At 44.8% G+C, this 72,089-nt stretch overlaps 1 long non-coding RNA gene across 1 annotated transcript; it reads right to left on the reverse strand.

Moving 5' to 3' along the window:
- Positions 1-26,385: 26,385 nt before the first annotated feature.
- LOC124803485 lies at positions 26,386-40,808 on the reverse strand. The gene is made up of 2 exons (XR_007017210.1): positions 40,681-40,808; positions 26,386-26,586 (listed from the first exon to the last, which is right to left on the reverse strand). It is a non-coding gene; the product is annotated as an uncharacterized LOC124803485 (long non-coding RNA).
- Positions 40,809-72,089: the final 31,281 nt, after the last annotated feature.

Below are 72,089 nucleotides of genomic sequence, written 5' to 3' on the forward strand. Positions count from 1 at the left end.
ACGACACCGCTCACGGAACGAAACCCAGAGAAATCCGTATGGTGGCAAGTTTTGAAGCAGATGGTTCATAAAACAATGAATTTACTCCTTTATGAAGCAGGAACTTGACGGGTTTGAACCAAAAAATGAAGGCTCGAGAGAGAGACAAACAATCTCGAAGTAACACGTTAGGCGTGTAATGGGTACTTACGTAGATAATAGAATGTCATTGTCTTGCCCATCGCTGTTTCTCTGGAAGACTTGGAGCTGAGCGAGCCTTCGCAGGCAATTTCTTGCCATTTCGTTCTGCAGTGCCCAAGCGCTATTGTTCACGCTGCTTTAAGCGAGACGAGGTCAGTTATTGCTCACTTTCGCGTGGAAGTTGTAATACTTTTGTCGATTATCGATACCATAATATCTGTATTATGTACCTTCTTTAACATGAAATGGCCCGCATCTCGTGGTCGTGCGGTAGCGTTCTCGCTTCCCACGCCCGGGTTCCCGGGTTCGATTCCCGGCGGGGTCAGCGATTTTCTCTGTCTTGTGATGGCTGGGTGTTGTGTGCTGTCCTTAGGTTAGTTAGGTTTAAGTAGTTCTAAGTTCTAGGGGACTGATGACCATAGATGTTAAGTCCCATAGTGCTCAGAGCCATTTGAACCATTTTTTTAACCTGAAATGCACGTAAGTGTTTCTTCTCATTCTGTAATTTGGTGTAATCTGGAAGTATTTTGTAAAAGTCTTTTCTGAAACTATATCATTTTATGTACTGGATGTAATAAAATACTGGTTCCCGCTTAGGGCATCAAGGATTGTATACGATAGAAAAGCTGGAGGGAAGGCTCTCCACAATGAACAAGCTTAAGCGGGAATGTAATAGGTGGAAGGGCGCGATTTGGCGCGGGAGTCCTTTGTGATAGATATAGTCAGTGGCTAGCTCTCAACGAGTCAACGTCCCGACTGACCAATGAGGCAGAAAGTTTTGGAAAACTGGTGTAATTATGCCTCAGATGTGTATTGTTATTTGTCAGTGTATCATGCCATTTAGGGGGCTGCTATAAAATCAGCATTTACGACGCCAGGAAGATTTTTAAAAAGCATATTGCATCAAGAGACACTATTACATCATATGGCTTTTTCAATGAACACACCACCATTTGTTTGTACTGTTGTTTATTTAATGACGACCCAGTTTCGGCCTCTGATGCCATTTTCAAGTAACTGAGTTTATGTCATTGACATATATTGCAGGACATATTGTGTTCGTTTAAAAATTATTGTATGACTGTTGCTCAGCAACATCAAAAACTGTCATACGGTTGTATCGCCACTGCATCTAACAGTTAATTCTACACTGAAGCCCCAAAGAATCTGGTATAGGCATTCGTATCCAAATACAGTGATATGTAAACAGGCAGAGTATGGCGCTGCGGTAGGCAACGACTATGTAAGACAACAAGGGTCAGTTGTTAGATCGGTTACTGCTGCTACAATGGCAGGTTATCAAGAGTTAAGTGAATTTGAACGTGGTGTTATCGTCGGCGCACGAGCGATGGGACACAGCATTTATGAGGTAGCGATGAAGTGAACGACCATTTCACGATGTACCGTGAGTATCAGGGATCCGGCAAAGAATCAAATCTCCGACATCGCTGCGACCTGAAAAAGATTCTGCAAGAACGGGACCAACGACGACTGAAGAGAATCGTTTAACGTGAGAGAAGAGCAACCCTTCCGCAGATTTCAATGCTGGACCATCAACAAGTGTCAGCGTGTGAACCATTCAACGAAACATCATTGACATGGGCTTTCGGAGCAGAAGGCCCACTCGTGTAGCCCTGATGACTGCACGACACAAAGCTTTACTCCCTGGGCCCCTCAACACCGACGTTGGACTGTTGATGACTGAAAACATGTTGCCTGGTCGGACGAGTCTCGTTTCAAATTGTATCGAATAGATGGACTAGTACGGGTATGGAGACAACCTCATCAATCCATGATCCCTGCATGTCAGCAGGGGCCTGTTCAAGCTGGTGAAGGCTCTGTAATGGTGTGGGCCGTGTGCAGCCGGAGTGATATGGGACCCCTGCCACGTCGAGATATGACTCTGACAGGTGACACGTCCGTAAGCATCCAGTCTGATCATCTGCATCGTTTCATGTCCATTGTGCATTCTGACGGATTTGAGAAATTCCAGCAGGACAATACGACACCCGACACGTCCAGAATATTGCTACAGAGTGGCTCCTGGAACACTCTTCTGTGTTTAAACACCTTCGCTGGCCACCAAACCCGGCACACATGAACATTATTGAACATATCTGGGATGCCTTGCATTGTGCTGTTCGGAAGAGATCTCCACCTCCTCGTACTCTTACAGACTTATGGACAGCCCTGCAGGATTCATGGTGTCAGTTCTCACTAGCACTACTTCAGACTTTACTCAAGCATGCTACGTCGTGCTGCGGCACTTCTGCGTGCTCGCGGGGGCCCTGCACGATATTATACGGGTGTACCAGTTTCTTTGGCTCTTCAGTGTATAAAGGAATGCAATGATCAATATTTGGTGAAGTGTTCGAATAGTAAGTGCCTAAGACTGTCTTTGTATCACGAATCGATCGTAAGTCCCTCACTTCTATAGGATCCTGTTCCTGTTACAAGATGGTTCTGAGCTTTCCTCTCAGTATAAAGTGAAAGTGCTTAAATGATTAATCACCACAATTAAAAATAAATTTCAATGGCAAGTCATACTGAAGTGAAACTTTTAAACATAATTAAAATAATTTTTCTACACATAAAATTTACTAGAGAGCAGTTATTACAGAAAAGAAGTATAGACCATAATAGTCAGAAGGCCTACAACAATCAGATTGACGTGATGGGTTTGTAACAGTGATTTTGTGTGTATATTTCTTTTTGTGTGTGTTATTGCTACGGTATAACGTCGTTAACATGAAACCGAAGGGACCGAAAAATCAAGAGTTCGTGTTAAAAAAAATTCGACTTACGTGAAAAAGCACATTTTAATACTTATACATGTACAGTAGTATAGTAATGCGTAATACACTACAGTATCGATCACTTTTACATTCTGTAGACTTATAACACCATAAAGTGACTGCATAAGTGCTCAAAAATTTCACTATTTTCTTGGAAAAAATGTAAGCATGCTTCGCTGACGTCCACGGGAACTAAAATATCTTGTAATTTCATAACAAATTGTAGCTATAGCGTCCTTAGACGCTAGAAATTACGTAATGTCGGATGTTGGAGCAAATCGTTCTGAACTGTACAAAATGGTTCAAATGGCTCTCAGCGCTAAGGGACTTAACATCTGAGGTAATCAGTCCCCTAGAACATAGAACTAATTAAACCTAACTAACCTAATGACATCACACACATCCATGCCCGAGGCAGGATTCGAATCTGCGACCGTAGCGGTCGCGCGGTTCCAGACTGAAGCGCCTAGAACCGCTCGACCACACCGGCCGACTTCTGAACTGTCCAAGGCTATAAACATCTCTTGACAGGGGGTGGAATGGTATCTGTATTCTCCTCCACATTCTCTTCTGTTGACCCTTATTGCATATAGGTCACAGCTTCTGGCACCAGAGATTCCACAGAAGCACATGCGGCAACACCGTCTCCTGCACTAATGAATTCCTCAAAACTAATCCCAGGGTTCGTAACGTCTTACATGACTGTCCGTCCATCAGGTGAAGTGGCATCGTCTAACATGTGGACATCTTTAGTGCTGCTGGGTCTCCAGGATCTGTTAAAACACTCCTGTGTATGATGTGGCGTCACCGAGTCCAGGCTGCTGCGATGACTTTTATTGCGTCAAGCAGATTCCAATTTGGGGGTGCAGTATTCTTTTCAGCAGTACGAATTGCAACTCTTACAAGTCACTTGCAATCAATTCTCTCGATGAGAGAAATGATGTCTTGGTGCAACTTGGTGCAAGGGCTGAAGGCGGCTTATCGCGCTTGGTGGAAAAAAAGCTGCACCTTTATGTTGGTTAGGTTCAGATACTGTATGTTAGGGGCAGTACATATGTCCATTGTAACAGGAACATGTCTGTTTTGAGCAACAATTCCATTGCTGAAACGAAGAAGCCGCTTGCGAAATTATGTCCCGTCGATCCAAGCTTTCTTATGGTGAGAGTAGATGCAAGGTAAAGTGTCCTTATTTATGTTTTCAAAACAAACCGGTTTCTCGGGCTTACCGATAACCTAGGGACGAAACTTCTCACTGCCGTCTTCATTACATACAAAGGCAACAGTTACGTTTTGTTTGCTGCATGCTCCACCGTGACACTTATCACCTTTTATCCCCAGGGTGCGATTTGGAAAAAGTTTGTAGAGAAGTTCAGTTTCGTCCATACTGAACGGATCACACGAGGCATATTTTTCCCTCACTCGGTCAAATTCACGAAACCAGCTGTTCGCCCTTTCTTGATCGACTTTATTTTCTTCACCACAAATTTGTACATATGAAACCGAATGTCTCTTTTGGAACCGATATAGCCATCCAGTAGAATAACTGAAATCTTCGATGCCTGTATCTTTGGCCAGCTCATTTGCTCTTGAATGAAAAGATATATTAGATGCTCGTATATGATAAAACTATTCTAGCAGTAACGTCTCGATTTCATACATAGCGCTACGAAGTCCTTTAGATTTGTTTCCGGAACCTGATGCAGCAGCATTAATGATTTTTTCCCGATTCTTAACTATCGTAGATAAAGTAGATTTAGGTTTTCCAAACTGCTCTGCAATTGTTGTTTTCTTAATACCTGGGTTCACTTCATCTAGAAACTGAAGCTCTACCAGTACATTTAGAGCTGTTTTTAGTTCAGTATTCTGACTCGACTTGGCAACGATTAAACGAACACCTGGCATCGAATACGTTTCTAAATGTTAGTACACATATTATTGAATTTATTTAAATGTACCGCACACGTTGATTGTCGAGGTGATGGCGGCTGGCGACCCACAATACATTAGAAACGAGTCAGCTACATTTCATGCGTCCATTTCGGCAAAAATTAACACTTAAAAACACTGCAACAACGGAAGTTTGTGTTACAATGTAGTTTAATTATGCTAGGGACTGAAGAAGAGTGTGTAATTCGCCTTAACAGAAATTCGTGTTAATCGACAAAATTTCCCATAAGAATTAATATATTCCTGCCGGGGACAATATATTTTTTCTTATTAACCGAGAGTTCGTTTCAATGAATACGCGCTAACGAGGTTATACTTGCTTTTTAGCGGGAGATTTAATCAAGAGATGTGCTGTAAGACATCACTGCCGTATGTTAGCCAGTTACTCAGTAAGCCACAGCGAAAGTTGATGCAAAACTTAATTAATTATTAGTGAACTATTTGTGCTATTTAAATCATGAGATATATTATATTACGGAAGCTGTAACGGATTCAGGGCCTCCTTGTATAAATCATGGTCTGTGTTATGCAAAAGTTTACATACAATCTTTGAAAGTTATTAGTGTTTATGTAAGTTAAAATAACAACTTGGTAACTATTTTAAAAGCGCTGTTCTACAGAGGGGAAGGTTTAGACCTACCTCATGTCCAAATTATCAGCACACTTCCTCTGTTGAGTAGCACATTGTAGTTAACATTATCCTTTACCCAGTAAAGAAGGCAGCGTACGTTAGTGTCAACCAGTTTGTTGCCACTTAAACACGTAGCAGCTTTATTTGTAACTGGCTAGATCGATAATACATACTAGTGTTGTTTATCGTATCCAATTTCCAAATCTCTGAGTGAAGTGTAGTTTAATATAGCTTTTAGTTTACTTTGTTTGCTGTACATTTACTTGAAATTACTTCTGCCTAATTATGTTGGCGACCAAAGTTATTTGCATGACCACAGCTTTCATTTTTAAACAAAATACCGTAGGTTCGGTTCTCGTTGGGTGGTATTGCCATAACAGACAAAGATCGGAAGTGCTGGTACAGCCTAATGCGTTAATTGCCGCGATGACATTATGACATATTTTCCGAATAATCATATATGTGTAAAGGGAGACTTCCCGTGTATTTTAAAATGGACAGTTGCTTGGTCTTCAAGGGGGAAACTGTTGAAAGCGCGACTTTTCATTCAGATATGACACGGCAGCAGAAGCAAGAACGTTTCTTCATACAAGTGAGCGGGGACCAGATGGCCGTCTTAAGCGGTCTACGTGACGGAAAGTGCTTCCGACCTACATAGTCGACAGATCGAAACTGACCGCGAAATCGATGCGCTTCGCAGTGCAACCGCTTTCCACATCGCAGAATTCAACTTTACTTCTCGCCTTTTTGCGGCAATTACTCGAGGAACAGAAACAACTGACAAACGTCTGGTTATTTGATCGTAAGGCCTGTAATACGAGGCACACGTGTACCCTAAAATACTATGTGTGTACTGAGGAAGAAGCGGTTGCAATTCATGGTATAAATTTTTGTCTCCACATTTTCTGTAGAGCCGCGCAGGATTAGCCGAGCGGTCTAGGCGTTGCAGTGATGGACTGTGCGGCTGGTCCCTGCGGAGGTTCGAGTCCTCCCTCGGGCATGGGTGTGTGTGTTTGTCCTTAGGATAATTTAGGTTAAGTAGTATGTAAGCTTAGGGACTGATGACCTTAGCAGTTAAGTCCCATAAGATTTCTCACGCATTTGAAAATTTTCTGTAGCAACTTAAATCATTCTGTTCGAAAATCTAACGGTTCCACCGGTTCGTTTCATAGTCCTTGTCTAATTTCAGTTAGTTTCTGATTGTGCCATTGTGTCTCAAGCTAAAGGGATCATTCTAGTAAGCAGCTGTCAAAGCAGTGTTTACTTAATCAAGAACATTTGACCCAGAATAATTTTTCACTGTGCTTTGGCGTGTACACAAGTTTCAAACTTCCTAGTAGATTAAAGCTGTATGCAGAACTGAGACTCAAGGGGAAGACGGCTTTGTTTTCGCGATACGTTTTTAAGAAGGTTTAAAGAACTGGCGTTTGCGACTTACTGCAGTACAGTTCTTTTGCCACCAACGCACACCTCGCGTATGGTCGACAAAAACAAGAAGAGACATTAGGGCTGGTACAGAGGCATATAGACAATCGTTTTTTCCTCGCACTATCCGCGAGTGGGACAGAAAAGGAAATACTTAGCTGTGGCACGCAGTACCCACCATTATATACCGTATGGTGGCCTATGGAGTATGTATGTAGATGTCGAAATGCCTCCACGTCAGTCCATCAAAATACACTCCTGGAAATGGAAAAAAGAACACATTGACACCGGTTTGTCAGACCCACCATACTTGCTCCGGACACTGCGAGAGGGCTGTACAAGCAATGATCACACGCACGGCACAGCGGACACTCCAGGAACCGCGGTGTTGGCCGCCGAATGGCGCTAGCTGCGCAGCATTTGTGCACCGCCGCCGTCAGTGTCAGCCAGTTTGCCGTGGCATACGGAGCTCCATCGCACTCTTTAACACTGGTAGCATGCCGCGACAGCGTGGACGTGAACCGTATGTGCAGCTGACGGACTTTGAGCGAGGGCGTATAGTGGGCATGCGGGAGGCCGGGTGGACGTACTGCCGAATTGCTCAACACGTGGGGCGTGAGGTCTCCACAGTACATCGATGTTGTCGCCGGTGGTCGGCGGAAGGTGCACGTGCCCGTCGACCTGGGACCGGACCGCAGCGACGCACGGATGCACGCCAAGACCGTAGGATCCTACGCAGTGCCTTAGGGGACCGCACTGCCACTTCCCAGCAAATTAGGGACACTGTTGCTCCTGGGGTATCGGCGAGGACCATTCGCAACCGTCTCCATGAAGCTGGGCTACGGTCCCGCACACCATTAGGCCGTCTTCCGCTCACGCCCCAACATCGTGCAGCCCGCCTCCAGTGGTGTCGCGACAGGCGTGAATGGAGGGACGAATGGAGACGTGTCGTCTTCAGCGATGAGAGTCGCTTCTGCCTTGGTGCCAATGATGGTCGTATGCGTGTTTGGCGCCGTGCAGGTGAGCGCCACAATCAGGACTGCATACGACCGAGGCACACAGGGCCAACACCCGGCATCATGGTGTGGGGAGCGATCTCCTACACTGGCCGTACACCACTGGTGATCGTCGAGGGGACCCTGAATAGTGCACGGTACATCCAAACCGTCATCGAACCCATCGTTCTACCATTCCTAGACCGGCAAGGGAACTTGCTGTTCCAACAGGACAGTGCACGTCCGCATGTATCCCGTGCCACCCAACGTGCTCTAGAAGGTGTAAGTCAATTACCCTGGCCAGCAAGATCTCCGGATCTGTCCCCCATTGAGCATGTTTGGGACTGGATGAAGCGTCGTCTCACGCGGTCTGCACGTCCAGCACGAACGCTGGTCCAACTGAGGCGCCAGGTGGAAATGGCATGGCAAGCCGTTCCACAGGACTACATCCAGCATCTCTACGATCGTCTCCATGGGAGAATAGCAGCCTGCATTGCTGCGAAAGGTGGATATACACTGTACTGGTGCCGACATTGTGCATGCTCTGTTGCCTGAGTCTATGTGCCTGTGGTTCTGTCAGTGTGATCATGTGATGTATCTGACCCCAGGAATGTGTCAATAAAGTTTCCCCTTCCTGGGACAATGAATTCACGGTGTTCTTATTTCAATTTCCAGGAGTGTACTTATGAAGTCTCATACAAACCCTATTGATATCACAGCCTCTGTTATTTTTCCACTATTCAGTCTCAAGCACCTTCTAAGATGGCTCTGAGCGCTATGGGACTTAACTTCTGAGGTTATCACTCCCCTAGAACTTAGAACTACTTAAACCTAACTTACCTAAGGACATCACACACGTCCATGCCCGAGGCAGGATTCGAACCTGCGACCGTAGCGGTCGCGAGGTTCCAGACTGTAGCGCCTAGATCCGCTCGGCCACTCCGGCCGGCCGCACCTTCTAAGAAATTGTGCTTATCCTTACCCCTGGATCCCAATTTAAATGACTAAGTGTGTGTAACTTTGATCTACTGGATATCGTTGTGGTTGGATACAGTGCCAAAAGTTAACAGTAAACGCTTTTAATCCGTTCTTGAGGAACCTCGTAGAAATTTTAGAGTCAGCAATTAGTAATGCTACCGGGCGGTACTCTTTTACTGTCACTAGCTTTGCTATCTTTGGATAGAAAACTGTCAATCCCTGCTGGAGCTTGTTCGTTAAGTTTTTTCTGCAAATAGCTCATTATAAAATTCGACAAATTTGTTTCCAGTTATTCTCCAACAATTTTTATATAATTCTATCAGTAGTCCATATGTGCCTGGGACCTTGTGTCTTGGAGTTGTCAATACAATGCTTCTTGTGTAAAAGGTTATTTTAGATTTAGATTTTGTTGTGTTCATGTGGCGTATAGCACTAGCTCTCGCATGATCCAGTCCTTTACTTAACCTACTGGGCCGTCAGCTGTGTTAAACAATGCTTGAAAACAATCCGTAAAGTATAATGACGATTGCTGCCCGTCATATTCATTGCCTTTCTCGTCCTCCATCCGCTCCAGATTTTGTCTTTCGTTGTCTTATGTTCCTAGATAAAATGATGGCTTGAAGTCCAATGCTGAAATTGTTGTCCCATCTCCATATTTTAAAGCCCTCCTCCGCGCGCTGATGTTGACGATTTTGACTCTGAACTTGATACTGAAAATGCTTTGTATTACATTTTCATAAATTTGTCAAAGGCCGCTAAAACAGAACTCCTTCGTAGTCGTCGTCCATGAGGCAACTTTTTAAAACTTGCATGAGATTGGCTTTGAGCAACTGTGTCCATCAACCAATGATGTTGTTAAATTATGTCTCCATTCTTTTGTAGACTTAGCCGCAGTGCAGGGAATTCTATCTCAGCTTGGCCTCCAACAAGTCAGAATTTAATTTCCATGGACCCCTGATTTGAAAGCCTTTTGCGGACAGTTGTTTAAAGAACTACGGTACACCGAATGATCAGAAAATTATAGTGGCGAAAATTCGCTATTTGATACTTTTGCAATGAAGTTGGCTTGAACATACAAGTTGTCTAGTCTGCTAGCTGCTAAGTGAGTCACATTTCTTTTTTTATTAGTCTTCCAATTGGTTTGATGTGACCCGCTAAGAATTACTTTTCTGTGCCAACCTTTCGTCTCAGAGTAGCACTTGCAACTTACGCTACGTCCTCAGTTATTTTCTGGGTGTATTACAATCCCCGTTTTCCCCTATAGTTTTTACTCTCTAAAGCTGCCTCTAGTACCATGAAAGTGATTCTCTGATGCCTTATCAGATGTCGTATTACCCTGTCCCTTCCTCTTGTCAGTGTTTTCCATACATTCCTTTCATCTCTGATTCTGCGGAAATCCTCCTCATTCCTTACCTCATCAGTCTACCTAATTTTCAACATTCATCTGTAGTACCACATCTCAAGCGCTTCCATTCTCTTTCTTCATCAAATTGAGACCTATGTTTGATACTAGAAGATTTATCTTGTCCAGGAATACCGTTTTTGCTAGCGCTAATTTGCTTTTTATGTCCTCCTTGCTCCGTCAGTCACTGGCTATTTTGCTGCCTAGGTAGCAAAATTCCTTAACTTCATCTGCTTCCTGATCTCCAACTCTAACGTTAAGCATCTCGGTATCCTCATTTCTGCTACTTCCCATTACTTTCGTCTTTCCTAGAAATACTCTCAGTCCATATTCTGTACTCATTAGACTGTTCATTCCTTTCACTGAGGATACAAAATAACTAGGAGGGAGAGAATGTTTAGGTGACAGATATGAATGCTCCCTGAAAGACATAGATTTAATTTGGACTGCAGTACCCATATGTGGTTTGGAGATGCACTGCACTGTAGTAGCAAAATCCTCATCCTTACTCGATTACCTGTACAATGTGGAGTCTTCCTAATTTTCTTGATAAGAAACGCCACTGTAACTTCTTGTACTATCTTTCATACTGCCGCATGTTGCAGGAGAAAGCTTCGTTTGGTGCTGGTATTACACATTGCGCACAATTGGTGGAGCTACAACAACATGTTGCCATTTTGAACAAGTGCTCAAAACACAGTCTTGTCACATTAACTCACCTCACCGGCTGTTTCTCCACAAGATGAAGAAGCTCTTATATATAGCACCCTCTCACGTCCATTCAGTTCTGATTTAAACTGGAATGATCATATGGACAAAGCTGCAGGGAGCAGAGACTGAGAAACAGTTTCAAGATGCTGAGGGACTGTCTACGAAACCACACTGGATACTTAGGTTCGAAAAAGGTGACTCGTCTTATGAGAGTGGCACAAATACGATTCACCAGTGGCTGTACTCATTAAAAGATATCTCCATAGGATATAACGCAAGTATGTGGCTGAATGCATAAACTTGATTCCAAATCGTGGACTGCATTTCTACCAGAAAGCATTAACCTATCAGCGACTCTTGTGTGTGCCTGAAGAACCAATACCACTTTTTATACAGGGTGACAGTAACATAGTCGTTGTGGTTGTGTTTTTAACAGTGAGGTCCTTATGCAAGACGTTTGTCGCCAGGGATAGAATCCTTCTACGGTTAGATTTAAATGTCAGTTCTCAGTAGTATTCCTCAAAAGGAACATCGCCATCCCTCGAGTGATACCTATTTGAGCTATCTAGTAAGTGTAATCCGAAAGATGAAAAAAACTTACTCACCATGCAATGTTGCTGAAGTCAACAACTCGGCCGTGGCGTTCCTCCTGCCGGTTGCTCAGGCGGGAAGAAGTGACCCACAAGCGTCTTCGGATTGGGCACTGTCCTCTCACACATACCTTTCTATTACGGCGGGAGGATCCCCCGTTTTGTGATGCTTGTGGTGTGCACATCTCTGTCCGCCACATTTTAACAGACTGCATTTTATACCGTGATGCAAGGGCAGACGCACGAGTTGATGGGGATCTGCCCCGTGTTTTAGTTAATGATGAGACACGTGTGTCTAGGGTTTTAAAGTTTTGTGATGTGTCTGGACTCTGGCCTAAACTCTTAGGCTGGAGGTTTTAGTGTATTGCAAAGTGGCTGGCTCCTCCCTTTTTTTCCTTGCGGTCAGCCAGCCACTTCCGTCTGCTATATTGTTTTAGTTCCCTCTACCACTTTCTTCCTGTGTTGTCCATGTTTTACTGTTGGCGGCATGCTTCGTCCCACGCTGCGGTGTGGGTAGGCACATATTTTTCCAATCTTGTTACCTGTGTTTTACGTTCTGTTTTATCTTACTGTTCTGAGTCTTTTCTTGACACCCGTCTCAATCTGTTACTGAGCGGGCCCTGAAGACCTCGCCGTCGTGCGCCCATACAACCCTCTCCATCCATCCATCCATCTCATGATCTATTTAATTAATTAGCCTATCAGTTTGTTTTCAACGACGTGTCACCTGTCGGGTGGAAGTGATGGCTAGGATACCACGGATATGATTATTGAGTTGGAGTGCTGATTAGGCACTGTTTTCGTTGTGGCGACATCTTTTAATGGAATTTCAGTCCCCCACCTACACAGGAAGAGACGACCATCGTAATAAAAATCAGATGGATTACCGAATTTATAAAGTGATGAGTGGTATAAACCTTATATTTACAACTTCCCTGTTGTGTTACCTTAAGAGACTTTATATGTGGCGAGGGATATGGTTACTTTAAGGGACTTCGAAAGTGAGGAGGCATCCTGTAACAGAGATAGCTCTCAGCAAAAATGATTTTAATATTCTAGTACTGTGATGCATGACGTAACAGATATGCAGCTGATTAGAACAGATTTTTTTTTCTGTCTGATGAGAAAATACTTAGAAGAAATGTAGCCTAAGCAATACCGATACAGGATTTTCACAAGTAATGATACTTTATCGATGTGAAGACGCATGTATGGCTCGATTTCTTCTGTCTCTGAAAATAAGCTGTCTAAAAGGGAGAAATCTACATTTCGCCTGAGAAATTCGAGGATATGGTCAACAACACAGCTGTCTCGGGTTGGGTAAGAGGAATTTTTAAAGTATGTGGGGGTCTATGTCTTTGTCATATTGGTTAGAACTACTGTATACATTCAAGTCACAGGTATTTGTTTTGCAGTGCACCGTGGAGTAACAGATTAGCTCATTAGCTCAGCCTGTGATCGGCCGTTAGGTACAAAGAATGCGCCGACCTGTCTGCTCTTGACTACAGCAGCGATGTGACTAGTGTGGTGGATGAGGGTTCATAGAAGTGGATGTGTGTGTTGTGAGTATAACCCGTGGAAAATTGAGCTATTCAATATCGAATCCTGACAAGTGTTGGCGCTGAGGATATTGACAGCATTCGAATTCCTACCACCCCGCGCTTTGTGGAGACCCTTCTCAGCTGTTTGTCCTTTATCTCACTCTCTCTCTGGCTGACACATAGGCTGTGCCATGGGCCGCGTTTACGCCTACGGTTTCTCCTGCCTCTGTGCGTTGGCGTTGGCGCATGGGCGCATTGCATGTGGATGTCCAGAAGGTCAATACGTGGAATGTACGAGTGTTCTCGGCTATCTCAGGCATCTAACCGTGAATGGATCGTGTTTTTCAATACATCGCAGCAGTATTTGTTGTTGTTGTTACTATCCTATCATGCGATAGACCCTTTACTCCCTCTTTTTTCGTCCTGGTGTAACTGAGAAAACCAGTCAACTTAGGAATTCCACAGTACTTTGAAAAAAAAAAAAAAAAAAACACTTAGCAGACCTTTAGCAGTCGGAAATTTCATAACTGTGACGGAATAAATTCACATAAAAATCTGAAATCCCACACTTCCAGTTGCGACGTCAAATAACAACAGTTTTGGATTGTTTTAAGAAATTTCTCGACAAAAACATAACAGTATTGTTTATGCGTGCAAACTACTGTGCGGTGTCGATCTTGTGTGTGTGTGTGTGTGTGTGTGTGTGTGTGAAGCAAATGTTGTAAGCCCTATATTAACGATTTAATTAATATTTCCTGTGGCACATCTTTTGAAGCAACATTTGCAAAGTTTTGTGACATCTTCAAGATGTGTCGCGAAATTGAAGTAAATAGTTCCTGTGAGTTAGTATGGGCAGAAGTCATTGTTGGTAACCGGAATAGAATAATAATTGGATTCTTTTACCAACTTCCCAATTCAGTTGCTGAAAGGTTCAAAGAAAAATTGAGTTTGATTTCAAACACGTACCCGACTCCTACGATTATAGTTGGTGATGACCTTGATGTACCTTCGATATGTTGACCAAAATACATGTTTAATTCCGGAGGTACGCATAAAACAGCATCCGAAATTGTGCTAAGCACTCTCTGAAAATTATTTCGAGAAGTTAGTTCATGAGCCCACGCGGGTAGTAAACGGTTGTGAAAACACGCTCGACCTCTTAGCAACAAATAACCCTGAGCTAATAACGAGCATCAAAGCGGATACAGGGCTTAGTGAACAAAGGGTTCTCGTAGCGAGACTGGGTATAGTAACCCCCAAATCCTCCAAAAATAAACGAAAAGTATATCTATTCAAAGTAGGAGAGAAAAATTCACTTGACGCCTTCCTGAGAGACAATCTCCACTCCCAAATTAATAACATAAGTGTAGACCAGATGTGGCCTGAGTTCAAAGAAACAGTATTAGCAGCAATTGAGAGATTTATACCTAATAAATTAACAAACGACGAAGCTGATACTTCTTGGTACACAAAACGAATCAGAACACTGTTGCAGAAACAACGAAACAAACATGCCAAATTTAAACAGACGCAAAATCCCCAAGATTGGGGATCTTTTATAGAAGCTCGAAATTTAACGCGGGCCTCAATAATATGTGCTTGAAGTAGTTTCCACAACGAAACTTTGTCTCCAAACCTGGCAGAAAATTTAAAGAGATTCTGGTCGTATGTGAAGTATGTTAGTGGCAAGAAACTATCAATGCCTTCTCTGCGCGATATCATTGGAGATACTATCGAAGACAGTGCTGCCGAATTAAATCAGGTGATGCTGGGGATGTTAGATTAGGAAATGAGACACTTATAGTAGTAAATGAATTTTGCTATTTGGGGGGAAAAATAACTGTGATGGTCGAAGAAGAGAGGATATAAAATGTAGAGTAGCAATGGCAAGAAAAGCGTTTCTGAAGAAGATAAATTTGTTAAAATCGAGTGTAGATTTAATGCTCAGGAAGTCTTTTCTCAAAGTATTTGTATGGAGTTACTAAACACAGCGTTCCGAAATGCCTTCACAAAAGAAGAAGTAGTAAATATTCCAGAATTCGAACCAAGAACAGCTGCCAACATGAGTAACGTAGAAGTAAATATCCTCTGGGTAGTGAAGCAACTTAAACCACTTAATAAAAGCAAGTCTTTTGCTCCAGACTATATACCAATTAGGTTCCTTTCGGAGTATGCTGATGCTTTAGATCCATACTTAACAATCATATACAACCGTTCGCTCGACGATATACACACATCAAAAAAAAGTTTTGGATCGCCATAAAACCGAGAGTTCCGGAACCTGTACAGAAAATTGGAATAGTGATCAACATAAACATCATTTCCGCCCTTTTTATTGCTCATGGAAACCACACATAGCATGTTGTACCACCATACAGCAAGACCTTCAGAGGTGGTGGTCCAGACTGCTGTACACACAGGTACCTCTAATACCCAGTAGCACTTTCTCTTGCATACTATCCACAAGTTCATCAAGGCACTGTTGGTCCAGATTGTCCCACTCCTCTACGGCGATTCGCGTAGATTCCTTGGAGAGGTTCGTGGGTCACGTCGTCCATAAAAAGCCCTTTTCAATCTATCTCAGACATGTTCGATAGGTTTCATATCTGCAGAAAAAGCTGGCCACTCTAGTCGAGCGATGTTGTTATCCTGAAGGAAGTCATTCACAAGATGTGCACGATGGGGGTGCGAATTGTCGTCCATGAAGACGAATGCCTCGCCATTATACTGCCGATATGGTTGCACTATCGGTTGGAGGATGGTATTCACGTATCGTACAGCGGTTACGGCGCCTTCAATGACTACCAGCAGCGTACGTCGGCCCCACACAATGCCACCCCAAAACAGTAGGGAACCTGCACCTTGCTGCACTCGCTAGACATTGTGTCTAAGGTGTTCAGCCTGACCGGATTGCCTCCAAACACGTCTCCGACGATTGTCTGGTTGAAGGCATATAGGACACTCACCGGTGAAGAGAACGTGATGCCAATTCTGAATGGTCCATTCGAAGTTGTTGGGCGCATCTGTATCGCGCTGCATGGTGTCGTGGCTCCGTGAAGTTGCGCATCATGCAGCCTATTGAGCACAGTTTGAGTTGTAACACGACGTCCTGTGGCTGCACGACAAGCATTATACAACATGGTGGCGTTGCTGTCAGGATTCCTCCGAGCCATAATCCGTAGATAATCGTCATTCATTGCAGTAGTAGCCCTTGAGCGGGCTGAGCGAGGCATGTCATCGACAGTTCCTGTCTGTCTGTATCTCCTCCATGTCCGAACAACATCGCTTTGGTTCACTTCGAGACGCCTGGACACTTCCCTTGTTGAGAGCCCTTCCTGGCGCAAAGTAACAATGCGGACGCCATCGAACGGCGGTATTGAGCGTGTAGGGATGGTTGAACTACAGACAACACGAGCAGTGTACCTTCATTCCTGGTGGAATGACTGGAACTGACCGGCTGTCGGACCCCCTCCGTCTAATAGGCGCTGCTCAGGCATAGTTGTTTACATCGTTGGGCGGGTTTAGTGACACCTCTGAACAGTCAACGGGACTGTGTCCGTGATATAGTATCCACAGTTAACGTCTATCTTCATGAGTTCTGGGAACCGGGGTGATGCAAAACTTTTTTTGATGTGTGTACAACTGTTCGCTCGACGAAAGATCCGTACCCAAAGACTGGATAGTTGCACTGGTCATACCAACATTCAAGAAAGGTTGTAGGAGTAATCCACTAAATTACAGACCCACATCATTAACGTCAACATGCAGCAGGGTTTTGGAACATATATTGTGTTCGAACATTATGAATTACCTCAAAGAAAACGGTATATTGACACTCAGTCAACATGGGTTTAGAAAACATCGTTCTTGTGATACACAACTAGCTCTTTATTCGCATGAAGTGTTGAGTGCTATTGACAAGGGATTTCAGATCGATTCCGAATTTCTGGATTTCCAGAATGCTTTTGACACTGCACCACACAAGCAGCTTATAGTGAAATTGTGTGCTTATGGAATATCGTCTCAGTTATGTGACTGGATTTGTGACATCCTGTCAGAGAGGTCACAGTTCGTAGTAACTGACGGAAAATCATCGAGTAAAACAGAAGTGATTTCTGGCGTTCCCCAACGTAGAGTTACAGGCCCTTTTCTGTTCCTTATCTATATAAACGATTTGGGAGACAATCTGAGCAGCAGTCTTAGGTTGTTTGCAGATGATGCTATCGTTTATCGACTAATAAAGTCATCAGAAGACCAAAACAAATTGCAAAACGATTTAGAAAAGATATCTTAATGGTGCGAAAATTGGCACTTGACCCTAAATAACGAAAAGTGTGAGTTCATCCACATGAGTACTAAAAGGAAGCCCTTAAATTGCGGTTACATGATAAATCAGTCAAATCTTATGGACGTAAATTCAATTAAATACCTGTGAATTACAATTACGAACAACTTAAATTGGAAGGATCACATAGAAAATGTTGTGGGGAAGGCTAACCAAAGACTGCGTTTTATTGACAGGACACTTAGAAAATGTAACAGATCTACTAAGGAGAGTGCCTACACTACGATTGTCCGTACTCATTCTGAATACTGCTGCGCGGTCTGGGATCCTTACCACATAGGATTGACAGAGAATATCGAAAAAATTCAAAGAAGGGCAGTACGTTTTGTATCGCGAATATGGGAGACAGTTTCATTGAAATGATACAGGACTTGGGCTGGACGTCATTAAAACAAAGGCTTTTTTCGTTGCGACGGAATCTTCTCACGAAATTCCAATCGCCAACTTTCTCCTCCGAAAGCGAAAATATTTTGTTGACACAGACCTACATAGGAAGATAAGATCACTATGATAAAATAAGGGAAATCAGAGCTCCTACTGAGAGATATAGGTGTTCGTTGTTTCCGCGCGCTATACGAGATTCGAATAATGGAGAATTGTGAAGGTCGTTCGATGAACCCTCTGCCAAGCACTTAAATGTGATTTGCAGAGTATCCAGGTAGACGTAGACGTAGATATGTGTGTATCACAATATTCCGCACATTGCTTAACAGCAGATTTTAATAACTCCTGAAACAATTTGTGCTCAACAGCAAGTGTACCACAAAGAAATTGTACCAGGAAAAAGTGTAATAGTTTAAATATCCCATGTTAGTTTCTACTTTATCTGCAAAGAAAACTGCTGCTGTCTTTCTCTCTCTCTTTGAACACAAAATTTAGTTCTGATCTTCTGTTGTTGTTGTTATTGTGGTCTTCAGTCCAGAGACTGGTTTGATGCAGCTCTCCATGCTAATCTATCCTGTACAAGCTTCTTCATCTTTCAGTACTTACTGCAACCTACACCCTTCTGATCTGCTTAGTGCATTCATCTCTTAGTCCAAAAATGGTTCAAATGGCTCTGCGCACTATGGGACTTAACATCTGAGGTCATCAGTCCCCTAGACGTAGAACTACGTAAACCTAACTAACCTAAGGACGCCATACACATCCATGCCCGAGGCAGGATTCGAACCTGCGTCCATAGCAGCCGCGTGGTTCCAGACTGAAGCGCCTAGAACCGTTCGGCCACAGCGGCCGGCTCTCTTGGTCTCCTTCTACGATTTTTACCCTCCACATTGCCCTCCAATACTAAATTGGCAATCCCTTCATGCCGCTTCTGTAGCACCACATTTCGTAAGCTTCTATTCCCTTCTTGTCCAAACTGTTTATCGTCCATGTTTCACTTCTATAGATGGCTACACTCCATACAAATACTTTGAGAAAAGACTTCCTGAGCAAATTTATCTTCTTCAGAAACGCTTTTCTTGCCATTGCTACTCTACATTTTATATCCTCTCTACTTCGACCATCACAGTTATTTTTCCCCCCAAATAGCAAAATTCATTTACTACTATAAGTGTCTCATTTCCTAATCTAACATCCTCAGCATCACCAGATTTAATTCGACTACATTCCATTACCCTCCTTTTTTGCTTTTATTGATGTTCATCTTATATCCTCCTTTCAAGACACTGTCCTTTCCGTTCAACTGCTGTTCCAGGTCCTTTGCTGTCTCTGACAGAATTACAATGTCATCGGCGAACTTCAAAGTTTTTATTTCTTCTCCATGGACTTTAATTCCTACTCCGAATTTTTGTTTTGTTTCCTTTACTGTTTGCTCAATATACAGACTGAATAACATTGGGGATAGGCTGCAACCCTGTCTCTCTCCCTTCCCAACCACTGCTTCCCTTTCATGCCCCTCGACTCTTATAACTGCCATCTGGTTTCTGTGCGAATTGTAAATAGCCTTTCGCTCCCTGTATTTTACCCCTGCCACCTTCAGAATTTGAAAGAGAGTATTCCAGTCAACATTGTCAAAAGCTTTCTCTAAGTCGCCAAATGCTAGAAATGTAGGTTTGCCTTTCCTTAATCTATCTTCTAAGATATGTCGTAGCGTCAGTATTGCCTCACGTTTTCCGTATTTCTACTAAATCCAACGCGATCTTCCCCGAGGTCGGCTTCTACTAGTTTTTCCATTCGTCTGTAAAGAATTCGCGTTACTATTTTGCAGCCGTGGCTTATTAAACTTATAGTTCGGTAATTTTCACATCTGTCAACACCTGCTTTCTTTGGGATTGGAATTATTATATTATTCTTGAAGTCTGAGGGAATTTCGCCTGTCTCATACATCTTGCTCACCAGATGGTAGAGTTTTGCCAGGACTGGCTCTCCCAAGGCTGTCAGTAGTTCTAATGGAATGTTGTCTACTCCGGGGGCCTTGTTTCGACTCAGGTCTTTCAGTGCTCTCTCAAACTCTTCACGCAGTATCATATCTCCCATTTCATCTTCATCTACATCCTCTTCCATTTCCATAATGTTGTCCTCAAATACATCGCCCTTGTATAGACCCTCTATATACTGCTTCCACCTTTCTGCTATCCCTTCTTTGATTAGAACTGGGTTTCCATCTGAGCTCTTGATATTCATACAAGTGGTTCTCTTTTCTCCAAAGTGCTCTTTAATTTTCCTGTAAGCAGTATCTATCTTACCCCTAGTGAGATATGCCTCTACATAATTATATTTGTCCTCTAATTATCCCTGCTTAGCCATTTTGCACTTTTTGTCGATCTCTTTTTTGAGACGTTTGTATTACTTTTTGCCTGCTTCATTTACTGCATTTTTATATTTTCTCTTTTCATCAATTAAATTCATTATATCTTCTGTTACCCAAGGATTTCTACTAGCCCTCGTCTTTTTACCTACTTGATCCTCTGCTGCCACACTATTTCATCCCTCAAAGCTACCCATTCTTCTTCTACTGTATTTCTTTCCCCCATTACTGTCAATCGTTCCCTAATGCTCTCCCTGAAACTCTCTACAACCTCTGGGTCTGTCAGTTTATCCAGGTCCCATCTCCTTAAATTCCCAGCTTTTTGCAGTTTCTTCAGTTTTAATCTACAGTTCATAACCAATAGATTGTGGTCAGAGTCAACATCTGCCCCTGGAAGTGTCTTATAATTTAAAACCATGTTCCTAAATCTCTGTCTTAACATTACATAATCTATCTGAAATCTTCCAGTATCTCCAGGCCTCTTCCATGTATACAACCTTCTTTCATGATTAATGAACCAAGTGTTAGCTACGATTAAGTTATGCTCTGTGCAAAATTCTACCAGGCGGCTGCCTCTTTCGTTTCTTACCCCCATTCCATATTCACCTACTACTTTTCTGATCTTCTACAAAGCGTATTTCGAGACAGCCTGCTACTAGTTCTGTGACATCGTCCATTCGTGTGTGAAATTGCTACCACGTCTGCCTTATATACCCTAATCGCGATCATATGACTGGAAATCAATTATTTATTGACCTCAGCAGTATTTCTGGATCGATTCCCAGTCAGGCATTTGCTTTGGAAGGCAGGAGTCTTGCATGCCGTGGTATCTGACGGGTTGGTTCATGCATTGAGAAACAGGACGTGACCACTTGGAATGGCAGTGGACGGCAACATGATGTGCCCAGGAATAAGCGCTGTACTTCACAGTGCTGTGAGGCAGTTGACAGGCGACAGGTGTGTGGTGAGCCTGCTGGCACTTTCATGTTCCCCGGCATATCCCAACTCTGGGCAGCCTGTGTGCGTGGAAAGATGAAAGTTTTTCAGATATGTTTAAGCAATCTGTAACAGTGTAATTACATGATTCATTACGTTATCACAATGAAAAAGCGCCACAATTGTTTAAATATTCCACATTCTGGAATAGATTTCCTGAAAGATTCTTTAAATAAACTATATTCCATACACCACCCCCTATCCTGTAAATCGTTTAAATAAACAAGACGTTTCTGGAGAGGCCCCGGACAACAGTGGGATATTACCTTCATTATCGTCCGCCATATTGGCTGACAAGCAGGAGTGGTGGTATGGGGTGTTTAAACAATATTCCATAAACTGCAATCGATTTACACCAATCAATCAATGTTTCCAGAAGGGAGGGGCAAGGAAAACTGAAGGACATCGATTTAAATAATTAATCAATCAAACTGGCACAGTGATAGGGGGGAGGCTATTTGAATAACCTGAAGCAACTTGTGAATAACGAAAGTGGCACAACCGAGCTATTTCCCCACCAAATCTTTTCCATCAATTTAATTAATTAGTCAATTACTTTGATATGAGAAAGGGGGAGAGAGAGGGGTGACAAGGGAAACCACTTAACCAAACAACAGGTTAAGGGCGGATTATTCCCAAAGGTATTAAACCATTTAACAGAACAATAGGCTGAGGACCTGTCAATCAACAGAGAACAATTGGTTGCCCTTGTGTGGGCAACCTGCAATGTGGGATGATGCCCACTTTGCCCCCCTATTATCATAACTTTACTAAGTGTGGTCTTAACCGAAGCAATCTTCTTTTCTCTAATTTTTGCCTCTTTAATCACAGCAGCTTGCTGTTCTAGTCCCTGCCTGGCGTAGTATTACACTGTGTACACTTTCCAACATTGACTGTAGCACAGACTGCTTTTCTTTTGCCTTGCTATCACAGTCCACCCAAAAACTATCTGTTCCGTCTCTGAAATCATTCTCCACCATACTAATTTGTTCTGCCGATTTCTTTTCCACGTTCCCAACCTTTGTGTTGGTCCCACCTAAAACAGTTTTCGTTTATACGTTGTGATCACTGAAATCTTTTCTAAATGCTGCAAAATTCCTGTTAACTCAGTCATTTTGACTTAATTTCATCCATCCTCTTAATATGACTCTTAATTTCGTCTATCCTTTATTCTGAGTTTCTATTGCCAGGTTTTTGCATGATAAATAGCAACTGCGCATAAAAACTTCCAGATTTCAAAATTTCATCTATTTCTCCCACATATCTACTCAGACTTTCCATAGTAGTACCTGTTTGATCGGACCGACACTGACTAGGCGGCTGCTTGATCCCATCAGCCATGGCGAATAAGCTGCAACGACAAAGCTAATACAACATTCAACTCCTGTGAACGAGATTTAAGGCCGAAGACGTTTCTGGAGACTTCCTGGACAACAGTGGGATACCAACCTGATTGTCGCCCGCCACATTGCCTGATAACGAGTAGTGGTATGGGGTTCTATTTCTTTTCATAGCAGGAACATTTCTGTTGTCATCCAAGGTGTGAAACTGGTCGTTGCCGGAGCTACATATCAGTCTGCGGAGCACATTTATTTAACGGTTTCCGGGAATGGCGCGCCGCACCAGGTCGTGACCCGGGGGGGGGGGGGGGAGGGAGGGGGGTTGCACAGAGCTTCGTCGAGGATATTCTAGCTCCGTTTCGTTACCAAGCCTTCCTGGCCTCACGTTTCAGCAAGATAATGCCCGCCCGCAGGCGGCGATAGTTCCCATTACTTATGTGTAACATAGGACGATGTAACAGGTTCGAAGGTGCTCCAGAAAAGGTGAAGCATGCTTGAAATGTCGATAAACATCAGGTGAACAAGGAAGCTCGTTACTTAGTGTGAAACTGGTCGTTGCCGGAGCTACATATCAGTCTGCGGAGCACATTTATTTTACGGTTTCCGGGAATGGCGCGCCGCACCAGGTCATGACCCGGGGGGGGGGGGGGGGGGGAAGGAAGGGGGTTGCACAGAGCTTCGTCGAGGATATTCTAGCTCCGTTTCGTTACCAAGCCTTCCTGGCCTCACGTTTCAGCAAGATAATGCCCGCCCGCAGGCGGCGATAGTTCCCATTACTTACGTGTAACATAGGACGATGTAATGGGTTCGAAGGTGCTCCAGAAAAGGTGAAGAATGCTTGAAATGTCGATAAACATCAGGTGAACAAGGAAGCTCGTTACTAGTGTGAAACTGGTCGTTGCCGGAGCTACATATCAGTCTGCGGAGCACTTTTATTTTACGGTTTCCAGGAACGGCGCGCCGCACCAGGTCGTGACCCGGGGGGGAGGGGGGAGGGAGGGGGTTGCCGACGCCGGCGCTATTCCGCGGACTGCCGCCGCTGGCCGGGTCATTTGTAACAGCTTTCCTTCTGCTCATTCCGGTTATAATTCCTCTGCAGCGCTGCCCGGTTCTGGGAATGTTCCCGGCTGCTTCTGGGTACCTGCCATCCGATTAGCGGTCTCTGCAGAGCCCGCATATTTATGTTTCACACCATTTACGTACTCCGAAGAACTGTGATTGGAGAGAGGGATTTGAGAGAGGCAATATCTGTCTAATACCAATTTTGTTTTACATGTAGTGCCTCTAAATGCGCACACTGAGAGTATTTCTTTTATAGTACCACTTGTTCTTGAAAAACAGTCACCTTTCCTGTGAATGAAACCTCTGAGATTGCTTAATACACTACTGGCCATTAAAATTGCTACACCACGAAGATGACGTGCTACAGACGCGAAATTTAACCGACAGGAAGAAGATGCTGTGATATGCAAATGATTAGCTATTCAGAGCATTCACACAAGGTTGGCGTCGGTGGCGGCACCTACAACGTGCTGACATGAGGAAACTTTCCAACCGATTTGTCATACACAAACAGCAGTTGACCGGCATTGCCTGGTGAAACGTTGTTGTGATGCCTCGTGTAAGGAGATGCGTACCATCACGTTTCAAACTTTGATAAAGGTCGGATTGTAGCCTATGGCGATTGCGGTTTATAGTATCACGACATTGCTGCTCGCGTTGGTCGAGATCCAATGACTGTTAGCAGAATATGGAATCGGTGGGTTCAGGAGGGTAATACGGAACGCCGTGCTGGATCCCAATGGCCTCGTATCACTAGCAGTCGAGATGACAGGCATCTTATCCGCATGGCTGTAACGGATCGTGCAGCAACGTCTCGATCCCTGAGTCAACAGACGGGGACGTTAGCAAGGCAGCAACCATCTGCACGAACAGTTCGACGACGTTTGCAGCAGCATGGACTATCAGCTCGGAGACCATGGCTGCGGTTACCCTTGACGCTGCATCACAGACAGGACCGCCTGCGATGGTGTATTCAACGACGAACCTGGGTGCTCGAATGGCAAAACGTCATTTTTTCGGATGACTCCAGGTTCTGTGCACAGCATCATGATGGTCGCATCCGTGTTTGCCGACATCGTGGTGAACGCACATTGGAAGCGTGTATTTGTCAACGCCATACGGGCGTATCACCCGGCGTGATGGTATGGGGTGCCATCGGTTACACGTCTCGGTCACCTCTTGTTCGCATTGACGGCACTTTGAACAGTGGACGTTACATTTCAGATGTGCTACGACCCATGGCTCTACCCTTCATTCGATCCCTGCGAAACCCTACATTTCAGCAGGATAATGCACGACCGCATATTGCAGGTCCTCTACGGGCCTCTCTGGATTCAGAAAATGTTCGACTACTGCCCTGGCCAGCACATTCTCCAGATCTCTCACCAACTGCAAACGTCTGGTCAATGGTGGGCGAGCAACTGGCTCGTCACAATACGCCAGTCACCACTCTTGATGAACTGTGGTATTGTGTTGAAGCTGCATGGGCAGCTGTGCCTGTACACGCCATCCAAGCTCTGTTTGACTCAATGCCCAGGCGTATCAAGGTCGTTATTACGGCCAGAGGTGGTTGTTGTTCTGGGTACTGATTTCTCAGGATCTATGCACCCAAATTGCGTGAAAATGTAATCACATGTCAGTTCTAGTATAATATATTTGTCCAATGAATACCGTTTATCATCTGCATTTCTTCTTGGTGTAGCAATTTTAATGGCCAGTAGTGTATATTACTTCGTTTCTTATACCATCTCGGCTACTGATATCACCAGATCAGAATTAGAGCTTGCACAACAAAGGTCAGTCTAGTATATAAGGTAATTCAGTACTGATGTTACAAACTTTTAGGGACGATGGAGAAGTGCAAATGTATCAGTTTGAGGTAACGGACCCTGGTCTGGAAACGACCGCCTAGAAAGTTACAAGTGAAAATCGTTCTGATACCTCTAACACTGGGATACCTGAACCGATACTGTTGTTACTGAGACTGTGGGGCAGGCAACTTTCAGAAAAAAAAATTCTCGGAAAATGGGCTCTAAAATGCCTACCTCAAGATCTATGACCTCTTGTTCATCTTGGCTACTGTGAAACAAATCTCTTCTGCTGAACAAATGCTCATAAATCTTATGGATATTTTTGTTGTTGTACTACCTCCTCCCAAGATACGGAAAGCAAAGAGCTTACAGTAGAAGAGATGCACTGTCAGAGGTATCATAACGATTTTAGCTTATAAATTTCTACTCAGTCGTTTCCAGACCGGGGTCCATTGCTTCAGATTGATACATTAATTCTTTACCATCACTCCACAAGTTTATAACATCATCATGGAGCCACCCTGCATAAAACCTATGTCTTATCGCAGAGTGACCTGACCCCCAATTAGGCATTGGTTTTATAAACTGACACTAAACGCCGGCCTGAGTGGCCGAGCGGTTCTAGGCGCTACAGTCTGGAACCACGCGACCGCTACGGTCGCAGGTTCGAATCCTGCCTCGGGCATGGATGTTTGTGATGTCCTTAGGTTAGTTAGGTTTAAGTAGTTCTAAGTTCTAGGTGACTGATGACCACAGATGTTAAGTCCCATAGTGCTCAGAGCCATTTGAACCATTTTTTTGACACTAAACCTTGTTTTCCTAGTCGTAAGATTTGATCTGATGGTAGCAGCAGTCGAAACGGCGTGATAAATAAAGCAATATACTAAGCAGTCTAGATGGATTTATTCACAAAACAATACAATGATCATGGTTTCATACAGGAAAATTATTTTCTTTGGGAGTGAGCGTTTTACATTGGGACACTTTTCACGCTTTCGCCTCTTGCCAGATGTAATAGAGGTTTCATATTTTCTTGTTCCATTTTTAAATGATGGCATTGATTCTTTATGTGCTGCAGTCTTCTCCTGAAATTACAACAATTACTCTGGAAGATTAAGGTTTTTTGAAATCTAAAAATATATTCCAAGGTATAAAGCAATCATGCTGCACGGGACAAATATGCTATCGAAATGTGAAAGCGTTGCTATTGAGAAATTCTTGTCACTGTATTTATTTTTCTATCTGTTACATTATTACTCTACTACACACGAGTAATTAGTAAGTGAAATCAAATTACGAAGAAATACTATCAAAAATCAGTTACAAGTTATATACATTTTGAAACTGTACTATTGGAGGTTAACACAAATTTCCATTTTCAAGACAGGTAAACTTGTTAGGACGTTAACGAAACTGTTAATTCGCAAAAACCCTATTTTTCATCGTACCAAACCTTCTTTTGTTTGAAGCTACAAGATGGAGCTCGACCAATGAGGTATGGATTTACTGTTCACATGTCACATAATTATTTTAAAAATATTTAAAATGTTACTTGTCATAATTTCTGTAATTGAAGAATTAAAAATATATTCCAAATAGCTTTAATAAATTATGCAGCACTTAAATGTGTAGAACTTGAAAAATTTACAAATGCTTCACAAAACACAACAAAAATGTAGAAAATGGGGAATGCTTCAACTCTATGGCGATCAGTTGTAGAGGCTGGCATGTGCTGATGTCTCAGTCACTCGGCGACTAATAGCCAGATGTTTTTAGTGTGTGAGAGCAAGAATGGAACACCCTCTGTGTCGAAGTAGGTGGGTAGTAGAGTCAACATATTGTCATACGTTATATTGTTGAAAGATACCATCTTCGAGTCCACGAAAGTAGGACACAGCCACCGCTTTTCACAAGTGAGGACTGTAATGGGTGCTATCTAAATTACTGGCTACGCAGACCAGAAGTCATCATGTATCCAATGGCACTTCTTACGATCATGCCAGTTGCAATGCCCATTTGAAGACAATGAATGCAATCTCTCAACATTCTTTATATTTTTTATCCTCAGAACCTCCACACATGCATACAGACATCTTGGGCATGCAGAACCGCAACTCGCCTGAAAGGACGCTGTAACGCCGTTCCTGTGTGCAGTGTTGTCGATGGGCTCACGAGAGTCGGTGCATCTCTTCTGCCACTACAGAAAAAGCCGGAACAACAGTCCAGGGCAGACACTCCATGGCACACCAGACATCCGAGTGGACCCTTGTCAGTAGTGGGACTACCTTTGTATAAGCATAGTCTGCGTTGTTGCCAAATTTATTCAATCTATTCACGATGACATCAGTAGATGTGGCAACATCGCACTGATGACATCACCAGAAGATGACACGAGCTTTTCCCCCTCCCCCTCCCCATTATCCCACCCACATCTATCCCTCCCCCTCCCCACCCCCACCTGGGAATTGATGGGAAAAGCTGTGTGTGCAGAGCTGTTCATACAGATCCGGTGTGGAAGGACGTAGGTTAATATTTCCTTTATTTGTCATTTTTGGGAATGTGCAGGTGTTATCCTGTTGAAAGAAGAATTCAAAATATCACCCACCACCCCCAGTTTCTGCTTCCCTCTGCTCCCACTTTTTTTCCATTCGTATGTATCCTCCTTGACATGTGGTGGCCGACTGGCCAAGTTCACGATGCCGCCACCAGAAGGCACTTGAAATTGTGATGTCATGGGTTTTCCCCCTTCCCCACCTGAGAAAGGCCAGTTGGCAGTTCAGGCCTGTTGGGCTGTTTATACAATAGTGTGAAATTCCGGCTGAGACTTGAGTCAGGGTCGACTGGTCTTGTTCATAATACCACTCCTGCCATGACTTTTCATTACCTCCACTTGGAAATTGGCAGGAAATGTTCAGTTTGTGCTGTGGGAGAACATAGGTAAGTATCTTCTTGGGGAAGCCCTAATTACGTATAGACAATAAAAAAATCTCATAAACATGTATATGCGCAGTACAGTACAAACAGATTGCAAATATTGTGAAACACCTTCTCTAAACTTCACCTACCGATCGTACAAAGATCCAGTACACACCCCAAAGATAATGAAAACGTACCGTAACATATCTAAAAAACTCGCCTAGACACTCCTAACTGTTACCTACAGATCATAAACATGTACCATACATACCGAAAATGGCATGCTAAAAAGCATCTGGCTCAGAACTGTCCTTGAAGTAATAGATTTTGAACAGTTCGTTGTGTCAGGTACTTACATACTTACATGCTTACATGCTGGAAGCTGCTCCACGATCTGGGTGGGGCTGTGCAGTAACTGGCCACTAGCAGCTCCAAGCAGAAACACCATTACTGCACTGCGCCATAACAGCTCACAGGTTACCGAAGGTCTGCCCGCCAACTGCGGTGACCACTGGAAGTATGGTGACGCAAGAGACGATCGTCACCGATCCGGCAGGTAGGTGATGTTAGTTGCAGTGCTTCATTGTGCGGTGGACAGTGCACCAATATTAGTAATATCTTGAACTAATAATGGTTCTCTCTGCAGCCAAACACACGGCGTTGCAGTGACCTGTCTTAATCATGGCGAGATCGATAGCTCACCCCATGTCTGTTGGAACACAATATTTGACGTGAAGGGGATGTGACATGTTTGCTGCGAATACCACTGAGGCAGCGAGTGAAGCAACGCGGACAGCACAGGTCTGCGGGGCAATGGGTCGGCTGTTTGTTCTACTGCCCTCGTGACTTCCAAGTTGGTCTGGCTGAGCATCATTCAGATACAAGGGATGTGCACAGGAATCAGGAATGGACACGTTATTGCTTTCGCCGACCAGTTCTGGCATCCACATATCTCCTGGCGGCTCTAAGCTTTTCCATTGTCTGTCATCGCACAGCAGCTTTGTGTGCTCGGCGAGCTACTTTTAGTTCATTTCTTCAGTGCCGAGACGCGCAGCTTTTGTAAGGACCGATCTTGCTCCCCGCTATGAGCATGATAATTTTGAGTGGTTCGCTTCCTGCGCGAGTTTGTGCCCTGCTGCTTCTATATCACACACGGTTCAGCCTCCTGATGTTGTTGTTCCCTGTTCCTGTGTGTGGCCTGGGGATCTGAAGAGCATGTCGCTTGTGTCAAAACATAATAGTTTCCGTTTGGTAATTGACACAGAGTTGTGAGTTGACTGTGTGTTTTAAATTATTTGGGTTTTGTACTTTTTTATGTTAAATGTGCCTACAAGCTTATGCGCCTTACCAGGGCAAATCTTGTTGCTTGTATTGTGGTGGGCTATACTTCCAGGCTAAGCTTGTGTTTATGCAGGTGAGTTTCATCAGCCAACAGTTCATGTCTTCCTTCCACCTATGTTTTCCATTCTGTGCGACGGTAAAGTCTTTGCCGTTTCCGCCTCGTGGCGAGATTTGAAGCTGAATCTCGGTTGGCCTCTTAAATTCTTTACTATCAGGTGCAAGTGGGAAATTTTGGAAATTTAGTGGTAAGTTCCTATGGGACCAAACTGCTAAGGTCATCGGCGCTTAGGCTTACACACTACTTAATCTAACTGAAACTAGTTTACACTAACGACAACACACACACACACACACACACACACACACACACATGCCCCAGGGAGGACTCGAACCTCCGACGGGGGTAGCCGCGCGAACCGTGCAAGGCGCCTGACACCGCTTGGCTACAACACGCGGCGGTGCAAGTGGGGGTGGGTACCTTGGTGAGTTACCTTCTTATCTTAACTTTTCACAATTGTTTTGTCTATGCTGCCTGTCTGTAATCTGATGGCTTAAGTTTTTACTCGTTTTACTTGAAGATTACTTCTCTGTTGATCAGGCTATCACTGTGTGTTTGTGCCTTGGGGCATGTTCCCATCGGTTGCTTACAAAGGGAGGAGTGTGAAGAGCAGCGTATCGGGGCTGCCGTAAGTAATTTTGGGTCGTTCGTCCGCACCACGTTGCCCAATGCATGAAGGTTTCTTATCAAGCAGCTTTAACTGTTTTTGTTTCCTCCTAATGAATTCTTTTTTAGATAAAATTAAACTGTTTGTTGCATTTTAGTCAAACATATTCTAAAGACGTTTGTTTCCTACCTGTTTGGAAGACTGTTTTCTTAGAACCTTTGAAGAGCTTGTTATGTAAGTTCAGTTAGTAAATGCACATGGCGATTTTGTCTGATTGACAAATCCATTCTGTCCTGTAGGTCCTTCGAATGGAAACGTTTTGATCGCCCTTACACAGGGCGACACAGAATAACGGGAATGTTTGAAATGAGTAGTGGTAGCCATGGGAAGGTGGTAGCACTGCGAGTTCGTGGCAGTTAAAGAGTAAACAGTCCGCCATTTCAGTAATCATGGATCAGTGGAGCGGACAACAGTGTGCTTTAGCCATAAAAATATTTTGTGAAAACAATGACAGTTTGGTAGCAGCGCAGTGGGAGTTTCGATATTTTTATGATTTAGGACGCCATGATGCCGTTTCGTCGAAACACGCGATAAAATGTTGGATTAATAACTTTTAAGAGACTGGATCTGCCCTCAAGAAGAAACCAACAGGACGACCAAGAAGTATGCGATCACCAGCGAACATTGATGCTGTAGCGGGTCTGTCTTACGGAGCCCACGGCGTTCAGTTCGTAAGCAAGCAGCAGTGGTTGGAATATCCCGGGAGAGCGTTCGCAGAATTCTTCATGTTGATTTAAAATTTCATCCATACAAACTACAGTTGGTACAACAATTGAAGGACAACGATTACCGGTTACGATTAGGACTCTGTTAACAAATGATAACAAAAACAAACAATGACGATGAATTTCTAAACAGGTTGTGGATGTCAGATGAGACACATTTTCATCTCACAGGTTATGTGAATAAACAGAACTACCGTTACTGGGCAAACACAAATCCTAATGACATTCATGAGTGCCCTTTACACGCTAGGAAAGTGACAGTACGGTGTGGTGTTTCAACACATGGGACCATCGGACTGTATTTTCTCGCAAATGGACAAGGAAACACAATAACTGTCAATCCCGATCATTACATGGAGATGTTACGAAATTTCGTTACACCTGCATTGAACAACATTCCAAACGTTCAAGAAGCCTGGTTTCAACAGGATGGAGTGACAAAACACACCGCATGGCAGTCAGTGACATACGTGCGAGAATTGTTTGGCAACCGTGTGATCTCACGATTCGGTAACATTCCGTTTGTAATTTTTTCTTGTGGGGCTACCTCAGGAGCAAAGTCTACACGACTCGACCAAGAACCTTGGATGAGTTAAAACAGAGAATTCGGAATGCAATTCACAGTATCCCAGCCAAGACGTTGCAGCTGTCAATTAGGAATCTCAAAAGCAGATTTCACGAATGTATTCGAACAGGGGGACGAAAATGGTTCAAATGGCTCTGAGCACTATGAGACTGAACATCTATGGCCATCAGTCTCCTAAAACTTAGAACTACTTAAACCTAACTAACCTAAGGACATCACACAACACCCAGTCATCACGAGGCAGAAAAAATCTCTGACCCCGCCGGGAATCGAACCCGGGAACCTAAGCGCGGGAAGCGGGAACGCTACAGCACGACCACGAGCTGCGGGCGCAGGGGAACGCCTTCTAAACGTCGTAATTAAAAAAAAATGATAAACGCCATCGATGTTTCGTAAATGGCAAAATTGTGTTACTATGAATGAAATTTCTTTCCTTCATCACTTCTAGTTTCGTTGGATTGTGGAAATGTTCCAGTTTTCCTGTGTCACCATGTAGAAACTGCCATAAAACTTTTTTTGCCTGAGCGATGTGTATTTACATACTGTTTCAAATGCCTATTAGGGCTACTTACTAGTAATAAAATACCAGTAACAAAATTATAAAACTATTTGTACTACCAAACAATCACAACCTCAGACTTAATTCACAACCCGTCTTTACTGTCTGGTGCTCGGCATCCAACTGACAGAACGTGGTCTTCCATGTTTTTCGCTCTGAACAAGAGAGGTCGGTTAAAGTTGACCAATGAGTTTGATATGTACCATTACTCAATCTTCCCCTTACATTTATTTCATAAACAAGCCACAATTACATGAAACTAATACTACTATTTTACTCCATCGAAATGTATGAGTACCGTATCATTATCTATCGCGATCAAGTTTCATACCGGTAACAAATGACTGCTATCTCCCACGCAGACGCAGATCATTCATGTACGTTATAGTGAATGGGAACAACACGTTCGTGTGAAGGAGAGGAAAGCTTGACACTATCTTCTGGAAAAAGTGCTCTCTAACCGCTGCTGGGGTCATGTTGACCTTCGCTTTACCGCCCTTTCCTGGAGTAAAACTGTCACTTGATTATCATTTCGGTACACATGTCTTTATTAACTGATGTAGGCGGTGCAAGTGCATCAGTTTATAGAATTGCTCTTCCTCTCTACAAAGTTTTACTTAGTATGATGTCCATTAAAAGTGATGCATTTTCGCCGTCGTTGAACATTGCTTTCGAATCTCCTTTGAAGGAAAGAAGGAAGGAAAGAAAATTAGTGATTTGTATCTGTTTGATTATTTGTTTACTAGCCTTTTCCTTGTGCTTTCATTCACGTCTGCATTCGAAAAGTATACTGAACACACCACCTCCTACCTCTCTCTGTGTCCACCTCTTCCCTGCCTCTCTGTCCACCTCATCCTCCTACCTCTGTCTGTCTCCTCCTCTCTACTCTCTCTGTCTATGTCTCTCCATCTCCTGCTCCCCATTTCTTTGTCCATTTTCTGCATCCCCTCTCTCTAACCATATCTTCTTCCTCCCCTCCCTCTGACCATACCGTGTTCCGTCTCCCTCTTTCCCACCTGCTCAGTAACCTTCTATACCCTGTACTTGCCTCACACTGTTTCCACACAATATGCCTTTCATGCAGGGCAGCCTATACACCACAGGTTGAAAAAATAAGACGTTTTCACCCATATTTCTGCCTCTATTGGAACTAGGAGGTTATAAATCTCACAGCGCTATAACTCTGGTGGCCTGCTGTTTCTGTGCGAAATTTGGTTGAAATCGTTCCAGGGGTTTGGGAGGAGTTCTCAGACACACACACACACACACACACACACACACACACACACACACACACTGTTTTATGTATATGACAGATTTATTTTATGTATTTGTGCTCGGATACAACAGCGCGATCTGGAGGCTTGACTACCATCTGCACTTATGTTCAGGCATTCATTTCTCGCAGCGTTTCCATATTTTGGTCCATAATATGTATTTGAGCAGATACTTTCCGCTTCAGTTTCATGCAACGTGTAATGTTTTATTGATACAAAGTACAGCAGGTAGTGACGGCGGCTTTTTGGACACCCGAACGAATACCACGAGGTCGCGCATGAGTACGACTTAATGAAAAACAAATTTCAGGAATTTACAATCTTTAATCACGACTGCAGTTGTTTGACAGTGCAATGTATTTGCGTCCTCACGGATGTGTATTGAAATCACCCTGCAATAACAGTACCTGCTTGATTTTACACTACTGGCCATTAAAAACGGGTATTCATTGGACAAATATATTATACTAGAACTGACATGTGATTACATTTTCACGCAGTTTTGGTACGTACATCCTGAGAAATCTGTACCCAGACCAACCACCTCTGGTCGTAGTAACGGCATTGATACGCCTGGCCATTGAGTCAAACAGAGCGTGGATGAAGTGTATAGGTACAGGTGCCCATGCAGCTTCAACACGATACCACAGTTCATAAAGAGTGGTGACTGGCGTATTGTGACGAGCCAGTTGCTCGCCCACCATTCACCACACATTTTCAGTTGGTGAGAGATTGAAGAATGTGCTGGCCAGGGCAGCAGGCGAACATTTCCTGTATCCAGAAAGGCCCGTACAGGATCTGCAACATGCGGTCGTCCTTTATCCTGCTGAAATGTAGGGTTTCGCAGGGATCGAATGAAGGGTAGAGCCACGGGTCGTAGCACATCTGAAATGTAACGTCCACTGTTCAAAGTGCCGTCAATGCGAACAAGAGGTGACGGAGACGTGTAACCGATGGCATCCCATACCATCACGCCGGGTGATACGCCCGTATGGCGATGACGAATACACGCTTCCAATGTGCGTTCACCACGATGTCGCCAAACACGGATGCGACCATCATAATGCTGTAAACAGAACCTTGATTCATCCGAAAAAATGACGTTTTGCCATTCGTGCACCCAGGTTCGTCGTTGAATACACCATCGCAGGCGCTCCTGTCTGTGATGCAGCGTCAAGAGTAACCGCAGCCGTTGGGATCCAATACTGCGTTCCGTATTACCCTCCTGAACCCACCGATTCCATATTCTGTTAACAGTCATTGGATCTAGGCCAACTAGAGCAACAATGTCGCGATACGGTAAACCGCAATCGCGATAGGCTACAATCCGACCTTTATCAAAGTCGAAAACGTGATGGCACACATTTCTCCTCCTTACACGAGGCATCGCAACAACGTTTCACCAGGCAACGCCGGTCAACTTCTGTTTGTGTATGAGAAATCGGTTGGAAACTTTCCTCATGTCAGCACGTTGTAGGTGTCGCCACCGGCGCCAACCTTGTGTGAATGCTCTGAAAAGCTAATCATTTGCATATCACAGCATCTTCTTCCTGTCGGTTAAATTTCGCGTCTGTAGCACGTCATCTTCGTGGTGTAGCAATTTTAATGGCCAGTAGTGTACCATTGTTGGAGGCATCTGTACGTACTCACTATGTGCTCAGAACTGAAAAGAGCGACGTGACGCGATCGACAGTGATACCAGAGACACTGTCAAACACATCTATGCACAGCTCCATCGGATTGTCACTGTGGTTTCCATTCGCGACCTAACAATCCTTACTTTCTGAATAGCCCACGTAGTCAGTGTTTGAACCCACACAATGAACAGATTTCCAAAGTCGGTTGCTTTCACCCCTTCTAGGGAGAGCAAGCAGCAGTGACTTCAATGAATTTCTCGCACGTATTGATGTTTGATGCATTACAGACGGTGTCCCTCCGTATTTGGAAGTCCATGCGAAGTTGTTGGTCGCCCTATTGTGTGCTGCGTAAATCACTTCAGCACAAGGTGGAAGGTAAGGACGTGCTACCTCCTTCGGTTTGAGGACAGGATTATCTTTACTTGTAACTTTTTGGGGAACCCGCTCCTGTGGCAGCAGTCGCTGATACCGGCTTCGAATACCAGTGGGGAGAAAATTTCGACCCCGTTTCTGGCGTTTAAGGCGAGAAGGGGTGGTGGTGTTAAGTTACTTATCATTAAACTATCACCAGAGTCCTCATGGAATGCGGGATTTGTTGAGAGTGGTTAGGTCGCCGGTTTTTTTTGGGGGGGGGGGGGGGGGGATGACGTTAAAAAACGACGACAACCTCGATGCTATGTGTTGTCATCGAGATTCAGCCCTCCCTTTCGTTCGTCCTGAAAAGTAACGCCTCCGAATTTTTTGTGTGAAATCTCATAAAGCTTTTGAAATAAAACAAATGTTATTAACATTCTGCAACTTTATTCTTAATGCCTACATATTTGCAGCACTCTGCCGCTAGAGGACTGCAAATTTTAGCGCGCAACACAGCGGTGTGTGACGTAACTATGTCGGTGCGTGGGAAACAGCGTGCTGTAATCGAGTTTCGAATTCTAAGAGATCCTCCACACACGGATTAGTCTCTCCTTCAGCCTAACAGTGCCAGATCACACACGAGCGCTGCGACACCTGCAACAATCCGACGACTTGTATTCACTGTCATCTATTAACTTCCTTACAGTCCCGACTTGGTCCCATCCGATTTTAATCTGTCTGCAAAACTTAAAATCACCTTCGCGGACGTCGCTTTGATAGTGATGAAACGGTGCAAGCAGAGGTGAGGGTGTGACTCCGTCAACGAAGCCAAACATTCTACAGTGTCTGTGTGAACAAACCAGTCTCTCGTTGAGAGAAATGTGTTCGTCTACAGAGTGACTACAATACTGGCCATTAAAATTGCTACACCACGAAGATGATGTGCTTCAGACGCGAAATTTAACCGACAGGAAGAAGATGCTGTGATATGCAAATGATTAGCTTTTCAGAGCATTCACACAAGACTGGCGTGACATGCACAACGTGCTGACATGAGGAAAGTTTCCAACCGGTTTCTCATACATAAACAGCAGTTGACCGGCGTTGCCTGGTGAAACGTTGTTGTGATGCCTCGTGTAAGGAGGAGAAATGCGTACCATCACGTTTCCGCCTTTGATAAAGGTCGGATTGTAGCCTATCGCGATTATGGTTTATCATATCGCGACGTTACTGCTCACGTTGGTCGAGATCCAATGACTGTTAGCAGAATACGGAATCGGTGGGTTCAGGAGGGTAATACGGAACGCCGTGCTGGATCCCAACGGCCTCGTATCACTAGCAGTCGGGATGACAGGCATCTTATCCGCATGGCCGTAACGGATCGTGCAGCCACGTCTCGATCCCTGAGTCAACACATGGGGACGTTTGCAAGACAACAACCATCTGCACGAACAGTTCGACGACGTTTGCAGCAGCATGGACTACCAGCTCGGAGACCATGGCTGCGGTTACCCTTGACGCTGCATCACAGACAGGAGCGCCTGCGATAGTGTACTCAACGACGAACCTGGGTGCACGAATGGCATTTTCTCGGATGAATCCAGGTTCTGTTTACAGCATCATGATGGTCGCATCGGTGTTGGGCGACATCGCGGTGAACGCACATTGGAAGCGTGTATTCGTATTCGCCATACTGGCGTTTCACCCGGCGTGATGGTATGGGGTGCCATTGGTTACACGTCTCGGTCACCTCTTGTTCGCATTGACGGCACTTTGAACAGTGGAAGTTAGATTTCAGATGTGTTACGACCCGTGGCTCTACCCTGCATTCGATCCCTGCGAAACCCTACATATCGGCAGGATAATGCACGACCGCATGTTGCAGGTCCTGTACAGGCCTTTCTGGATACAGACAATGTTCGACTGCTGCCCTGGCCAGCACATTCTCCAGATCTCTCACCAATTGCAAACGTCTGGTCAATGGTGGGCGAGCAATTGGCTTGTCACAATACGCCAGTCACCACTCTTGATGAACTGTGGTATCGTGTTGCAGCTGCATAGGCAGCTGTACCTGTACACGCCATCCAAGCTCTGTTTGACTCAATGTGCAGGCGTATCAAGGCCGTTATTACGGCCAGAGGTGGTTGTTGTGGGTACTGATTTCTCAGGATCTATGCACCCAAACTGCGTGAAAATGTAATCACATGTCAGTTCTAGTATAATATATTTGTCCAATGAATACCTTTTTATCATCTGCATTTCTTCTTGGTGTAGCAATTTTAATGGCCAGCAGTGCAAATATGGGAAATAAATATGTAGCCCAATAGAATAAAGACATATAACGTTAATAAAGTTTGTATAATTTGAAAAGCTTTACGAGTTTTGAGATAAAAAATTCGGATGCATTACTTTACAGCATGCCCTCATAGGAACATGACATCAGAATTCCATAGGAATTCATAACGATGATCTACACTTAACAGTGTTTCAGGCAAAGCTTTCATATTTCGCGAAGGAGACTGTCCATCACATTTTCAATCACATGGGTGACTCAACAATACCGTACGACTTTAGACAGTTCAATCAGTAATACCATAGTACTTTACCTTTGACTATATGTGGAGTAAGAAACGGCCATCGTGCGATTTGTATATTAGCAGCGCTCTCCTTCAGTCTTATGTAGAGTGAGAGAAAGAAGATTCAGCTACTCTTAATATTTCGGCACTGGTTTTGTAACGCGAAGAATCGTCACCACGGCGAGCGTACTGGCTGGAAATTTCACGTCACGGAATGTCGACTACTGCTCCAGACAAAGCAATGAAACGCAATTTGTCGATTTGTAGCACGGAAAACATCCTTTCAAACCCCTGGAATTTTCAGGTTTTAAGGCGTTCTAAGGACAAATTTTTGCAGGAACATAAACGAAATCTGTCTGCTAGAGATGAGTTTGGCTTTTAAACTTGTGCGAAGCAGAGTAAGAAAATAAATGTACACAGAAAGATGGAAATTTTATATCACTCACTGCTACTTTTTTATGGCAAAGATAAACCATTAAGAGCAAATGACACGTAAAGTTAATAAAGATCTTGCAAGTCTTGATAAAAGCTCACGCGAAGCCGACCGAAACGCCCTTACTCCCACGTGCAAAAATACTGTGGTGGTCGACTAATATGCTCATCGACAAAAGCTTCTCCTTTGGCGTTGATACTTGTGGGCCACTCCTGCAACCATCGTGTTCCCACTACCGAAATATGAACACCATCGACTTAACTCAGGTTTAACATTTTACTTGCACGTTGTGTCATCTTGTTGCCGAGCACTGTCATTCCTTTCATCGTCCACAATGTCAACCAAATCAATGACGTTAACAGCAAGCCGCTACGGCTGCTACCGACGACATTTTCCCCGATCGTTTTCCGTGCTTGCACGGACATTGCCTTGGATTAAAGAGCATTTACACGCCTGGCGCCTCGCACGTAGTCCCACACACGCCCAAGTAGAGGTACGCTTTTACGTGCCTGTTTCTCAAACTGTACGCGTGAGTGATTCCTTTTGCACCTAGAAAGAAGGACGCATGTTACACCAGTCATTAAGAAGCTGCAGCTGCAGGTTAAATGCGCGTCTGTGTCTGGCCAGTGGGCAGTGGGTTTGTTTATCAGAGTCGGCCAAGTGTGCTGGCGAGGCTGCGGCATTAATGTGCCATCTGAAAGCGGGCTGATGACCGCCTAACAGTACTTACAAGGCTTTCTGCCGAGAACGAAACAGACGTTAGATCCTTAACATTTACGGTGAGGAGATCAAGAATATGTTAGAACATGTATTTTACTCACCTCACAAAACGTGAAATCCTAATGAATTCTAAACACAAGAAAACTGTATTTTAACGAAAAAAGTAACAATCATCAACCAACATGCTTGTAAAGTCCTTCAGCTGATATTATGTAAGCATATTTTTGCACCAAGAGTTCGAAGACTCAAGCATTAGAAAAGTGTGAAACGTCTGAACATTTCACTGTTGCTTTGATGAATCCGGTTGCTGAATCCGATTACGAGTAGAAATTTGTGCACAGAAGGAAAAAGTTTTTGCAGCACATAGAACTGCAACATATGAGGGCCCACTGGGGGCTAATGATGGAATACTAGACGTCAGATGTTGGGTTTCCTATTCAATTTGCAAATGAAAAATTACTTAACAGACACGCATTTCTGCTAGAGGTTTCAGTGTTTTTTTTATTTGCTCCCGTCGACGCAAACTGTTTATGAACCAAACCGTGTTGTAAAGGAATCAGGGCAGCATCGACACTTCAACAGGATCGTTCCTCTTCATCAATATGTATTCTTCAAAAGTGCAAACAAAGGTTCTTTGTTTTTTTTCAGGTTTTCCTTGGTGATTTCCGGTTTACTCTTATTCGTGAAGAACTGTAGCCAGTTATTTAATTTCACTCTGGCGGTATAATCCACGGAATTAACCGTCCTGGAAAAAGGAAACAAGACGATAATGCTGTTCGGTTTCTATGTGTTTATTCTTAGACCGCTCGTCAAAATTGCTAACGCAAAGACAAATTTTAAAGTGTGCTAAAAACCGAATCTTTCAACAAAGCACCAAAAGGAGAGAGAACCAGGTGCAACTATGCACGGTAACCCATGCGCACAATCATAGGCAGGCGTGACTTTGCTCCGACGCACCGCCCTTGTTTCTTCGTGCAACGGCCGCATTTACCTAGAGCGGACGCAAAGTTGCACAGGTGTAAACGCACCTTTGGAACGTGGTTGTTCAAATGGTTCAAATGGCTCTGAGCACTATGGGACTTAACATCTGAGGTCATCAGTCCCCTAGAACTTAGAACTACTTAAACCTAACTAACCTAAGGACATCACACACATCCATGCCCGAGGCAGGATTCGAACCTGCGAACGTAGCGGTCGCGCGGATCCAGACTGAAGCGTCTAGAACCGCTCGGCCACAACGGCCGGCGGAACGTGGTTGTGCCTAGTCACGCGACTAAGTTTTTTCTCGCTACCGCCGGTTCTAGTGTTCACTGTTTCGGGTAATACCTACAAGCTTGCCGCTGTGCTGCAGAGGAATAAACAGGAAGAAGACGGGTCGACATCTCGCGGTTGTCAGCCACCGTAGAACTGCTACCTAAAGATACCGCGTAGAAGTTATGTACGTAGCGGCAGTGTTCCGTTCCGACTGCGGCAGGGCGCTCCCGCGCGCCAACAGCCGAGCGGCCACAGCTGAGGTTTATTAAAACGCGCGTCCGCTGCCAACGAGTCTGGCGCCGTGCCCGTTCGGTCGGCAGAGCCAAACACGACCTGCAGCGTCAACACCTGCAGCAGTAGCGACAGGCAGCGCCGCTCGCTAGCAGCGGCGACTGCCCGAACTACCAAGGCGACGCACCGCGGTGCTCTCTCTGTTGGCTGTTATCCATCTGTCAACGGCCTTGTTTTGAGCTGTTAATGGCCACAGAAGTGGTTCAGCGCCAACTACGAAGCGAGTAGCGTGCGGAAACAAGCCTCCCGAACAAGAATACATACATAAGACATCTTAGTTGCTACGGAGGCTTGTCTCCGTGTCTGTGTTCAGACGAAGTCAGACCTCAAGAATTTCTTACGAAACTTATATAAAACCAAAAATCACCTATTACAGATCGATATAGCAAGGCATAAGAGTATTACTGTACTGCAATAATTATGTTGCAGATGTAGTAAGTGCAGTATTGCGCCGGTCGGAGTGTCCGAGCGGTTCTAGGCGCTACAGTCTGGAACCGCCCGACCGCTACGGTCGCAGGTTCGAATCTTGCCTCGGGCATGGATGTGTGTGATGTCCTTATGTTGGTTAGGTTTAAGTAGTTCTAAGTTCTAGGGGACTTTATTTTTTAGATGGGGCCCCTCCACGCCCGCACCGACGTGGTGACCAAACCAAAAGTTCTACTGTCACCTCCGTCAACATGTTAGTTATCTAGTAAGTGGATCACAGGATGCTGGGCTGTGATGTTATCCGTGCGTCTGGGTAAGACTACGCATTAACACGGTCCATCAGGCGATATATAGTGGACGAAAAGCGAGTGAGGGTAGCGATTTGAAGAGCAGAGGGAAAAAAGTGCCAAGGCTCGTGCCGTGGGAAAAAAACCTCTGCGACGTGGGATGGGTAGTAAGAGCAGTAGTGGCTTACAAGCTGCGATAGTTCATGCAAGGTTGGATATGTTAGTATGGGTATCATGCATCATTACCGTGGTAAGCGATGGCGATGTATCCCAGTTGCTGCAGCCGCTACATTCCTGGAACAATCTAGATCGTTATATAGTAGTGGGAGATCGGCCATAGATCATTTTCTTTGGAACACTGACGTTCTGATTTCCTTCTAAATGTGATGCAATGAGGTGCTGGTAGAAAACGCTATACCATACTGACTCGTGGATTAACGACAATATATTTTATTTCGCTTGTGTTACTGCAGGGGCAATGGCCTTGCCTCAGTGGGTACACCGATTTCCGTGAGATCACCGAAGGTATGCGCTGTCGGGCGTGGCCGGCACTAGGATGGGTGACCATCCAGGCCGCCATGCGCTGTTGCCATTTTTCGGGGTGCACTCAGCCTCGTGATGACAATTGAGGAGCTACTCGACCGAATAATAGCGGCTCCAGTCACAGAAAACCTTCACAATGACCGGAAGAGCGGTGTGCTGACACCACGCCCCTCCTATCCGCATCCTCAAGTGAGCGTGACACGGCGGTCGGATGGTATCGATGGGCCACTTGTGGCCTGAAGACGGAGTGCTTTTTGTCTTACTGCAACTAATCGAAACGCAGAGCAGGATTGTCTAACTGGATATTTGAGGACAAATGCGCCTTTGGACGTTTTTTGAGTAATTATATTTTGTCTTCTTAATTTCACTTGTGGGTACTATACCGTCAATTTCTACAGAATACTTGTAAAAACGAAGAAACTAGAATTATTAACTTCATGATGAAACTACACGAATAGTATCTTATGGGTACTGGATGATGCCGTGATGACGTTACAAACTTTCAAGGATAATGGGTAAATGTATCATTTTGAGTTAGGGACCCTGGTCTAGACTCCGGAGTCGAAAGTTATAAACGAAAATCTTTCCGATAATTGTGACTAAAGGATACATATAGCGGTGCTGTTGTTGCTAAGGTTGTAGGGTGGGAAACATTTCCGAAGATAATAGTACGGAGCAAAACAAGAAAAAAAGTCTAGTAAACATTTGCTCTGAAATGCATACTTTAAGAGCTATGAGCACTTGTTCATCTTCGCTGCTGTGAGAATGCAGGCTAAACATACATTCATATCGACAATTAATATTGCATTTAAGTTAGATTTCAGTGTGATAGTGTTTTGGAAGTAGCTTATACAATACAATAAACACTCTGACAGTGGTTTTGTGTTATTTGTTACAATCGTGTTACACGTATTCGTGGACTCCTTCACTTGCATGTGACTCCACTACGCCACTACTCACATTATTGCTTTTAGTAAACTTTCATACTCCTGTTGCTACACCCACTCCTTGCAAATTTATACCTTCTAATGGTTTTTCATATACACTCTTACCACCCGTATTACATTAACATTTCTAAGTTAGGCACCTGCCATTGTTGTTAACATCTATTCTACACTTGATTTGTTCATTCTCGCATATTATGTCACAAGGTTCAGTAACATAAAAGTCTCGGTATACCCAATAAAAAACAAAATTTTGTCATTTTGGGGTTTACGCAGTTTAATTTTCTCTCAGTGTGCACAACAAAACACTATTTAATAGATAGTTCTAAATTTCATACCTTTCTTGACAACGGCATGGCATTGTTCAGACAACAAAAGATAAATGACACGTATGGGGATGAGTAGAAGTCCTTGAAACAAATTGTGTATAGACATTTCATTAAACTGTGTCCTCCTGTGTTATACAAGATGGTTTTCGGAAGTGTCTCATTTCAGGAGATTTTTCGTTCAGGTCGATTGCGTAACAGCCCCGGTGGAAAGCAGTCACGAAGAACATAGTTATTAACATCTTATATCTAAATGTGAATGTATGCTTTCCCGGCGTATGCAGCTGGCGAAGAGTTCTCGGGTTTCCAGCCGGGTGGCGGTGTCTTCGAACTGCGACGTTTCGACGAGTGACATACTCATCATCTTCTGGCGAAGTGCCGAGACTTTGCGGATGCCGGTCCCTTTATACCTGCGGTGTGCCCCCCACCACCTGGCCGCGGGAGGCTGGGTCCAGAGGAGCCGGCGGGCGGGGTGGAAGGGGAAGCGGGTGCACCGTTCGTGTCTCCGTCACAGCATTCTGATCACGTCTCGTGAGCTGGACGGTTCTTGGTGCGTTCCTGGCGTATTGCGGCTAATGCTGGATTCCAGGCCGCGCTCAGTTGATAGCCTGTAAACAGGGACGAAGGCTATCAACTGAGCGCGGCCTGGCGACACAGCACAAGAAGGACACCGAAGCAGCAGCGCAAGAAGAAGAGTGGGAAGAAGTCCCTTTCCTCCCGCTTCCAGACATGTACAGCGCAAGCACTGTTACGAAGAAGATCGCTGGCTCGCTTCGCGATGGTACATACCCCCACCACGACAACCCTTATCCTTTCGTTCCACCTAACCATCCTAAACCCCAACTCCCACATCACTCATTTGGGTATCCAGAAGGCCTTCTTGGTCTTTCTAGGGAGGAATCCAATCTGTTTGACTCCTACCCTATTTTCACAGAGTTGCAAATGCGCGGTATCATCATCTCTCTGGTCAACGGAGAATATGATAAAGCAGGAAACCGTATGCACGGTATCCCAACCGAGGAAGAGCCCTCAGCAACAAGCAAGAAGAAGAAGAAAAATCGTCGTATCGACAAGCTCAAGAAATAGGTCATCGGCACTCCTTGCCAGTCCAGTTACAATCCACCAGTACAGACAGAAGATTCTACAAGATTTCCAGGGGAGTAAAGGCCAACAGGCCACAAACTTCCACTCGAACCTCCTCACAGTGAGGAAGTCATAATAGGAGCAGCAGCAGCAAAGTCTCGGCACTTCGCCAGAAGATGATGAGTATGTCACTCGTCGAAACGTCGCAGTTTGAAGGCACCGCCACCTGGCTGGAACCCCGAGAACTCTTCGCCATCTTATATCTACATCTATATCTGCATGGATACTCTGCAAATCGGGTTAGTTCATACATTCTTTGCGTGTTTCCCTTGCGTTATCTAGGCACGGACTCGTCTTTCAATAACTGTTGTTCAACATCGATTAGAATGGACAGGGACCGTGATTGCTGTTTTCGGATGAGGGCTGAGTTGGCATCCCCTCGCTCACAGCTGCAAGCGGTGCTGACTGCAGTCGCGCAGCTTGAGGCTGTTGCCAATGGGCACCACTGTGGGGAGCCGGACTTGGGTATCACGGGGATGTCAACCTCGTCCCGTCTGTCCCCAGATCGGTCTGCCGCTGTGGTTGCCCCGGTTGCTGCCCGCAGTGGGGCTGAGCCCTCGCCGTGGTTGATTGGGAGGTCGTTCCAAGGCGTGGCAGGCAGTGAAAGACGTCCCCGGAGGCTGATCAGAAAGCCTCGCCGGTGCGTCTGACAAACAGGTTTCAGGCACTGTCTCTGGCTGAGGCAGATGCAGCTGCCCGCCCTGCTTCAGAGGATGATTCTCAGCCTTCAAGGTCCGGGCAATCGCAGAGAGTGGGCTTATTGGTAGTTGGGAGCTCCAGTGTTAGGCGCGTAATGGGGCCCCTTAGGGATATGGCGGCTAAGGAGGGGAAGAAATCCAGTGTGCACTCCGTGTGCATTCCGGGTGGAGTCATTCCTGATGTGGAAAGGGTCCTTCCGGATGCCATGAAGAGCACAGGGTGCAGTCAGCTGCAGGTGGTGGCACATGTTGGCACTAATGACATGTGTCGCTTTGGATCTGAGGAAATTCTCTCTGGATTCCAGTGGCTATCTGAATTGGTGAAGGCTGCCGGTCTTGCTTACGAGATGAAGGCAGAGCTCACCATCTGCAGCATCGTTGACAGAACCGACTGCGAACCTTTGGTGCAGAGCCGGGTGGAGGGTCTGAATCAGAGGCTCAGATGGGTTCCGCTGAATAGGTCAGGAGTTCACTACACTCAGCTGGCGGCTACACGGGTAGCGCAGGCTGTGTGGCGTGGACTGGGCGGTTTTTTTAGGTTAGAAGGCCTCGGGAAAGTACGGGGTGGGCTGCAATCTCAAAGGGTGCATGGCAAATACAGGGCGTGCTTGGATCAAGGAACAGTCGGAATTGTAGTTGTAAATTGTTGTAGTTGTGCTGGGAAAGTCCCTGAGCTTCGAGCGCTAATAGAAAGCACAGAAACTGAAATCGTTATAGGTACAGAAAGCTGGCTAAAGCCTGAAATAAGTTCTGCAGAAATTTTTACGAAGTCTCAGACGGTGTTCAGGAAAGATAGACTAGGCAGAATTGGTGGTGGAGTGTTTGTGTCTGTCAATAGTGGTTTATCTTGTAGTGAACTCGAAGTAGATACTCCATGCGAATTGGTATGGGTGGAGGTTATACATAACAGCCGAACTAAGTTAATAATTGGCTCCTTCTACCGACCACCAGACTCCGATGATATACTTGCTGAACAGTTCAGAGAAAATATGAGTCTCGTAACAAATATATACCCCACCCATACGGTTATAGTTGGTGGGGACTTCAACCTTCCCTCGATATGTTGGCAAAAATACTTGTTCAAAACCGGTGGTAGTCAGAAAACATCTTCCGAGATTGCCCTAAAAGCTTTCTCCGAAAATTATTTCGAGCAGTTGGTCCACGAACCCACGCGAATTGTAAATGGTTGCGAAAACACACTTGACCTCTTACCCTCAAACAATCCAGAGCTAATAGAGAGCATCATGACTGATACAGGGATTAGTGATCACAAGGTCGTTGTAGCTAGGCTCAATACCGTTTCTTCCAAATCCACCAGAAACAAACGCAAAATAATTTTATTTAAAAAAGCGGATAAAGTGTCACTAGAAGCATTCGTAAGAGACAATCTCCATTCCTTCCGAACTGACTATGCAAATGTAGACGAGCTGTGGCTCAAATTCAAAGATATAGTAGCAACAGCCATTGAGAGATTCATACCTCATAAATTGGTAAGAGATGGAACCGATCCTCCATGGTACACAAAACAGGTCCGAAGGCTGTTGCAGAGGCAACGGAAAAAGCATCCGAAGTTCAGAAGAATGTGAAATCCCGAAGATTGACTAAAATTTACAGACGCGCGAAATTTGGCACGGACTTCAATGCGAGATGCCTTTAATAGGTTCCACAACGAAACATTGTCTCGAAATTTGGTAGAAAATACGAAGAAATTCTGTTCGTATGTAAAGTACACAAGCGACAAGACGCAGTCAATACCTTCGCTGCGCAGTGCCGATGGTACTGTTGCCCACGACTGTGCCGCTAAAGCGGAGTTATTGAACTGTTTTCCGAAATTCCTTCACCAGGGAAGACGAATGGAATATTCCAGTATTTGAAACACGAACAGCTGCTAGCATGAGTTTCTTAGAAGTAGATACCTTAGGGGTTGCGAAGCAACTCAAATCGCTTGATACGGGCAAGTCTTCAGGTCCAGATTGAATACCGATTAGGTTCCTTTCAGATTACGCTGACACAATAGCTCCCTACTTAGCAATCACATACAACCGCTCTCTCACCGATAGATCTGTACCTACAGATTGGAAAATTGCGCAGGTCGCACCAGTGTTTAAGAAGCGTAGTAGGAGTAATCCATCGAACTACAGACATATATCAAAAATGGTTCAAATGGCTCTGAGCACTATGGGACTTAACATCTACGGTCATCAGTCTCCTAGAACTTAGAACTACTTAAACCTAACTAACCTAAGGACATCACACAACACCCAGTCATCACGAGGCAGAGAAAATCCCTGATACCGCCGGGAATCGAACCCGGGAACCCGGGCGCGGGAAGCGAGAACGCTACCGCACGACCACGAGCTGCGGACACAGACCTATATCATTGACGTCGGTTTGCAGTAGGGTTTTGGAGCATATACTGTATTCAAACATTGTGAATCACCTCGAAGGGAACGATCTATTGATACGTAATCAGCATGGTTTCAGAAAACATCGTTCTTGTGCAATGCAGCTAGCTCTTTATTGGCACGAAGTAATGGCCGCTATCGACAGGGGATCTCAAGTTGATTCCGTATTTCTAGATTTCCGGAAAGCTTTTGACACCGTTCCTCACAAGCGACTTCTAATCAAGCTGCGGGCCTATGGGGTATCGTCTCAGTTGTGCGACTGGATTCGTGATTTCCTGTCAGGAAGGTCCAGTTCGTAGTAATGGACGGCAAATCATAGAGTAAAACTGAAGTGATGTCAGGTGTTCCCCAGGGAAGCGTCCTGGGACCTCTGCTGTTCCTGATCTATATAAATGACCTGGGTGACAATCTGAGCGGTTCTCTTAGATTGTTCGCAGATGATGCTGTAATTTACCGTCTAGTAAGGTCATCCGAAGACCAGCGATTTAGAAAAGATTGCTGTATGGCGTGGTAGGTGGCAGTTGACGCTAAATAACGAAAAGTGTGAGGTGATCCACATGAGTTCCAAAAGAAATCCGTTGGAATTCGATTACTCGATAAATAGTACAATTCTCAAGGCTGTCAATTCAACTAAGTACCTGGGTGTTAAAATTACGAACAACTTCAGTTGGAAAGACCACATAGATAATATTGTGGGGAAGGCGAGCCAAAGGTTGCGTTTCATTGGCAGGACACTTAGAAGATGCAACAAGTCCACTAAAGAGACAGTTTACACTACAGTCGTTCGTCCTCTGTTAGAATATTGCTGCGCGGTGTGGGATCCCTATCAGGTGGGATTGACGGAGGACATTGAAAGGGTGCAAAAAAGGGCAGCTCGTTTTGTATTATCATGTAATAGCGGAGAGAGTGTGGCAGATATGATACGCGAGTTGGGATGGAAGTCATTAAAGCAAAGACATTTTTCGTTGCGGCGAGATCTACACTCCTGGAAATGGAAAAAAGAACACATTGACACCGGTGTGTCAGACCCATCATACTTGCTCCGGACACTGCGAGAGGGCTGTACAAGCAATGATCACACGCACGGCACAGCGGACACACCAGGAACCGCGGTGTTGGCCGTCGAATGGCGCTAGCTGCGCAGAATTTGTGCACCGCCGCCGTCAGTGTCAGCCAGTTTGCCGTGGCATACGGAGCTGCATCACAGTCTTTAACACTGGTAGCATGCCGCGACAGCGTGGACGTGAACCGTATGTGCAGTTGACGGGCTTTGAGCGAGGGCGTATAGTGGGCATGCGGGAGGCCGGGTGGACGTACTGCCGAATTGCTCAACACGTGGGGCGTGAGGTCTCCACAGTACATCGATGTTGTCGCCAGTGGTCGGCGGAAGGTGCACGTGCCCGTCGACCTGGGACCGGACCGCAGCGACGCATGGATGCACGCCAAGACCGTAGGATCCTACGCAGTGCCGTAGGGGACCGCACCGCCACTTCCCAGCAAATTAGGGACACTGTTGTTCCTGGGGTATCGGCGAGGACCATTCGCAACCGTCTCCATGAAGCTGGGCTACGGTCCCGCACACCGTTAGGCCGTCTTCCGCTCACGCCCCAACATCGTGCAGCCCGCCTCCAGTGGTGTCGCGACAGGCGTGAATGGAGGGACGAATGGAGACGTGTCGTCTTCAGCGATGAGAGTCGCTTCTGCCTTGGTGCCAATGATGGTCGTATGCGTGTTTGGCGCCGTGCAGGTGAGCGCCACAATCAGGACTGCATACGACCGAGGCACACAGGGCCAACACCCGGCATCATGGTGTGGGGAGCGATCTCCTACACTGGCCGTACACCACTGGTGATCGTCGAGGGGACACTGAATAGTGCACGGTACATCCAAACCGTCATCGAACCCATCGTTCTACCATTCCTAGACCGGCAAGGGAACTTGCTGTTCCAACAGGACAATGCACGTCCGCATGTATCCCGTGCCACCCAACGTGCTCTAGAAGGTGTAAGTCAACTACCCTGGCCAGCAAGATCTCCGGATCTGTCCCCCATTGAGCATGTTTGGGACTGGATGAAGCGTCGTCTCACGCGGTCTGCACGTCCAGCACGAACGCTGGTCCAACTGAGGCGCCAGGTGGAAATGGCATGGCAAGCTGTTCCACAGGACTACATCCAGCATCTCTACGATCGTCTCCATGGGAGAATAGCAGCCTGCATTGCTGCGAAAGGTGGATGTACACTGTACTAGTGCCGACATTGTGCATGCTCTGTTGCCTGTGTCTATGTGCCTGTGGTTCTGTCAGTGTGATCATGTGATGCATCTGACCCCAGGAATGTGTCAATAAAGTTTCCCCTTCCTGGGACAATGAATTCACGGTGTTCTTATTTCAATTTCCAGGAGTGTATTTACGAAATTTCTGTCACCAACTTTCTCTTCCGAATGCGAAAATATTTTGTTGAGCCCAACCTACATAGGTAGGAATGGTCATCAAAATAAAATAAGAAAAATCAGAGCTCGAACAGAAAGGTTTAGAGGTGTTCGTTTTACCGCTGCTGTTCGGGAGTGGAATGGTAGAGAGATAGTATGATTGTGGTTCGATGAACCCTCTGCCAAGCACTTAAATGTGAATTGCAGAGTAGTCATGTAGATGTAGATGTAGAAATCACATTTAAGTGCCTGGCAGAGGGTTCAACGAATCTCCTTCACAATTCCTGTATCATTTCTGTGACACTCTCTCCCATATTTCGCGATAATACAAAACGTGCTGCCTTTCTTTGAACTTTTTCGATGTACTCCGTCGGTTCAACCTGGTAGGGATCCCACACCGCGCGTCAGTATTCTAAAAGAGGACAGACAAGCGTATTGTAGGTAGTCTCCTTAGTAGGTCTGTTACATTTTCTAAGTGTCCTGCCAATAAAACGCAGTCTTTGGTTAGCCTTCCCCAGAACATTTTCTATGTGTTCCTTACAATTTAAGTTGTTAGTAATTGTAATACCTACGTATTTAATTGAATTTACGGCTTTTAGATTAGACTGATTTATCGTGTAAACGGAGTTTATAATGTTCGAACACAATATATGTTCTGAAATCCTACTGCATATCGACGTTAACGATATGGGCCCGTAATTTAGTGGATTACTCCTACTACCTTTCTTGAATATCTGTAAAGTCAATTCTGAATGAATTCGTATGTGTTTTACGGTGATTGTATGATAATGCTTTTTTTTATGTAAAGAGGAACGAGAACACAAAAATTTCCGAAACTGCTGCGGCATATATATTCCAAATAATAATTCAAATTTTAACTTTCGCCTAGACATATCTGACTTCCTCAATAAAACATGGCGGAGTCGATAGAGCGCCGTTCGCGCGAGGAGGGAAAATCGACTGCATCTATATTATTTCCACTTGCCTAGGCGCAGACCGATTCCCTGACACAAGACTCTCCAATTCTGCACTACATGAAATTTTCATGTTCCCGTCCGTCCGATGCTTACAGCTGACTGCACATTGTTATTTCTCATCCAAACGTCGACTTTTATTTGGCATAAATTCCTTGTGTCCGTATAACGTGAACGTGGGAAAAGGCGTAAAAACGTCATCACGCCGGTACAGTGAACGCTGCATCTTCATGTGATGTACTGTACAGATACGGGGCTGAAATGCCATTTCGCAGGATTGTAAGAAAAAGAAGAAATATTTTAGAGTTTCTTAGGTGGAATAAGTCACTGTGTGATGGATCGCGCTCTGGAATTATTTTTTACGATACCGCTGATTTATGACCTTACCCATCTATTTTTCTGAAATGTCTGAGCAATCGAAAGGCAACAGTGCGAGTGGAACTTTTTTTGTATTTACTGTTCAGAGTGAGTAGATCGAAATTGTTCGTAACTGTGTGCTATGTCCTTGATTTTCGTAGTAAAAGACTACGGTTTGCCTTTCGAAATTGTTCAAGAAGCTCGTATGTTAATAAGATTGGCATTGCTATATGACAACAGCAGATGGTAGTGCGTTATTATAATGTACAGTCAAAAAGAGTGAAACGGTAGCTGCTGTCGGTGATCGCTATATGGGGTGAAAATTATTTAAACCGACAAACTATGGGAGATTGTACGGGATACCAAAACAAACATTTCTCTCTAATGTCATAATTACCTATGAGTATTTTTTAATCCGGCAGAAGGCGTAATCGCTCTCAGTGCTCGTGCAGTTGCGCGTAACGTGGGGACGAAGCAGACGATAGCAAACTTCCTTCATGAGCACTTGTTAATCGATTTCACTTACAGCGTGTACACAACCTGGAACAAAATTATTATCCACTCAAAGCACAGTTTTCGCAGTGGTGCCCAGAACAGAGTCAGCTCCATCCTACCCTTTGTGCTGTTTACAGATGAAGCAACGTTCCGGCGTGATGGGGTATTCAACATACACATTCGCATGTTTTCAATGAGGTTAATCGGCTCTGGCACATTAACTCGCGATCATCAGTTGCGGGTCTTCAAATGGTTCAAATGGCTCTAATCACTATAGGACTTAACATCTGAGGTCATCAGTCCCGTAGAACTTAGAACAACTTAAAGCTAACTAACCTAAGGACACCACACACGTCCATACCCGAGGCAGGATTCTAACCCGCGACCGTAGCAGCAGCGCGGTTCCGGACTGAAGCCCCTAGAACCGCTCGGCCACAGCGTCCGGCTAGTTGCGGTTCTACGGGAATGTGTGGCAGGTGTTATCGGTGACTGTTTAACTGCGCCACATTTTCTACATAGGCCATTAAATGACAGGGGTATTACAATTTCCTCGCCAGAGCATTGCCAGAATTGCTCGATGACGTACCGTCCGCTACAAGCCAGTGCAGGATTGTCAGCAGTGGTCCTGTACCACGGCCTACTCGATTCCCTGATTTGAGCCTTCTGGACATTGAGTTTTGGAACCTTTTTTTGCAAAACCAGTATTGAATCAGAAGAGGATCTGGTTGCCCAGATAGTAGCAGCAGCAGTCACTGACCACGTTAGACTGAACATGACCCACAGGTGTAACCTCTTTTACAACTCAGTGCGGGCATTTTTGAATCTCTCCTGTAACTGAAGTAACTGTGTCGGGTTAATGTTGTTGTCTCTTGGCAGTAAAGAATTAAAACTTGTTTTTGTTACTTTTTGACCTCAGAGAAAAATACATTAAAAAAATGTTTTCGTTGCCCCATGCAACCTCCCAGAGTTTATTAGTTTAATTAATTTTCAACCTGAGAAAGCTCCCCCTACCGCTTTGAAAAAATCCTCACAGGAAAGTATGGCGTTAGAGGAAAATATTTGTTTCAGTGTCCTCCTGCTTAGTTGGGTGGTAACGTGCTCGCCTCCTATGCAAGCGGGCCCGGGTTCGAATTCCGGCTGGGTTGGAGATTTGCTCCGTTCGGGGACTGGGTGTTGTGTTGTCCACATCATCATTTTATCCTCATCACCGGCGCACAAGTATTGCAATGCGGCGTCGAATGAAATAAGACATACACTTGGCCGCCGAACTTCCCCGAATAGGGGCCTCCCGGCCAACGATGCCATACGCTCCTTTCTTTTCCATTTGTTTTAGTATGCCGTGCAAGCTTCCAAAATTTGTCGGTTTCAATAATTTTCATCCTGTACAGCGAGGTGGCCCAGTGGTGTGGAGCACTTGCGAGGAGCAGGTTTCGAATCAAAGTCCAGGCTAGTGTCAGAGCGTTTTAGAGAAGTGACTACAACAAGGTCACAACTGATTTGCCGCTCTCATCGTGGACCAATTGAGCTAGTGCTCGGTCAGTAACGACTATGACATCCCGTCTCACGGCGTCGCTGCTCGCACCTGCCAGACCGATGTCGTGGGTTGACTCCTGTTACACTCGTGTCGACCGCGAAGACACTACCCCTCGCTATACGGCGCGGCCCACTGGACTCACGTGGCGACCTCGCATGCGCTGATGCTCAAGACGGACAAGTCATCTTGTGTCTCAGTGATCGATCGAACCGCCAATGACCATTGCCTGAGAAAACTCGAGCAGACTGGCGGGCTAACGCGCAGGCTCAGATGCAGGAACTAATCCCCGACCGGGCGACAACTCGCTGAGTTCTCTTACTGGCGGAGAGGAAAGGCTCTCATTTTGCCGCTTTAAAGGTTGATCCGAACGAAAGACATACTAGCACTCCGGACGACAGACAGATACTAACTGCCTCACAAATGCGGACGAGAGACAGACTAGCAAGCTGCGGAAGAGAGACTGATCCAGAATGACCGACTGGCGAGCTTATAGCGTCCCTTAAATGCACGATGAACAGGCAACCTTTCCCCTTTCCCACTAGAGGGAGACACCAAAGCTGCGATTGCCACAGCGGCGCCACCGCCAGAAACGGAGGGTGACTGCTTCACATTACGCGCTGCGGCGCGCTCTTCAAAACAGCAATTTTTACCAAGGGTTATTTTTCCTCAAGGATACCAGTCAGTTCATAGTAAGTAACTTGATTGTAGTGGCCTGAAAATGTATTAGCGCAGAGTGCTACATTACGAATTCGAAAGTGCTCAGCACATACAGTAATCTAGGGTCTTGTTAATAAATAAGACACAGCGTTTAATAATCCTTAATCACTAGTTAAATACTGTTTATGCTGTAGATAATACCCATAATTTGGAAATAATTTTTTTAGAAAACATGTGTCCTTTAATACACTGATGCCCAAAACATAAGGACGGAAAGAACTTTCGCATGATGTGTCACTGCCGAGTAATTTAGCTCTATGAAACTTGGACCATACACAGATAGAGCTGTTGTAGTGTAGTACAGAACCTAACTCGATCAAACTCGGACAGTTCGCACGCCTTCCCCATTCTATACACGGACAGCACGCTCACTGCTACTACAGGCACCATGGGTATGTCTGACTAGCAGTCATTCCTCGTCAGGTGACGCTGCTATCGCCTGGACAGGTTTATATCGATAGTGGATCGGTGGTCATTATGTTCTGGTTGATCAGCATATGTACCGGTACTGTTGTTAAGATTGTAGGGTAGGCAGCTTTACATAGTACGGACGAAAACAAGAAAAGCACGTGTTTAGCAGACATGGGCTCTGAAATGCATACCTTAAAAGAGAGCTGCATCAAACCAGTCTCAGGACTCAAGACCACAACAACAACAACAACAACAACAACAAGAGCTACGAGCACTTGCTCATTTTCGCTACTGTCAAACGCATCTGCTGAACAGCTGCCTGTAGCTCTCAAGGTGTGCAATATAGAGTCTACGTTCACTGAACTTTTCTTATTTTGCTCCATACTACCTCATAATGAAAGTTGCCTACCCGTATAACCGTAGCAATAACGGTACAGGTAGGTGTATTCTACTGTCAGAGGTATCTGAACGATTTACGATCATACCTTTCGACTCAGTCGTTTGCGGTCCAGGGTTCTTTACCTCAAATTAATGTATTTGCCACTCTTTATGATCCCTGAAAGATTGTAACATCATAACGGAATCAGCATGTATCAATATAAAGCTTCCTGGCAGATTAAAACTGTGTGCCGGACCGAGACTCGAACTCGGGACCTTTGCCTTTCGCGGACAAGTGCTCTTCCATCGCCCGCAATATCCTTTCTTCCAGGAGTGCTAGCTCTGCAAGGTTCGCAGAAGAGCTTCTGTGAAGTTTGGAAGGTAGGAGTCAAGGTACTGGCAGAATTGAAGCTGTGAAGACGGATCGTGAGTCGTGCTTGGGTAGCTCAAATGGTAGAGCACTTGCCCGCGAAAGGCAAAGGTCCCGAGTTCGAGTCTCGGCCCTGCACGCAGTTTTAATCTGCCAGGAAGTTGCATATCAGCGCACACTCCGCTGCTGAGTGAAAATCTCATGCTGTAGAAATATAAATTGCGAGCGCCCCACTTGTCAGGCTACTGGGCTGTGTTACCGCCTCCCCTCCGTGTTTCTTGGGCGTAAACACGACATTTCTGCCACCCGGGTCAGGTGTTTAGATCACATTGCAAGCCTCATACACATTTCATCGTTATTTACTTACTGATAAGCAGATACTGATTTTACTTCCTTTTTAGACCAACTAAGCCGGCCGCTGTGGCCGAGCGGTTGTAGGCGCTTCAGTTTGGAACCGCGCGACCGCTACGGTCGCAGGTTCGAATCATCCTCGGGCATGGATGTGTGTGATGTCCTTAGGTTAGTTAGGTTAAAGTATTTCTAAGTTCTAGGGGACTGATGACCTCAGATGTTAAGTACCACAGTGCTCAGAGCCATTTGAACCATTTAGACCAACTAAACCGACTGAAACTACACTGGTGTGTAAAACATGAGGACGAAAGTAACTTTCGCATGATGTGCTACTCCCAAGTAACATAGCTCTATGAAACTTGGACCGTACGTCGAAAGAACTGCTATAGTGTAGTAGAGAAGGTAACTGGAAGACAGGGAAGAAATACGTAATGAGGCGAACAGAAATGGCTTATTAAGAGACAGCTATTTCACTGAGGTTACTGCGATTTATGATGGCCCGCACGACATTACAAAAGGCAGTACGTGGTTCGCCAAAGGGTGTGTGATCACGAAGGACGGCAATGAGGGCTCCGCAATGTGCTTCCATGCAGGCCACAAGGTTGCTGAGGAGTTCTTCTGGCAGGACGTTCTATTCCTTCACCAGCGCGGCTGGCGACTTCAAAATAGTTCAAATGGAGCTGAGCACTGGGACTTAACATCTGAGGTCATCAGTCACCTAGACTTAGAACTACTTAAACCTAAGGACATCACACACACCCATGCCCGAGGCAGGATTAGAACCTGCGACCGTAGCAGCAGCGCGGTTCCGGACTGAAGCGCCTAGAACCGCTCGGCCACAGCGGCTGGATGGTCGTTGGTGGACGTGATCGTGCTGCAGCACGTCTCCCAAACGCAACCCACACGTGCTCGGTGGTATTTAAGTCGAGGAGAAAAAGAAAGACTGGTCCATTTGTTGAATGTAGTCTGCCATGAGCTCCTCCACCTGCGCATTTCTATTCTGTCGGGCATTGTCATCCGGAAATACGAAGTTAGGGTCGAATGCACCCCTGAAAAGGTGCACGTGGAGAAGGACTATAATGTTAAAACAACATTAACTATTGGGTATATCGTGTTCACGGATGTGGGGCTCATTATACCATGCAGCACATGCGAACCCACACCACAACACTTGAACCAGCAAAACAGTCGTATTCGACAATGTTCCTGGCTGCATTACGTGTTACCATCTCTTGCCATATGAGATTACATGTGAAATGCGTTGCAGAGACGTACTACTGCACGTTCACAGGCAACAACGCCCTACCTAAAGAATACCTTAGCAACACTGTGACCAGAATGCGAACACACTGGAGCGCTGCGGTGATGAGCTGTGTCGGCTTTCGTCCTATCGATTCTCTTCCAGAGATCGTACCTTTTCTTCGCTCGTGATGCGGTCGCGGGGTGGCTCGCACGAGAGAGGATCGGCCGAGCGAATGTGCGGAGTGAGAAGCAGTTAGCAACGGCGTGTGGTTAATAGTGGACACGAGAGGCAACCTCTGTTGCTATGAAAATGTCCGTTCCGGTCGGCGCCGGCTGTATTGGGCGCGTTTGGGGATTAACTGCGTACCGAAGAAAGTCCGCAGCTCATGGTCTAGTGGATGCCGGCACGGTAGCTCAGCGTGTTCGGTCGGAGGGCTGCGTGCTCTTGTAATAAAAAAACTGAGTCAAGGAATCAACGGTCAACTTGAACGGATGTCTTGTGACGTCCGCCCAGACCAAACCCAACAACACCGAAAAAGAAAAAAAAAAGTGGCTGGTAATGCTGCCTCTGGATCACGGGGTCCCGGGTTCGATTCCCGGCCGGGTTGAGGATTTTTTCTCTGCCTGGGGACTGGTTGCTTGTGTTGTCCTCTTCATTTCATCATCATCATCATCATCATCTGTTTCAGTGGCTAGAGTGGACTGAGAAAAAGTTGGACTATGTAACAATTGGGACTTTGTACAGGTGCTGATGACCGCTCAGTTGAGCGCCCCACAAACCAAACATCATCATCGTTGCGAAGGAGTTTAGTGGTCGTTAGCCGATTATATGTTGTTGCGGCTCCTGAATCGTAACCTACCTTTCCGATCCTGTTAAACACAGATTTCAACTGGCGTTGTACTTACATCATTCGTTGGAGAACTTAAATCAGGATGGCCGGACGTGGGTCTCGACACCCTCCCAAATAGGTAGGTGGTAATAATGTTCTGGCTGCTCAGAATATTCTAGTATAGATGCATCAGAACGACTTTCTCTTATAATTTTCGACTCGATCGTTTCTGGAACAGGATCCCTTACCTCAAACTGATACACATACCCTTCTTCATCAACCATGAAAGTTTGTAACAACACGGTAGCACCTTGTATAATGAGCGGCATTTCATCGAAGCAGCTGCATTTGAGAATAGCCAGAGGCCGAAAATGGCCAGCAATTTGCTACATGATTTAATAAAGTTCACCTGCATAAAAACCTGTGAATCCAGCGGTTGACATAAAAATGGTTTTCTAGCATCTAGATAAGAGAAGAAATGAGCAGCTCCTCAGCAGACTTGGCGAGGAGAAGAACATGTGGAAACGAATGACATCAGGGAAGGACAGATGATAGGACACACGTTAAAACATCACGGAATGGCTTCCATAATACATGAGGGGACTGTTGACGGTAAAAACTGTAGGGAAGAGATTGGAATACATCTAAAAGATAATAGAGAGGGAAATTTGTTTAGCCGTGTGAACCTCACTGACTATCTGCGTGAATAAATAAGCATCGTATCGCCAAGTAAGTCGCCGAGCCACAGTGGCTTGCATCGCACGTGAGATATTTATTTATATTAAAGAGGAAAACACTTGCCCTCGTGATGACTGGGTGTTGTGTGATGTCCTTAGGTTAGTTAGGTTTAAGTAGTTCTAAGTTCTAGGGGACTGATGACCATAGATGTTAAGTCCCATAGTGCTCAGAACCATTTGAACCATTTTTGAAAACACTTGCTGATGTTCTGTAAAATTGTATTTGTTTGCTCACGAACCAGCTTTCGGCTCCTCAGGCTATCTTCAGGTGACAACTGAATGTCGCAAACACAGATAAACGTGATGTGCGACTTACACGGATATTATTTGTACAGAAAATACAAAAATGACGAAGTGTTTACATAGTATACCTAAGATAAATATTACAATAATTACATTAACTAGAAAAGCGGGGAAAACAAAGAAAGTTTTTGTGTGGAGTATATTTGTAACAAATGATGAGAAATGAAATAAATTTGCAGCTTGAATCTAGTATTTGGAACGAAAACTTAATTTAACAAGGGAGAAAATGGAAAGTGAGTAGGATCGTTTAGTACTTCGCTGACATTCTGTGTCATGTGTTTGTTGATTTCCATTATTTCCAGTAGTGTTATTTCTCTGCTTTTTTTTGACAAAATATAAAAGTTCACATTCGACATCATATGGATGGTTCTCTGCTAGAACAAGATCAGCAGAGGTCGAATCTTTCTTCTTTAATCACCAGTTTCTCTCATGTCACGTAGCTATAGCTCTGTCTGACTTACCAATACACCGTATACTTTTTTACAATGATTGCAAGTGAAAGACCATTTGGTCTTTTATACTGAATAACAATTTTGATATGTTATTGGTGTCATAAAATGTAGGTCTGTAGTTGCGAGACTTTAACATTTTTTGCGAGATTGTCTGAAACGTTTCCAAGATATGGAATTTTGTACCAGGCTTTGAAACTAACGGGTGATTGTAGTAAGGATAAAATGCAACCATTGCACAGAGTAGTATATAAAATCACTTGCAGGCATTTTAAAAAGATGTCCAGTGTATTGATTAGTCAGGCAGAGCTGTGGAAATTAGGCTATGTGGACGTGAGAGAAGTTGGCGACTAAAGAAGAGAGATTCGACCTTTGCTGATCTTCTTCTAGCAGAGAACCGTCAATATGATGTAGAATGTGAACTTTTACATTCTGTCAAAAGAAGAAATAAGACACTTCTGGAAATAATGGAAATCAACAAACACATGACACAGAATGCCAGCGAAGTACTAAACGATCCTACTCACTTTCCATTTTCCCCCTTGTTAAATTAAGTTTTCGTTCCAAATACTAGATTCAAGCCGCAAATTTATTTCATTTCTCATCATTTGTTACAAATATACTCCACACAAAAACTTTCTTTGTTTTCCCCGCTTTTCTAGTTAATGTAATTATTGTAATATTTTTCTGAGGTATGCTATGTAAACACTGTCACTTTTGTATTTTCTGTACAAATAATATCCGTGTAAGTCGCACATCATGTTCATCTGTGTCTGAGACATTCAGTTGTCACCTGAAGGTGACATGAGAAGCCGAAAGCCGGTTCGTGAGAAAATAAATACAATTTTGTAAAACATTAGCAATTGTTTATTTTCATGCTATGCCAAGCACAGACGAAAAATTCAGTAAATGTTATGTTTATTTATTATATTTTGGGAAGAAATGTCGGCCTGAAGCTCAGATAAATATGGCTAGAAAAACGGAATTAAAGGGAGCCATGTTACGTGATGGATTCAAGTAGGCTCCTAAAATAAATCTAAACTTCAACAACAGCAAGCGGAGTTCAGTGCGCTTCAAATACGTCCCTCGTATCTAAAACAGGATCGATGGGCAGGATACTGCCGTTATCTAGAGCCTGATAACTTATCTCCACTTAAAGTATATCGCGCGAGCCCGGCGGATGTGGGAGTCCTTCCTCTCGTTTCTTATACAATTTGTTTACAATACATCGAAATCTAATCGAACTGTTGCTACTTATCTGTTCAAGGTCTTTCCAATGTCATACCAACGAAATATTTCTTCTGTTTTTCTAGAAACCTATAGCTGCGCTTCTGTGGCGTGAAACGGATCTTGAAGAAAATACCTTTTGAGATCACGAGTTTAACGCAAATTGCAATGTTCTGAATCAAAATGAACTTTAAGTAAATGCAGCCTAGGGACGCGCACTAAGCATTGAGAACTGTATGGTAAAGAGACCACATTTTGTGAATTACTTACAACACTGACTTTGCTACCTGGCCGTCCATCGTTTTTACGAACGGGAGTAATTCGATAAAAACTGCGAGCGATCAGCATTTGTCCAAAAATAGCTGTTGCAGGGCGTAGAATATCATTGTAATGCAATTGGGCCGACATATAACGATTTGGGTAGATGGTGTCTAAATACAGTGCATGTTCAAAACTACGTATTACAATTAAATGTGTCCGCAACTCAAAGGTTGTTATGAACGTTACCTTCCTTTGTCCATTGAACACTCTTTATACAGGGGACTTACAGGTAAAGTAGAATCTGAAACACGGTCAAACAATTTTTTCCATGTACGTAAGTTATTAATAAAGGTGAAAGAGCACTAAATAGCTTAGAAAAGTCCTAGAACCGAATATTGATAGGCTCTGAGTTTTTAATTTTGTAACTCGACACTTACAGGCAAAATTGGATTTAAAAAATTGTAACACTTCACACAACTACGATATAAAGAACGCTAATTCGATTTATAAATAATTGTGTACATTGCAGCATATGCATACTTTCGTTTTCAGAAATGAAATTTTAGTGATGCGCCTTCTACTTATTGTCGGAATGCACAATGGACATGAATGGATGCAGGTGATCAGACAGGATGCTTACGTATGTGACACCTGTCAGAATCGTATCAAGACGTATCAAAGGCCCTATATGACTCCAACTACACGCACCCGATACCATTAGAGAGCCTTCACCAGCTTGAACAGTCGCCTGCTGACATGCAGGGTCATGGATCGATGAGGTTGTCTCCATCTGCTCGATACAATTTGAAAGGAGACTCGTCCGACCAGGCAACATATTTTCAGTCATCAACAGTCCAATGTCGAAGTTTTCGGGCCTAGGCGAGACGTAAAGCTTTGTGCTGTGCAGTCGTCAAGGATACACGAGTGAGCCTTCGGCTCCGAAAGTCCAGATCGATGATGTTTCGTTGAATGGTTTGCACGCTCACACTTCATGGCCCAGCACTGAAATCTGCAGCAATTTGCGGAAGGGTTGCACTTCTGTCACTTTGAACGATTCTCTTCAGTCGTCGTTGGTACCGTTGTAGCAGGATCTTTTTCCGGCCGCAGCGATGTCGGAGATTTGATGTTTTACTGGATTCCTGATATTCACGGGACACTCGTGAAAAGGCAGTACGGGAAAATCCTCACTTCATCGCTACCTCCGAGATGCTCGTGCGCCGACAATAATATCACGTTCAGCATTACTTAAATCTTGAGAACATGCCATTGTAGCAGCAGTAAGCGATCTTACAACTGCGCCAAACACTTGCTGTCTTGTATAGACGTTGCCGACTGCATGGCAGTGTTCTTCCTGTTTACATATCTCTGAATTTGAGTAGGCATGCCTATACCAGTTTCTTTGGCGCTTCAGTCTATTTACGTTCTTAATGTACAGGGTGGTTCCATGGTGTTACAGACTTCCAGACATGATGAAGAAGGGTAAATGTATCAATGTGAAGTAAGGGACCCTCGACCGGAAACGACCGAATCTGAAGTTACAAGCGAAAATCTTTCTGACACCTCTGACAGTGGACCTCTTCTATTGCAAGCTCTTTGCTTGCATGGGATCTAAAATGCATACCTTAAGACGTATGAGCATTTTTACAGTTGGAGAGATGTGTTTCACTGTAGGAAGGATGAACAAGTGTTCGTAGCTCTTATGCATTTTAAATCTCATGTTTACCGGAATTTTTTGGTTGTTTTACTCCGTACATCCTCCTCCCAAAATATCGACAGGAATGAGGTTGGAGTAGAAGAGATCCACTGTCAGAGGTATTAGAATGATTTTCGCTTATAACTTTCGACTGGGTCATTTCCGAACCAGGGTCCTTCACCTCAAATTTATACAGTTACCTTTCCTTATAGTTAGTAACATTATCACGCCTACCAAATAACCATCCTAACCCAACGTTACGTTGCTGTTGAGTGAGATCTTCAATAGCTGCAATGAAGCGCAGGAAATTTAATCATGATTTCCGTCAAGTGGTAGATATGCCGAATGTGATGGACAATGATAACGCAGCGTTCTTCCACGCCAATTGTAATGCAAACAGCACGTATCTCTGCACGGCTATACCTTTGCCCTCTCACTCGTATTTACAGCTGTCCAAAGGAAAGTACGTGTCTGGCACTGAGTTTGGCTTTGTGCTTCTTTGTATTAGAGGTAGAGGAAGGAATTTTTCGTTTACTCAGAGCAAATGAGAAGCTGAACAAAGAGTGGAATATAAAGGCGTTGTCAGTTTCGAGGAGTTGCAATGATACAAACTTGTCAGCTTTCCAGTCGTGTATTTCGTTCACCAATCGTCAACTCCACTCCAGTCGACTATCACGCACCGTTCATTATCCTGTCATCCGTCTGTCTGACTGTCCGAGAACTTCTTCATCTTTCGTCCTGCATCATTTCTCTGTGACAAATTGCCGTTTCCTATATCCAGCACGATGTGCAACTGTACTTGTCAAGCGCCATCAAACACAACCTGGAGCTTCTCTACCTATCATCTCCCTTATCCATTCGCAGTTCATCCATTACTGATATACGTATCAGCTTATGCATCGCCTCCACAGTGAACAACAATGGGAACAACTTCGACAAGGTCAGCTCATACACCAGACAGGGCACCATACATTGAATTAGTGCCGTCTGTCTCGAGATCAACAAAAGCAGCATCAGCATCATCATCACCGCCAGTATCAGCAAGAAGGTAACATTTTCATTAAAAATCGTTACCAAAATCAATAGACACCATTTACTTTCTTCAGTTCCCATCACATCATCCATTATCGCTGACCCTAAGCATACTCTACGAAATGACGATAGTACGGAACAAATGACTACGAATCGACTCACACCTAAGCCACACAATCTCTGGGTACCTTCCTTCATTCCCTAACAAATCCAAAATTCCTAAATCTAACAATCCTTCTACCTGAAGCTCTCAAATATATTCCTTCGGACATCATCAACCAGATCACTCTATGTAAAAGCCCCAACCTTGATTTTCGCATGAAAATGCTGCCAGAAATTTCTCTTACAACAACTGGCAGCATGAAAGCCCATGCTCTTCTCTACAGATACCTGAATCGAGCAACTCCACCTGAATGTCATCCAGTCAATCTCACCCCAGTGATCAAAGGGGTTAATCCTGAAATGACAGCGAAGGATGCGAATTCGTTTTGCACCCAGATCGCAAACCTCGGAATCCTCAGCTACCGTGTATCACCTAATGACCAGCACATCCTTGCTATTTTACCACAAACATGAAATCGTATTATGGAAGTCGTCCATCCTACCTGCTCATACTGTAAATCCAACAGTTTTCTTAAGAAATGCCCAAATCTCACCTTCTCTCCTACGTGTAGCAACCATAACGCGGCTTATACTAGTTTTTGCCACAAGTGCCATGGGCCGACTAACGACACCAGATACCACAGTCTCCATTAGTACAGTTGACATACCTCATCATCCACACAACCTCAGCACTACCCCCGTCCTGCACAATAATCACCCTTCCCAGGTAATTTACGCTAACCACTATGAACCCTACCTCTGATTCAGTCTGTTTTCCCCATCAGTTTGATCACTCCTTATTCCTTACATTGCACAAACCAATCGGCATCACTGCTTCAACTCTCGGTCCTAGTTCAGTGACCACAAACAGAAATTAATAGACCAGTCCCAGTACGCGATGTCAGACAAATGCTCTACAAGAAATGAAATGCTGCTCCTAGTAAACGCCAATATTGTCTGTCATCACCTGAAGGAATGCATCCACACCTTCCTAGAAGTACCTGCCAATCATTACAATGTGAGCCTTCACACAGGTTACTATCCCGTCTCCCCATATGCTTTCAATAAATGTACGCAGCCAACCAGACGCATAAAGTTTATTGTAATAAATCTTGACCAGGTTTCAGTACTACTAAGAGTATCTTCTTCAGAACGGATAAACTCACGTAACTTGCACTACGTTAAAGTTGTAACCATACATTATAAGCTACAACGCTAAAACGAAACAGCAGAAATTACGGATAAAGTCTTCCATGTAAAAGGGAAAAATTATTACACAGGTACAGTTTGTTATAAGAAAAGGCTTATCACAATAACCTTTATGCAACCGGCTGGGTACATGTATCATTTATTGAAAGTTATACACGGTTGCTGCTGTCAGTCACGTTTAAAATTGAGGACTTCACATATCCTATTTTTCATTAAACTCAACAGACCTACAGTGACATCTCCTCCTCCTGATCCATCAGCCTCTCTTCTGTGACCGCTAGGTCTGAGAACCCATCCTCAGCCAACGCATTCATAAACTCCTCAACCCTCTCTATCAACCAGTATGGCTTCCATCTCCATTCTCCTTTTCCGACCGGTACCTGTACGTTATGCCCTTCTTGCCCTTCTTGCCCCACTTACTCACCTGCTGTCTTTTTGTCCCTTGATCTTGAGAAAGCATATGAACGTGCATCATATTACAGCCTCCCTTTCAGACAGATGTTTTATTTTATTTTATTATAGGCACAATGGGATACGTCATAAATGTTGAAACAGTCATTTGGGATCTACACCACGCACCGTCGTTTTGGTCCACCGCCTGTCAACGTTGATTAGTCAAGACAACGACCAGTAAATACCGGCTAAAACGTAATTTCGTGCCAAGCGAGATGCTTACTTCACCAAATTTACCACTGTAAACGGTTATTCGAACAAAACTATATTTGGACTTGATGCCTTCCAAGTTGTCGGGTTGCAATAAGTGCCTCGAGTTTGCCGAAACGTTTTTTCAGAATTAGGTTGTACGGCAGGTTACAAAACCTATATTAAAAGAGGCGACCCTTCAAAAATTACGTGTAATCATCTCGTACCGATCGTATTAAAGTCAGATGTAGAGAAAGAACCTGACGGACTGCAGACACTGGATAATAAAAAACGAGCTGCCCTTCTTTGGACTTCCTCGATGTACTCCGTCAGTCCCGTGATGTGGATTCCACAGGCGCAGCAATACTCCAAAAGAAGAAGGACAGGGTTTGGTGTAAGCAGTCACTTTACTAGATATGTTGCAGTTTCTAAGTATTCCGCCAACAAATCACAGTCTTTAGTTTGCTTTCTCCACAACATTATCTATGTGATCGTTCCAGTTTAAAGTTGTAACTGTAATCCCAAAGTACTTAGTTGAACTTATAGTCTTTAGATTTGCGAGCGTTCTTCCTGTAACCGAAATTTAGCGGATTTCTTTTAGTACACCTGTGGATGACTTTACGCTTATCATTATTAGAGTCAAGTGCCACTTTTTGCACCATACAGATATCTTATCTAAATTCTTTTGCAATTGGATTTGATAACCTGATAACTTTACAAGATGGTAAATGACAGCCACCACAAGAATTCAAAAATCTTAGTAGTAATCCACATGCTTTCAAATCGAAACTGAAAAGTTTCCTCTTGGGTCACTCCTTGTATTCTGTCGAGGACTTCCTTGAAAAATTAAGCTGATTCCTATGTTATATTGTTGATTGCGTTTACTTAAATTTATGGCTTGTCTTTTCTGGGTTCATAAGTATTTTATTTTATCTGTTATTACTTTTGTATTGTAATTTCATGTACTGACACATTCCATGACCTTGGAGATTTGCTCTTCAATTCTGTCCTACGGAACTAGACGTGAAAAATAAAATATAACAATAAAATAAAATAATCTGAAAATAATCTAAGAGGGCTGCTCAGATAGTCTCGCATGTCGTTTATGTAGATCAGGAACATCAGAGAGCCTATAACATTTCGTTGGGGAACGCGAGATGCTGCTTCTCTTCTACTCGACGACTTTCCGTCAATTACTACGAAATGTGTCCTTTCTGACAGAAAATCACGAATCCAGTCACACAGCTGGAACGATACTCCATAGGTGGTGGTGGTGGTTGTTGGGATGTTTAAGGGGGACTAAACAGCTAAGGTCATCAGTCCCCCATTCCAAAAACAAGCGAGAGAAAGTCGCAGAGCAGATAAAACCCCAAGGGGAAGGAGACTGCCCCCCCCCACCCCAGGCGCTAAAGAACACAAATTAGGCAACGAACACTACAGAAAAGAAGAGTACAGACGAACACCAGACAGAAAGAAATAGAAGAAAAGAAGATGGCCGGAGACTGGTTGACTGACCACGACAACAAAAAAGGGAAAGAATCAACCATCCGATGAGACACCAAAATAGCAACAAATATGGAGAGACGCGAGGACAAAAGACACAGAAACGGAAAAGTGCAGGACCCCCCTAAATGGATCCATAAAAAGGACTAGCACGGATAAAATGTAAAACATTGTCAGCCATGGAGGCATCGTCGCATAAAATCAAAGGCAAGGTGCCCGGGAAATTAAAAGACTGCCGAAGGGTGCGCAGTCGGGGACACTCCAATAAAATGTGGGCGACCGTCAGCCGGGACCCACACCGACACAGGGGGGGATCCTCCTGACGCAAAAGATGGCCGTGCGTCAGGTATGTATGGCCGATGCGGAGCCGACACAGGATAACAGAGTCCCTGCGAGAAGACCGCAGGGAGGAGCGCCACACATCGGTCGTCTCTTTGACAGCCCGCAGTTTATTAGGCATTGTCAAGCCTCGCCACTCAGCAGACCACATCCCAAGCACCTTACGGCGCAACACCAGCTGCTGATCGGGAGCCGTGATGCCGATCTCCAAAGCTGGGGCGTCGAGCGCCCCTTTGGTCAGCCTGTCAACACGTTCGTTCCCCGGGATGCCAACATGACCTGGCGTCCAAACCAAGACCACCGAACGTCCAGAACGGGCAATGGCGGAAACAGACTCCTGAATAGAGGACACCAGAGGAGAAGAGGGATAGCAGCGGTCGATGGCCTGAAGGCTGCTTAGGGAGTCACTGCAGATGACGATGGACCTACCTGAGCAGAAACGTATATGCTCAAGAGCGCGCAAGATGGCCACCAGCTCTGCAGTAAAAATACTGCAGCCAGCCGGCAAGGAGCGTTGCTCAACATGGGCAGCGTGAGCAAAAGCGTAGGCAGTGCGACCATCAACCAGGGAACCATCAGTGTAGACAGGCTCACAGCCCGGAAATGATTCGAGGAGCGCAAGAAAACGGCGACGGAGGGCCACAGGCGGAACTGAGTCCTTAGGCCCCTGTGCCAAATCCAGACGGACGGACGGCCGGGACAAACACCAGGGAGGCGTAGGTGTACGGACCCGGAAGGGAGGCGGAAGAGGGAATGACCCCAGTTCTGACAGCAGGGACTGGACACGGACAGCTACGGAAAGCCCAGACCTAGGTCGCCGTTCGGGCAGATGGAGGACCATGGCAGGGAAAAGCAGGCGACGTTTGGGATGGTCTGGCGAGCAATGCACGTGGACAGCATAGTCGGCGAGCAGTCGATGGCGGCGAATCCGCAGCGGGGGAACCCCGGCCTCCACCAGTAGACTATCTACGGGGCTGGTACGAAAAGCGCCAGTTGCAAGCCGAACCCGACAGTGGTGTATGGGGTCTAACAGCTTCAACACTGAGGGTGATGCAGACCCATAGGCCAAGCTCCCATAATCAAGCCGGGACTGCACAAGGGCTCTGTACAATCGCAGCAGCGTGCAGCGATCTGCACCCCAAGACGTGTGGCTAAGGCAGCGGAGGGCGTTGAGGTGCCGCCAGCATTTTTGCTTCAGCTGAGTAACATGAGGAACCCATGTGAGCCGGGCATCAAACACGAGTCCCAAGAAGCGGCAAATGTCCACCACTTCAAGCAGGTGGACGCCGAGGTAAAGTTCAGGATGAGGATGGACCGTCCGACGCCTGCAGAAGTGCATAACTCGAGTCTTGGCTGCAGAGAACTGAAAACCATGAGTCAGAGCCCATGATGCTGCCTTGCGAACGGCGACTTGCAGCCTGCGGTCGGCGACTCCCGTAGTCGTGGAGCTAAATGAGATGCAGAAGTCGTCGGCATACAAAGAAGGAGACACCGACGACCCCACTGCTGCAGCCAGAACATTAATGGCCACTAGAAATAAGGAGACGCTCAACACTGAGCCCTGTGGGACCCCATTTTCCTGTATATAAGATGAACTAGAGGTGGCACCGACTTGCACCTGGAAAGAGCGGCGCAATAAAAAGGTTTGAAGAAAAGCCGGGAGCCGACCACGAAGACCCCACTCATGCAACGTGGCGAGGATGTGATGCCGCCATGTGGTGTCATACGCCTTCCGCAGATCGAAAAATACAGCAACGAGATGCTGACGTCGGGCAAAGGCCGTACGGACTGCAGATTCCAGCCGCACCAAATTGTCCGTGGCAGAACGGCCCCGACGGAAGCCACCCTGGGATGGAGCGAGGAGACCGCGATACTCCATAGGTACCCAATTTGATTAAGGCCTTCTGGAAATTTAAAAATATGGAATCAATTTGACACCCCATTACGATACCACTCATTACTTTGTGGGAATACAGAGCTAGTTGCGTTTCACAAGAACGATATTTTCTGAATCCGTGTCGACTACTTGTCAATAAATCGTTTTCTTCGAGGTAATTCTTAATGTTCCAACACAGTATGTGTTTCGAAATCCTACTGCAAATCGACGTTAGTGATACGGGTATGTCATTTAACGGATTACACCTCTTTCCTTTCCTGGGTATTGGTGTGACTTGTGCAACTTTCCAATCTTTAGGTACGGATCTTTCGACGAGCAAGCGGTAGTACACATATGATGGAGAATAGAGCTATTGTATCAGCATAGTATGAAAGGAACCTGTCTAGTATACAGCCTGGACCGGAGGTTTTGCGAGTATTAAGTGATTTAAGCTGCTTCGCTACGCAGAGGATATCCACTTCGCAGTTACACATATTGGCAGTTATCGATTCGAAATCTGGAATATTTACTTTGGTGAAGGAATTTCGGAAAATCGAGTTCAGCAACTCTGCTTTAGTGGCACTGTCATCAGTGACACCATCATTATTATCGCGCAGAGGAGTTATTGATGGCGTCTTGCCGCTGGTGTACTTTACACACGGCCATAATCTCTTAGGGTTTTCCGTCAGATTTTGAGACGGAATTTCGTTGAGGAAACTATCAAAAGCACAGAAAGTCGCCCTAAATTTCGAGTTTCTGCAAAAGTGCTAATCTTGAGTATTTGCGTTCTTTCAAATTTGGAATCCTTTCATTCGGAAACCATTCGCAAAGCTTCGTTTATGATCGGTTTCAAGCTCACGGTCAATTGGCAATCCATCACTGTTTCCAACCATGTTCTGTAGCCCGAAGAACTGCTATCAAAACTAGATGGAGGCGCGCGTTCTTCCATTATAGATACGGCCTAAGCAGTTTTGCAGACGTCGGCCACTTTAGCAAGCACGTAATTTTTGGTCTAGACAGCGCACGAACGATTCTTCAGACAAATTTAGAAGAGTTCGCACATTCCGTACCGTCCTGTGGAAATTACCTTAATAATGCCATAGTAAGAAGCAGATTTTTTTTTTTTGGGGGGGGGGGGGGGGGCGGATACAGATGGAATCCAGCCGTCCCTCTTCAAAGGAGCCATATTAGAGTTTGACTGACGTGGAATGGTGAAATAACGTAAAATGTAAACATGGTTGCGTAGTGGCCTGAAGAATATTTGAACCAACGGCTTCCCGTCCATTCTTAAGCAAATACGAGGGGCGTTCAATAACACATTTTTTCTGATACTATGTTGTTCTTAGTCAGGATTCAAATACAAAATATTATTCCCCACTCTTTCACCTACAAAACCTTTTTTTTTTCAATATAATCTCTGTTCAATACGACGGCGTTATGGCACCTTACTGGGAGAGCATGTATGCCAGCATAGTAACACTCTACTGCAGCCAACGTCTTGCTGCATTAGTAATCTCCCAATAATAGCGGGTGATCAAAAAGTCAGTATAAATTTGAAAACTGAATAAATCACGGAATAAAGTAGATAGAGAGGTACAAATTGACACACATGCTTGGAATGACATGGGGTTTTATTAGAACAAAAAAAAAAAAAAAAAATACAAAAGTTCAAAAAATGTCCGACAGATGGCGCTTCATGTGATCAGAATAGCAATAATTAGCATAACAAAGTAAGAAAAAGCAAAGATGATGTTCTTTGCAGGAAATCCTCAATATGTCCACCATCATTCCTTAACAATAGCTTTAGTTGAGGAATAATGTTGTGAACAGCACTGTAAAGCATGTTCGGAGTTATGGTGAGGCATTGGCGTCGGATGTTGTCTTTCTGCATCCCTAGAGATGTCGGTCGATCACGATACACTTGCGACTTCAGGTAACCCCAAAGCCAATAATCGCACGGACTGAGGTCTGGGGACCTGGGAGGCTAAGTATGACGAAAGTGGCGGCAGGGCACAGATCATCACCAAACGACGCGCGCAAGAGATCTTTCACGCGTCTAGCAATATGGGGTGGAGAGCCATCGTGCATAAACATCGTACGTTCCAGCCGGCGTTTATCAGCCAGGCTGGGGATGATGCGATTCTGTAACATATTGGCGTACCTCTCACCCGTCACGGTAGCAGTTACAAAACCAGAATCACGCATTTCCTCGAAGAAAAAAGGCCCGATATCGGTAGATGTGGTAAATCCAACCCATACCGTGACTTTCTCGTCGTGCAATGGAGTTTCCACGACAGTTCTAGGATTTTCGGTAGCCCAAATTCTGCAGTTGTGGGCGTTGACAGGCCCTCGGAGCGTGAAATGTGCTTCGTCGATCCACAACACGTTACTCAACCAATCGTCATCTTCCGTCATCTTTTGAAACGCCCACACCGCAAATATCCTCCGCTTCACTAAATCGCCAGGTAACAGTTCATGATACCAATGGATTTTGTACGGATAGCATCGGAGGGTACGCCTAAGTGCCAACCAAACAGCAGTGTATGGAATGCCAGAGCGACGTGCGACTGCACGAGCGCTGACTTCCCCGTGCATAGACGAACCCGCTACAGTCTCCAATTATTCCTGAACTGTCTCAGCAGCATTACGCCTTGTGCTCGGTCGGCCACTACGGGGTCTATCGTCTAAGCAACCCGTGGCTTCGAACTTCGAAATCATTATCACCACAGCTGCATTTGTCAACGGATCTTTACCCGTTCCAATCCCCTTCCTATGGCGATAGGATCGTAACGCTGAAGTAGGACATTCCCCATTATAATAATATAGCTTCCCTAAAAGCGCCTTTTCAGGTAACGTCAACATGCGGCGACTGCTGGCGCATCTGATCTCCCTCTCGTTACAATTCCTTTTATACACGATTGTCATGCGCAGTCACTGACGTTTTGCTGTCCGGCGCCATCTGT

Source organism: Schistocerca piceifrons, chromosome 6 (genome assembly GCF_021461385.2).
Source record: "Schistocerca piceifrons isolate TAMUIC-IGC-003096 chromosome 6, iqSchPice1.1, whole genome shotgun sequence".
Taxonomy (NCBI): Eukaryota; Metazoa; Arthropoda; class Insecta; order Orthoptera; family Acrididae; genus Schistocerca; species Schistocerca piceifrons.